Consider the following 63,162-nt stretch of genomic DNA (forward strand, 5'->3'; position numbering starts at 1 on the left):
GCCAAAGAGTACTTGTTTGTTTTTCGGGTGGTGATAAATTTACCCCGTATGTATGAATCCACCCTCTAATTTTCAAAATGGACCAGTCAAGCCCGCACTATAGGATGATCCAAACCGTCTATTTGACGGGCCACAATGTACATAGGTTGTGCCCGGGCACAACCTAGTTACGTTGTGACCCATCAAATGGATGGTTTGGATCATCCTATGGTGTGGGTTGTACTCTCCATTTTGAAAATAGGGTGTATTCAATGTAATTCTACTATTCCATCCACTCAAACCTTAAAAAACAAAGAAAAAAGAATGAATTGTGGTTACCCACAGGTTCACCCGGCCCAACCCTATTTTGGCGGGTTGGTTGACTCGTGGGTCAATTTTGACAGGTCAATCAAATGTCAACCTGAGTGGGTGCAAGCGCGGGTCAATTTTGCTAGGTCTACATTACAGCGGGCCATTACTCTCTCCCTCTCTCTCTCACATCAATCTCATCTCGACTCCTCCTCTCTTGTGCTCACACGTGGCATCATCTTCTCCCTTCAAAGTTCCAAAGGACAAGTGTGGGACTGTGGCACGGGCTACCGAGCCCACACAGTCCCGCGCCATTGTCACGGGTGTACAGCAATAGTTGACCCAACTTTGGTTAAGTGCTCCGGCAGAGTCACGTGAGTCGGCGTGGGTCGGCACGTGAATACGTGATATAAGGTTCCTCGTGCATTCGTGACTCGCCTTTATCGACTCGGGTGTATTGAAATTTTCCACGTTGCCGCGCCGTCCAAATTTCCGTCCCTTGTTTCGAGAAAAGCGCGTCACACATTTCAGGACCACAAACCCACCAACCCAATACTACGGTCCAAATTACCATCCTATCCCTCACGAAAGCATGATTAAATGGATATAAGGAGATAAAGCAAAGGGGCATTTTCGTCTTTCAGAAAAAATCTCGTAATGTGTAGCAACACGTCACAGAGAAGCTGGACACCCAGATGCCAGGCTGGCCTGCTGACGTGGACACCTTCTCGTTCACAGCTGTTAACCATGTGTCTAAACTCCATATATAAAATCTCATCCCCTTCTTCACCTTTCTTCACTCAACAAAGCTGCTGCAAGTTTCAGTAACACTAGAACTAGATACAACCCCAGAAAAAAGAAAAATGGTTTCTCTTTCCCATTTTACCCTCCTCACCCTCCTCTACCTTTCTTTCCTCTTTTACCCCTCCTCTGCCACCACAAGAAAACTCTCAGCCCTCGTACAACAACAACCCCTCGTCCTCAAATACCACAACGGCCTTCTCCTCAAAGGCAATCTAACCGTTAATCTCATCTGGTATGGTTCATTCTCCCCTTCCCAACGAGCCATAGTCGTCGATTTCATCCAATCTCTCAGCCCAGCCAAACCCACATCTCCACCGTCCGTTTCTTCCTGGTGGAAAACCACCGACAAATACAAAGCTGGCCCGACCCATATCCTCTTAGGAAAGCAATTCCTCGACCAAAACTTGTCCTTAGGAAAATCACTCACGAGTGTCAATATCAAAACGCTGGCAGCAAAATCCAACGGAAAGAACACGATCAACGTGATTTTAACGGCGAAAGATGTTTCCGTAGAAGGGTTCTGTATGAGCCGATGTGGGACCCATGGCTCGGCGGGGAAGGGTGCGACTCGGTTCGCGTACGTCTGGGTTGGTGACTCGGTGACTCAGTGTCCGGGTCAATGTGCTTGGCCGTTCCACCAGCCTATCTACGGGCCACAGACTCCGCCCCTGGTCGCGCCTAATAATGACGTGGGCATGGACGGATTGGTAATTAATTTGGCGACTGTTTTAGCGGGCACCGTTACGAATCCGTTTGATAACGGCTATTTTCAAGGTCCGTCAACGGCGCCGTTAGAGGCTGTATCGGCTTGTACGGGGATTTTTGGTAAAGGGGCGTATCCGGGTTATCCGGGTCAGGTTTTGGTGGACGGGTCTACGGGTGCTAGCTATAATGCGCGGGGTGTGAATGGGCGTAGGTACCTGTTGCCTGCCATGTGGGACCCGCAGACTTCCGTTTGTGCTCCGCTCGTTTGAGGGTCCCACCTTTTTGTATCGTGTTATGTGTGTGTGTATATATATAATACACCTGATGTTTGTCGTTTTGTGTTGTATGTAAAAATCGAAAAGTTAAAGAGGCAAAGAAAAGAAGAATTTTTCTTTTTCAATAATGTGATGCGATTCTTTTGGATTAATCTAATGATTGAGGGGTTTAGAGGATTAATGGTGCTGCTTATTATAGGGAGAATGGAAAATCAATGGGTGCTTTGGAAAGTCACATCCACTTTAGTTGATAGGGATTTTCGGTTGCCACGTGTCTTATCATGTCTGATGCTACGTTGTTAATAATTGGGTTTGGGGGAATGATACGGGGAGACGAGCTCTATTATTCTTGAATAAATTACAAGGAGTAGGTTAGTGCTCTTATATAGAGCACTTACATGACAAGGATAGAAGGGAAATTAAGATAACTATGGAAGAAAGAATCCTAATCAAATCTACCTAATTAAATCTACTTTCCTAATATTTCTCGCTCGCCTCTTCATATCCACCTGCCTAATTTATCTAGTCTCATCATTTAGCCAACATACCAAATCTACCTCCAAGATGATCCAACGGTGATGTTAGATCTAAAATCGGTAACAGTGACGTCAGAGCTGAGTTGGAGGACCCGAAGAGCTGAAGTGAACGGGATAAGGAGCTGCGTCCTGCACAAGGAGCAAACGAGGTCAGAAGACCAACCCGGAGTGTTACTCCGGACAGGTCCTTCGACACTCAAGTCAGTATGAACAAGAGTGCAGAGCTAGTTTTAAGAGTGGGAGAGAAGAGGGTATTACATTACCCATTGGTTTGAACCTTGAATTCCCTTTTATAGGGGAAAATTGGTGACGTGGGATTACCCACTCCTGGACAGGTGGCGGCCTGCTATAGGTTTGAGTTCACCTACTCCAAGACAGGTGTCGACCTGCCATAAGTTTGAGTTTACCTACTCTGAGGTAATTACAATAATACTCCTGGACAGGTGTCGGCCTGTTACAGGTTGCTGTTTTTATACCCTATCAGTGATCTTAATACAATCCAACCGTTGGATCCCACATATTCTAACACCCTCCAACATTCTACCTCCCCCGATCCAAGGATTGAAATTTTTGGTTTTGATTTGAGCCTTAGCCCAAATTGAAATTCCGGCAGCTATTTTAGTTGCAGTGAAAATTTCTTTAAAATTCTTATAATTTCAGCCGAAAAAAATTTTGATCTTGGTAAAAACCGAAATTTAAAACCATGAGCCAATCTCGTCGCCTACTTGGCCTTCTCCTCAAGCCTCAAATTTGAATTGCTTATCCAGGGATTTGCTATCCCCCTTGTAAGAAGAAAGCAATAATGAGATGGGTCTCTGTTTAGGTGGTAGGTGTAATGATGTAATGCAAACATTTACCCTCAATTTGAAATGTAAGTGGGTTGGAGCATTATTGGGCATGGGTGCCACCACTAGCTAGGTTTAGTGGGTGTCATCCTTGAGTCAGTAGCAGCCCCATATTCCCCCACCAACCTCATGTCAATTTGTTTGTTTTCTTGAGGTGGGGCCCATTGTATGTCGTCAATCATGAGCATGGTCCTCAATTTATGTTTATCAGCATGAAGCATCTAGTACTGTTGGCTATTTTGCATTCTTTTTAGTGGGCCCAATTAGAAGCCATCAATCATATGTGCGTCTAAACCATAGCCCATGTACAATGTACTGCTGTTTTTTAATAAAATCAAGTTGCTTTAGATCACTAGTTCGGTTCCTTCTGTGCCAACCAAAAAAAAAAAAAACAAAAGAGGTTGTATATCTTGACACGCTTCTTTTCTTAAAGGGCAACTAAGGACTAGTGGGTCTACTTCTAAAGCTTCTATCGTCATCCTATGCTTTTATTTTGGTGGACCCAAATGATGTCTGAGGCCAGCAAATCCCCAGTTTTGAACCACATTATTCATACTGAAACATGCTTCAGAATACTTTAAGACATGAAATAGTCCCTCCCAGACTTTGACCTTGGCCAAACACTGTTATAGGTGCAAATTGTGCCGGTCCCAGTCCAAACCTCCGTTTTCAGTTCATGTTGGGTTGGCATTTCCTTGTATTGGGCAAAGCAAACCCGATTTAATTTTGTTCCCCCATTATAAGCAATCAACATGGACGTCAAAAGCACAGTCTCATGAATTTGGTATCTCAAAATGTAAATAATTTCCCCTCATTCCATTAGAGATTCATCTCTTTGATTTTATATGGCAAAGATAACATTAAACTATCAACTCCTTAATAATTAGCTCTAGGCACAATGTACTCTCATATCTATAAAAGGGATTTGCTAGCGTCCATCACAGAAGGCATTTCTCAGATGGGCGGCTGCATGTGAGAGCAGTCACTTCATGAATGGAGACAGAATCTGCTTAAACGTGAGCCGGTGTGGCTGCTCTCACATGCAACAGCCCATCCGCAAAATGCCATCTGCGATGGATGCTAGCAAATCCCTTTTATAAAAAAAAATGTTGCTCTATGGCAGGTAGGAGCACATATCTTGACCTCTCTTTTCTTAAAGAGTATAATCTTCCCAGCACCTCAGAAACCGAAACTTCGAGAGAAGTGTGCTTTTTGTATTTATTTAACAGGGCAACCTGGACCATGGTTTAAAATTTCGGTTTCGGTAACCGTTTCGGACCCACATAAAACCAAAATTTTGGTCCGAAATTTGGGTTTGAAATTTTGAAATTTCGGACCTAAATTTTGTAGCAATTTTTTTTAATTAAAAAAATGGTAGTAAAACAAAATTTCCAACCGAAATTTTGAATTTCGGTGAATTTCGGTTTCGGTCCCCATCGAAATCCGAAACCTCGAAATTCAAAACCATGACTAGGACTAGTTGGGTCTACTTCTAAAGCTTGTATTGTCATCCTTTGCCCCATCAAAAGTGGATTCAAATGATGTCTCAGGCTAGCAAAGCCCCCAACATTAAACCACAATATGTATAACGAAACATGCGTCAGAATACTAGGCGTGCAAAGTGGGCCGGCTCAACTGAACCCGATTGGTTCAACCGGATTTCTGGCTTGGACGGGTTGGCATTTCCTTGCGATGGCTCGGGTTGGGTTTGGAAAAAGCCAACCTGATTTAACCAGGGGGTATCAAGTTCTAAACAAGGGGTTATCAAGTCTCAAACAGGGGTTATCAAGTTTAACCTAAACAAGGGTTATCACTTATCAAGTCTAAAAGGGGTTATCAAGTATAAAAGGGATTGTCAACTCTAACCAAGGGTTATCAACTCTAAATAGCGGTTAATTAGCAACTCTAAACAGTATCAACTCTAACCCGTGGTTATCAAGTCTAAATAGGTGCTATCAAGTCTAAACAGCGGTTATCAACTCTACAGAGGGGTTATCAATTCTAAACAATAGTTATCAACTCTAACCCGGGGTTATCAAGTCTAAATAGGGATTATCAAGTCTAAACAGGGGTTAACAACTCTAAACATGGGTTATCAAGGGCTAATAACTCTAACATAAACAGGGATTATCAACTCTAATCGGGGATTATCAAATCTAAATAGGGGTTATCAACTCTAACCGGGGGTTATCAAGTCTTAACAAGGGCTAACAACTCTAACCTAAGGATTATCAAGTCTAAATAGGGGCTAACAACTCTAACCTACGGGTTATCAAGTATAAATAGGGGTTATCAGCTCTGGCCAGAGGTTATCAAGTCTGAGCGTTGGTTATCAAGTCTAGCCTGTCTTTATTGCAGGAAAAGACCAGCAATCGCCGAGAAAACTTGTGGATCACCAAAAACAAATGTTGGGAATTTAACTAGGTAGAACTCACCCCTAAAAGCCTGCGTGGAGCCCCAACAATCTCCCTCTCGACGAGGAAGCAATATGGACAATCTCGCTCCTCCATGCTGCGACAACGTGGGAACCACGAGATACTATACAGGTGTCCAGAGGGACATTTCCACTCTCGGAGGCAAACTAGGGTTAACACACCCTGCGTTCTGATACCATTTGTTGGGGATTTTAACTGGGTAGAACTCACCCCTAAAAGCTAGCCGTTAGAGGTAGGGTGCTCATTCCCTTATAACCCATCCTCATCCATTTTACTTATCCGATATGAGACTATTTCCTTTTGCATTGAGCCCCAATAAAAACTGATTTGTGGGAAGAAAGGGTTTAACATACCCTTTTGGTGCTTCTCCGCAAGCATTCTTTCTTAAAGCGCCGTTTCCGCACCGGATGGGCAAGACGACGACAAAAATGGAGGGAGCTGTGACCAAAAGGGAGGGTGAAAAGGTGAAAAAACGGGGAAAATGGAAAGTATAAGGAGGAAGACAATGTTGGGAAAGGTAAAAATGAATTAAACTTGCCCCTAGGGCATTTTTGTCTTTTTTTGGTCTATTCTGTATTTCAACCCTCTTTGGAAATGTTTCAAAATAGTCTCTCTTGTTGGAAATTCTAGCTTTTCCTGGCTTCATGCGAAAAAACAGATCCTTTTGTTTCTCTATGTCACGTCTTTTTCGTTTTTCACGAGTACGGGAATGATAAATGCACCCCTTTTCATCGCTTGGAACACCTAGCTGGCTAGCTGCATTGTACATGGGCCATGGCAATCAGGTCACTTCATTCCTTCAAATGGGAAGTACATCAGCCCCTTTGGAATCATAGATACACTGTAGCTAGGTGTCCCAAGTGATGAAAAGGGCCGCATTTATCATTTTCGCAAGATGTACCACACACACACATAGAACTCACTCCCTTTCCTTTTTTCCAATTAGGAAATCTCTCTTGTCGGTACAACCGTATAACGGTTTCCTATTATAATAGGATTATATTGTGCAGGGCTGTTCAATCGGTTTTAACCGAACTGAATTTACGAAAATTAAGCGAACCGAATTTTTTCGGTTATCTAAATTTACTAACCGAAACTGAACCGAATTAGTTGCTAACCGAACCGAATTAATTTTACACCCTTCACAAGTAAAAAATGGTTGAATAAAATGAATGTATCATTTCCCTTTCAAAATTAAGGGTTTTCATCTAACCCGTCCTTCGGTTATTCGGTTAACCGAAAAAAAATTTCGACGGAAACCGAAATTTGGGAAGATAGGAAACCGAAACCGAACCGAAATAACCGATCGAATTGGGTTCGGTCGGTTATTTCGATTTTAAACCGATTAATGCACACCCTAATATTGTGAGTGTGTGGGATGTGGGGCCACATCATGGGGTTGGACCCCGCAAGTCCACAACAGCTATGTTTACTAATTTTTCATCTTTACATGAAGTCTTTTATATGCACATCTCTGTAACTATAAGCCCATAAAGACCTAGATCCACAAATTCTGAAAATTGGTATTTCGCTAAGGGGGGCTGATAAATTCACCCTGGGTGGTTGTACAAACCCATATTATTTTTTAAAAGTGCGGCATGGCCCACTCCATAGGATGATCCAAACCGACATACTATGTAAAAGATTTATGGGACACAGCCTATTCACATTGTGGCCCAACAAATGGATGGTATGGTTTAGATCATCCTATGGAGTTGGCTGTACCGTACTTTTTGAAAAAATACGGGTTTGGACGGCCACCTATTATATAATTTCTCTTTAGAACGTAGCATATGTGCCGACTCCACATAAAGCGTATCTTTTTCCCCAAAAAAAAAAAAGAAATCACTTAGGCCCAGACTTTTCTGAAAATCTAAACCATTCAATTGTTTCTCCCCCCCCCCATGTAAATAAGCTTTCTCCCTAAATTCGTCTCCGAAGGATGATTCCCACCATCCGATCTATAGATGGAAGACAACATATGACAGATTGAAGGGTTGGAATCATCTCGTAGAGATCATTTTGGGGCGAATGCCTAACAAATGAATGGTTTGGATATTTGAACAATGTTGGCCCCCATAAATTTGATAATAAATAAGCATTATATGGTGCCCGTACGAAGCGGTATGTATTTAAAAAAAAAAAATATTTGAGCACACTTTGTTTGAAGATCGAATAGTTAGGATATCCTTAGAAAACTCTACATATTGGAAGGTTAGGATAATCATATAGATATGATTTTTGGGGCTAATTACAACTGAATGGTTTACATCAAGGTCCAACAAATGATAGAAGAAAACAAAGTGAGAACTTGAAGAAGACAATGAGCACCCTCCCTCTAATGGCTAGTTTTTAGGGGTGAGTTCTACCTGGTCAAAATTCCCTACAACTGGTATCAGATCTCAGGGTGTGGTAACCCGATGTAGTATCTCGTGGCTTCCATGTTACCGCTGCGTGGAAGGGCTAGACTGTCCACATTGCTTCTGTGTGGAGGGGGAGATTATTGGGGTTCCGTGCAAAAGCAATTAGTCCCACATTGGATGAGTGAAATGGATGGGAGAAGTTTATAAGGGAATGGACGCCCTCCTTCTAATGGCTAGCTTTTAGGGGTGAGTTATGCACGGTTAAATTCCCTACAGCATGTTATGACCCATTGCTTCTGCCAGTACTAAATTGGGCACGACACTAGGTAGTGCGGGTGATGATTTTTTTCGCACCCTGTAGGATAAATTGCACCCCTTTTAATGTGATTTGATGTAAAAAAAGTGTTGAAGTGTGCCCATAATTTACGTTAAAAGGGGTGCGTATTATCCTACAGGGGGTGTGAAAAAAATCATCTCCCTAATTTTATTCAAAATCTCTACTTATACGGGGGCCTTTTGTTCAAAGTATTATGTTACCGCTGGCATGTAATATGCAAAGGCTGCTAGTGCCAAGTGTCACAGGGCTATTTCATCTAGCCTTGTTCATGTGTTGAGACACTGCGAGTGTTACACAGATCTTCTCGACGTCTCGTCATCAGACCTAACGCCCGTGACACATGATTGTCACCCCACACATTATTCAATGATCAATCTTGATGTTTTAACGACACCCAACTATCTCATAAAAGGCACACAATCACATGATCCAAACCATCGTTCAATCCTAGCCATCTGATATATTTCCTTTAATAGTAAAATAATTCCATACACAATTGATCAATTCAATTTGTTATATGTCCCACCGCACCCCTTGCAATAGATCTCACATTATCCAACGCTCACAATGCAGTTTTACAGTATGGCCCGCAATCACCCCCCTGCATTCTACCCCACACTATTGACGGTCAAGATCATCCAAATCAACAATCAGATCTACATTATTGCTAGGCCTTAATCAATCACAACTAAGCTAACCCCAACACCCTCCTCGCCTTTTAAACAGTTTCCCACACCAAAATTCATCACACTTCCCCCAAAATGGCGCCCTCCCCTGATACTGACCTCTCCACCCCTCTCCAACCCCCTCAAAACCAGGAACCACCTCCACCACCTCAATCCACCGTCGATCACCACCACTCCCCTCAATCCAACGCCCCTCCTTGCCGCTGTGGTGGGCCCACTACCCGTCCCCTTTCCTATTCCGAAATCTCCCCTCCTCCCGTGTACCGCCCAATCCGCTCCCCCGCCCTCCCAATCCCACCCTCCCACAACTCCCAATCCATAATTCTCTCCCCCGTTCCACACCCCCAAAAAGTCCCCACAATCGCCCCCCCTTACCACTTCCTCACCCCCTCCAAAAAAATCCTCTCTCCCTCCGACGCCCAAGACTTCCTCTCCTCCACTTCCGGCTCCAACTTCCTCGGCTTCATCGCCGCCCTCTCTTCCTCCATCCACGGCCGAAAACTCTCCGATCCCACCCCCCCAAATTCCCCAACCACCACCTCCCTCCTCTCTCTCCTCCAAACCCTAATCAACTGGATCCAAGACTTCCCCCCCACTACCCAATCAACCCGCTACGGAAACCCCTCTTTCCGCGATTGGCACCACCGCCTTTCCAATTCCGCCGAAACCCTAACCCTAGAATTCCTCCCGGAAAACCTTTACTCCGCCACGGTGGAACTCGCGCCCTACCTCTCCGACAGCTTCGGAAACCCGTCTCGGATCGACTTCGGAACCGGCCACGAAACCAACTTCGCAGCCTTCCTCTACTGCCTGGCCCGCCTCGGCCTCATTACGGAATCCGATTACCCCGCAATCGTCCTTAGGGTTTTCGTCAAATACCTTGAATTGATGAGGAAGTTACAGGATGTGTATTGCCTTGAACCCGCGGGATCCCATGGGGTTTGGGGGCTCGATGATTACCATTTCCTGCCATTCGTTTTTGGGTCTGCACAGTTGATTGATCATAAGTATATGAAGCCTAAATCGATACATAATCAGGACATTCTTGATAACTTTTCTGATGAGTATTTGTACTTATCGTGCGTTGCGTTTGTTAAGAAGGTGAAGAAGGGGTTGTTTTCCGAGCATTCGCCGCTGTTGGATGATATTAGTGGTGTGCCCACTTGGAATAAGGTGAATAGTGGGTTGCTCAAGATGTACAAGGCGGAGGTGCTCGAGAAAGTCCCCATCATGCAGCATTTCCTTTTTGGGTCGCTCATCAAATGGTATGTTCTTGAATTTTCTTCATTTGTGTTATGCAAATTGTGTACATTTTAGATTATTAGTGTTCTAATATTTTTTTGAGATATTGTCTGTTCGGAGTAACTTGGATGGATTCGTGTTGATTTGGTGATTGTTCGAACTAAATTGCCTACTTTATTGTTTCGTTCGTTACTAGTTAGTGTTGTTAGTCTTGGTTTGGCCGATCAAATGATCTTGGTGACTTACCTTGAGGGAACTGTTTACTATCCAAAGCAATTATACTTTACCATATTTCATTGATATTGGGGTCAGTTCCTTATGACTTAGGCACAACTCAGTCTGCACAATTATCTATATCTGATGCACCAATATTCAATTAAAGTGTAAACATATTTGGATGAACCTGTTGAAAGTTTTTTTCGAAAATTAAAGTGTTGAAAGTTGAAACCATTCATGCTGTTTCTAAGGGGCATTGCTGCATTTTTGTCAAATTCACTATTTTTTCTACCCCAAATACCAACTGCCTCCAAAGATTATGTAAGTACTTCAAAATCCTGATTCTTTAAATGCAATAGTTACAAGTCTACCACTAAAAATTCTGAAAAGGAAATAATTTTTTCAGAATTCATGTCATTAACAATAACAGCTTAACATAAAGATTATTAAAAGAGAAAAGGAAAATGAAATTTAACAACTCAAACAAAAAATCTTGAAACTTTTACTTGTGGTTTACAGTCTTTCTTAAACATTTCCCATAGATGGTTGCAGCGTGCACATCCGTTATGTAGACTTTTCTTGTCACATGTTGTGTGAATGCTTATTAATTTAGTACCAAGCCCAGCCTTGACAAAGACAGTTGCCTCTTACTATCACCTCCTAGTGTTTGATATGAGGAGAAGGCTCCATCCAAATTGCATTTCATATTGCTTGTAACTGTGTAGTATATGTGGGTGCAAGTGTTATATTTCGTTATTACTGAAGTATATTTTCTTGGCTAAACCCCTTCGGTCAAATGAATAGATCAGTTCATTTCTGAAAATTGAAACTTCCTTTCAAAGGCCATAACTATGTCACAAATATCTCCTATATTTTCAAAATATAGCGTTTTTATCGCAACATTTTGATAAAACGACAAAATCCCGAACGAATCCCGAGATTTTAAAAGTATAGCGATATTTTCGTTTATATCATAAAATATCCCGATAATATTGCGATATTCTCCCGATATTTTTACGATATTTTAATTTTATACTTTTTCTTAAATTTAATATTTTTATATATTTTTTAAATAATTTTGTTTTTACCGTTTTTTCCCGATTTAAACCAGAAAAACATAAATTTTTTAAATATATCCCGAGATTTTCCCTTGCCGAGAAATTCCCGAGAACGACATTTGTGACATAGGGCCATAAGATTCTACTTTTCATTGTTTTATGAAGTTTATGAGGGAAATCTCCCAGGTACATCCAGGCTATGGTCCGACAATGAATTTTATGTCTAAAAATAGTATATCTATACATATATCAAGTTAAATGATTGGACTGATTCAATGTCGAACTATCAATGCTGAATACATGAATAAATAGCGAACTATTTGACAAGGAGACTTAGTTTCCTAATTTTTTTTTACCATTCGAAAAAAAAAAAAAAAACCATGCCCATAGTTTCCTACCCTAGAACCATCAAAGTTCAGAGCTTAAGAGTGGAAAGGGAAAGAGGGGGGAAATAAGATCGGTGACAACAGAACACCTGCAAATCACATCCCACAAGGAACAAAGAGGGGTATAAGCGAACCCACTCAACTTTTTCAGAGATGCTGCCCACCTCACAATAGTGGTAAGGATCATCTAATTAATTACATGCACTGGTGAGACATCCCTTTGAAGACTCTTCTTGTCCTCCCCTTCTAGATTTGCTGAAGAAGAGTCACTATGGTTCACCTCCAAAGAGATTTGTTTCTAGAACTCCTAGGAGTGAAGGTTAAAAAGCTTAGTCAATTTGTTAATGTGCTCCAATATCACCTAGCTAACCTCAGACAGAGAGAATAAAGCTCCAAATCTTCCCCGCGAAGCAGCAATGAAGAGGTGGTCCACAAACTCTGTTCTAGAGCTACACATAAGCAATGATTGATAATTATGGGGTTCTTACTTTGTAAATGGTTCCACCATGATGATCTTATTGACACATGCATTCCAACAAAATTCAAGAACCTTGAGCAGCAGAGGAATCTTCCATACCTAGACGATGCAAGTTCCCTAGGAGTAGTAAAACTATAAAAAAACAAGTGCGTTGAAAAGAATCCATTAGGACAACCAATGATTGATAATGATGGGGTTCTTACTGTGTAAATGGTTCACCATGATGATCTTATTGACACATGCAGTCCAACAAAATTCAAGAACCTTGAGCAGCAGAGGAATCTTGCATATATTCCTAGACGAGGCAAGTTCCCTAGGAGTAGTAAAACTATAAAAAAGCAAGTACGTTGAAAAGAATCCATTAGGACAACCTTTCTAGATCCATCGACCTTTAAAAAAAATAATTCCAGATCCAACAATCATGTCCAATTTGTTTTGGGAGATGATATTTTCACCCCTCTGCAGTACGCATTCACCCCCTTATAGCATGGACAGTGGGCAACTTTAACTCTTTGACGTCAAATCACATTAAAATGGGTGTGAATGCGTACTGCGGGCCGTGTGTGTGTGTGTGTGCGTGTTGTGTGTGTGTGTGTGTGTGTGTGTGTGTGTGTGTGTGTGTGTTGGGGGTGTGTGTGTTGGGGTGGGGGGGTTATATCATCACCCTTTTTTTTATGGTTCCAACAATCAGCCACTATTTTGGAGACCGATTCGGCGATTCCATACAACCCCAAAATTCAGCCACTATGTCAATCTTTCTTTCGAGGAATTGTCTTCGAAAACTAATATCCCACACAAACAATCATGTCGTTCCCTCTACAGATGAATTCTCCCATGCTTGCCTCCTAGGATGAGGCAAGTATGGATCAAGATTTCAAGTCTTGGTATGCGTTTTGATCTTGACAGAAATAGAAACATGTTGGTTTCGGTTGAAATTTCTTTAGAAATCTTGTAGAATCATGAAAATGTAGGAAACCTATGCAAATGATGGACAATGAGGATGAAACTTCATGAAGTGCTAGAATAAGCGTAAATACACATTAAAATGCAACCACATAAGCAAAATAGACACAACAACATTGAACACCGAGTGACTGATCTGGATCAAGCATGATGGAAGTTAACTAGCTAGAAGTTGAAAGGAAGGGAGAAGAGAAAGACCTTAATCTTCCAAGGGACTTCTCCTATTCGCTTCACTGGACAATTTCCTCTCCAAAACTCGTCTCCACTCTCCAAACTAGAGGGATAATATTTAAACTCCTCAAAACTGATCAAATGAGACCCCCTCACCTCTATTTATAGAGGGAGGAAGGGGTTCTAGATCCTTGCATTTGCTGCCAGCTCATTGGCAGCTGCAATAGCTGAGGTGGCAAGTGGTTGGCTGGTCCCCACAAGACACATGGCAGCTGATCGCAAGTGGCTGGCTGGTCCCCATGAAAATCACATGGCTGAGGTGACAAGTGGCTGGCTAGTCCCCACTAGATCTCATGATTGAGGTGCCATCCCTCCCATGGTTACAAGTTTCCTCACTACAAGTCTCACTGACATTGCCCTTATTACAATGCCACCCCAATTACAATTCAACCTAAGAATACATTCTATTTACAAAGCTGTCACTCGCTACTGTTCAAGCTTTACCCTTCAATCCTTCAAACCTTCTTAAGGCTTTAGGGTGCTCTAGTTGGTTCACGAACTCTTCTGCTTTCTGCTTAGCTTCATCTAGGCCTTGGTCCACATCATCCTCCCCCTTGTTTTGAGCTTGGCCTCAAGCTCAATTCCTCAGATAATAAGGAGTGAGGTGTCACACATTGAAAATGTTGGTGATGCTCATTCCTTTTGGAAGTTCAACAACATAGGTATTATCACTCATCTTCTCCCATACCTGACAAGGGCCTATCTTTCTTGGTGGAGCTTGTGATGGGCACTAATGGGGCACCTTTCCTTAGATAAGTATAAGCAGATGTGATCACTCACGTCGAAGTGAACTTATCGATGGTATTGATCTACCCAATCTTTTGCCTTTTGATAGGCTTTCTCAAGGTTACCCTAACCTTGGAATGGATAGTCTTAAGGTCCGCAAGTATAGCTGTTCTCTTTTAAAGACATTTTCCTCATTCAGCAAGGGAAGGAGATCCAGCAACCCTTGTGGATTGCTTCCATAGACAATCTAGAAAGGAGATAATCCAGTGGAGCGGTTCTTCATTGAGTTGAATTCAAACTCAATCTTAGGGATGACCAAATCCCAACTCCCAAAGCTCTTGATGCTACTCCACAACAAATTATCGAGCGTCCTGTTGACTACCCTTGTTTGACCATTGGTCTACGGATGGTATGAAGAGCTAAATTTTAGGTTGCTTCCAAGTTTCTTCCATAGACTCCGCCAAAAATGCCTCGCGAATTTAGAGTCCTAGAGTCCTAATCAGATGTGTAACTAGTTCGTGGTATTTCATGATGGAGAACAACGACCATAATGCGACTTGTGTTCGTGGCCATCTTACACGGAATAAAACAAGTCATCTTACTAAAACGGTCAACAACGACCATAATGCTATCAATTTTGCTGGCAAGCTTCGGCAATCCAAGAACAAAGTCCATGGAGACGTCCTTCCATGGTACTTCTAGAATAGGGAGGGGAGAGTACAACAACCCTGCATTGGTGGTAGTTTCTTTGGCGGTCTAACATATGCAGGACCTCTAGTTCTCGACAAAGTTATGGGCATCTTTGTCAATACCCTACCAACAGAACTTCTCCTCCACCAACCAAGCCATTTTACCTTTTTCCAAAATGCCCTTGGCTCCTTACTCGGAAAAGATAGCCGTTTTGGAGTATGTAGTAGGTAGTCATCTTACTTCGGACAATTTCATGATAGGACCAAAGTACTCATCTTTAGTCAACTGATCTTTCACCGAGTCAAGCTCAAGCTCTTCAATGCTGATAGTGCTACATAGGGAATGACCCCGGCTAAGGGAATCAGCTACCTTATTCTGCACCTCGGACTTGTGTTTTATGGTGAAAGTGAACTGTTGCAGGTGAGGGGCCCATTTGGCATGCCTTGAACTCAACTTCTGTTGTCCTGTAGAAACTGAAGGGCTCAATGGTCTGAATCTAGGAAGAATTTCCTCTGGACCAGATAATGTCGTGAATAATATAAGACTTTTCACCAAGGCTTTTCACTATGAAGAATAGCTCCAGGTCATAAGTAGAGTATTTGAATGCAGCTTCTCCCAGCTTCTCACTGTAACACCTAACTGGTTGAACGGCTTGGCTCAGGACTTCGCTGATTCCCACCTTTGAGGCATCACAATCTACCTCAAATACCTGGGTGAAATCGGGAAGTGCCGGTACTAGAGCACTGGCCAAACAGGCCTTTTTCTCCTCAAAGCCTGTCGGGTTGTTGTGGTCCATATAAAGTCACTCTATCACATTAAGATCAGTAATTGGAGCCATAATCATGCTAAACTGGTGTATGAAGCGCCGATAAAATCTGGCCAATCAGTGTAAATATCACACCTCATGAATTGTAATGGGTGTTGACCAGTCAACTACCGCTACTACCTTGTGGCCGTTGGGGCGAATATTGGCTGTGGAAACTTGATAACCTACGAAAATCAGTTGTGGGGCCATCCAGACACACTTCTTAAAATTGGCAAACAGTTTCTTAGCTCTCAATGTCTTAAGAACAGCTCCAAGGCGGTCCAGGTGGTTGCTTCATCCCCACTATAAACGAGGATGTCATCAAAATAGATGATGACGAAACTGTCGGGTCGTAGAACTTTGTTCATGAGCCTCATGAACATGCTCGGTGCATTTGAGAGGCTGAATGGCATAACCAGCCATTCAAATAACCCTGCCCAGGTTTTAAAGGCCATCTTCCATTCATCACCTGGCCTAATTCGTATCTGATGATAGCCACTCTTCAGGTCGATCTTGGAGAACACCGTGGCCCCACTCAATTGATCCAACATATCATCTAGTCGAGGTATTGTGAAGCAGTATTTAATGGTAATGCAGTTGATCTCACTGCTATCTACACACGTCTTCCATGAGTCATGATTCTTTCGCACAAACAGTGCTAGATGACACAAGGACTTATGCTTTCTCTGATAAAGCGCTCCTCTAGCAATTCTTCCACCTAACGGCGTAGTTATTCATGCTTTTAGGAGACATGCGGTAATGGTCCTAATCAACACTACCTGTTGCACCTCTTATCTCATTGACCCGGACAGTTGCGAGAATGTTATCTCTAGCAGGAAACAAAGTCTATTGGCTGCCTCTTGTTAGATAACATTGTCGCAACTGCCAATGTCAATGATGAGCATGCAATCCCACCCATTAATGGATCACTTAATGGCGGAAATATTTTGCTAAGCCAATCCTACTCTGGTTTTGGAGCAAGACACATCCTCTGTGATACCAAGCATTCCCTTATGTTATCATCGGCCGAGAGTATGTCCTCCTCATCTATATCTTCTTATGGGATTAATGGCTCTTCACCATTCTCATCCTCATGAGTAAATAATTGTTTCCTAGCTGTTCAACACTCAGAAGAGTAATGGCCCATGGCCTTGCAATAGAAACAGTTGGCGCTGCCTCGGGGCTTTTGAGGTCATGGCAGAGCTGCTTGGCTGATAGTTTGCGACCGAGTAACAGGTCGATGTGGCACACTAGTGGAGGTCAGAGAGGGTGGCGCTCGTGGAGAGGCAATATTAATGGTGCGGCTTACCCTTGGGAACACCATTGGGGCCACTATAGGAGAAATGACTATAAGAACCCCCCGGTGTTGTGCCTCTTTAATGGCGCATGTCTTGCTTAGGGCCTCAATTACGCTCGGCAATGAGCGCGCAACTAAGGCGTCTTGAATGGACAACCTTAGGCCACTTTCACATCGAGCACTTTCATATTGGGTCTCTTGGAGACGGTTTCAGGTAAGAATTCCCGTTGTAGCTCTTGGCTCACAATTTCTCATGTAGTTTTAGGTGTTTCTCCAAGTTGAAGCCGCCGTTACTTCTTGGCTCGCCACCAAGCCAAGACTCACCCCCTCAACCCCATGGCCAACAAGGTGACATCCTTGTCTTCCTGCACTTCTTTAACATATAGGGGCCGTTTGTAGACGCGGATTTTAGAATCTTGGATTTCCTCAAAATTGTAGATGGGAGACGAGAGAAGAAAGAGACCGGCTGTCGTTTTCTGATTTCTTGCCATTCCGTCAGGAAGAGGACAGGAGATCGTCCCATGTTTCTAGGTTTTAGAAATCTCAGGGTGGGGGAGAGATTACTAAAACCTGGATTTCTTACTTAAATCCAAGAAACGCTGTCAGGACAGCATGCAACGGCTTGATCATGAACCTCCTTTTACACTGTTTTCAAACTAAAACCTGGATTCTAAAATCCGCATATCCAAGCAGCCCCTTATTGTTTAGCAAATCCTCGGTTTCTATTCCTCTATTGAACTCGGGAACTTCAATTTTCAATCTCGACAGATATATATATATATATAGGGTCAATAATAGGCGGATTTTGCCTTTGAGGAATGGGACCGGGCCTTCCTTGTCTTATAGGGGCTCTTGCTTCTTCTACTTCTCTCTCATAATCAGCTGGTGGAGGAGGAGGAGAGTGTCCTTGCAAGTTCACTTGGTCCGACTTTCCTTTATGTGGTCCAGCGACTTTGCTCGTTCTAAGCAAGTAACTCGTCTTGGCGGGTTGACAACAACCGGAATTGTTCCACTTGTTGGTCTGCAATAATTTGTATTTTCTCTATCAAGGCCGACAACGAAGAGCTTGGCAACTCTTCATCAAGTTCTGCTGCTGTTGCACGCCTTGGTGCCATGGACAACTGATATTAAAGAATTCAAGCAAGTAACTAGAAACTGCTGTAGTGGACAAATCTGGCTCAGATCTATACAGTTCCGGTGACCGTATGGACTGCAGTGGTACTATCCTCGATCAGAGCTGAAAGCTCACTGAAGGTGCAGTGGTGACTGTTGCACCAACTGAACACTTGCTGCTACTTGACAGAATTAGGTAAGGCTGAACAAGAGTTCCGAATCCTTCCCTGATCAAATCTGTGATCGGATTTTGAATGACGAGTGAACTCTGAATGCTGAGGTCTGACGTTAAGTCCCACCCACCCACTAATCTATTGGTTCGATTTGGTTCGGGATGTATAATGGTCGGCTGCTTGGAGACTGATCCAGATCTGAGGGAATTACTTCATAAGTTTTTAATGAAACTTTCTGATATGTATGATCTAGAGTTTCACTACCTCTGTCTCGAGCTCTGGTCTGCGTCTTGATTGGAACTGGAAGTGACACTTCAATTTGGACTGAATATTCACTAGTAAGTTCAGATTATTATCAGATCTAGCCTTAGGCGAGCTCTCGGTTTCCTGAGGTAACGGATTAAATTGCATCCAGAACCGATTCCAGATCTATACTCAATTTAGATGCCTTTCAGCCGAGTGTTGTGGTGGCTTTTTCAGGTGCAACAAACCGTTAGCAAACACAATCTCTTCAAGATTCATTAACATATCCGGTCACTGGTTTCACAAAAAAGCCACCAGATCAGAACTGTTGTGGCTCAGATCTATATCAAAGTACACAGGTTAATTCTTAATCCTGGGATCTGGATTCGCCTAAAATTCCCAGATTACCTTTCCTTCTCTGAAAACAAGCTCTTGATTGTTGGAATTTGTTGCAGGTAATTGAGTTCCAGGATTTGGAAGAAATAGAATACATCTCAGTCCGCTCTGATACCACGTTTGATCTGGATCAAGCGTGATGGGAGATAACTAGCTAGAAGCTGAACTAAAGGGAGAAGAGAAGGACCTTAATCTTCCACGGGACTTCTCCTTCTCTCTTCACAAGACTATTTCCTCTCCAAAACTCGTCTCCAAACCAGAGTGAAAATCTTTAAACTCGTCAAAACTGATCAAATGAGACACCCTGACCTCTATTTATAGAGGGAGGGAGGGGTTCTAGATCCTTCCACTTGCTGCCAGCTCATTGACAGCGGTAATAGCTGAGGTGGCAAGTGGTTGGCTGGTCCCCACAAGACACATGTCGGTTGATGACAAGTGGCTGGTGGGTCCCCACAAAAATTACATGGCTGTTCACATGACTGCGTTGACAACTGGCTAGCTGGTCCAAACTAGATCACATGACTGAGGTGGCAGCCCTCCCATGATTACTAGTGTCCTCACTGACATTGGGGTTGAGCGTCTAGCTCAATTGGCAAAAGGTTTAATTCTAAACCAAGAGGTCAAAGGTTCAATCCCAGCTTACCTAGCAAAAAAAAGTCTCACTGACGTTGTCCTTATTACTATTCTACCCCTATTACAAATCAACCTAAGAATACATTCTGTTTACAAAGCTGCCACTCACAACTACTATTCAATCTTTACCCTTCAATCTTCCAAACATTCTCAAGGCATTAGGGTGCTCAATGTTCATGAACTTTTCTCCGTTTTGCTCTGCTTCATCTTGGCCGTGGTCCACATCAGTAACATACCTTATTACACGTGTGATAATTCAGTACATACCATACAGATCATATTTCACATGTAATTCATATAAATATTTATACATAGCACATTACCACATTTCACTTGAGGTTAATATAAATATAACTATGTAACACATATTGTTGTAGTATAATACAGATACACTTCCGGTTTTTGTTTTGGTATGTGTTTCGGTTTTGGTATGCGTTTTGGTGGGGATGGAAATGGAAGCATTTTGGTCGTTTCATGTCGGTCTCGGCAAAAATTTAAAACCATTGTATGGATAACGTAGAAAATTCCTCCTTCAAGGAGGTGGTCATAGGACAAGGGTCGAGCCAAAATTGCACTATCAGTCCAGGCTACTCAGAACCTACAGTACGCCTAGAAAACCATTCGACGGATGCCCATTTGCCCAAACTGATCCCTTCCGTGCAATCACCTCTCGCCATAGATGTGAGACCTCCTCCCAGAATCTCTAGATCCACTTAACCACCATCCTCCTTGCTCTGACAAACTTTGCAGGAAACATTCCTTTCTTGAGCAACTAACATGGACTCTTGCCAATTAAATGAAACCTCCTATTACAACTATGCCCCTTGCCAAAGCCATTGGCCCCTCCTTGCACCTAGGAAAACCCAAATAAAGAAAGAATCTCAATTTGCGCAAGTAGAACATGGTTAAACTTGTAGCAAATTTCAAATTTACCCCTCAATTGTAGTGGGTTTCCTCACAAATCCCTTCGTGAAGCTCTAGTGGTGATGTAGGTCCTACTTGACCTTGAGGGTGCCCAGATTGACTTCCTTGTGCTCTTTGGATCTGAGGTGGTCCTCATCAGTGTGTCCAGCAAGTTATCTGTGTCTTGGACTATTGGTTTCATAAGAACAAAGGTTCCTCCTCCCCAAACCTGCTTCAATTCTTCTTGCATTATGCCTCTTAATCAGTAACATCATTGTCCCCACTCCCCAGTGTAATTTTCCGTGGATTAGAGAGTTTTCATAGGTTGCTCACTCGTTTACTTTTGTTTAATACAGTCCATTATGTTCTCACTCTAATAAGAGTGAGAACATCTTGTACTAATTTCAGCAGTGTGCATTATGTTCAAGAGTCCATGAAGCTAATAAAAAGGATGAATGAAGATCTTTTTCAGCATTGTGCATTATGTTCTCACTCTACACATGACATTCTTTTGCATTTAGTCCTCTATGTATCATCTTGTACTAATTTTCTATCGAAATAGATTTATAGTAACAGTTTACTATTCTGCTGTCTTTATAGGGAATAAGTTCATCTGGCGTTCTATGCAGCACAAAGAGAAATTCAGGATTTACATATGGTAGCATTCGTAGAGCCTAAGACACTTATGAGAATGGAATTGTAAATGGATGGTACTACATGTTTGTGTAAGTTTCCTCTCGTTTTTGTTCTCACACTGCTGATTAACACTATACCTCTAACACTGCTACATTTTCTGCTATGTAGCGGAAAATGCGATTTTTTTCCCTGTTTCTAATGGATAGAAAATATAGCTCTGCTTTCACATTGCGATTTCTTCTCCTCGCTGAGCAAGAAATGAATATACGTGTGAAAAATAAGGCTTTTTGAAGTGGTTTAAATGCAGAAACTGCAGCTGTTTACTTAATTGGGACTTCTTCTTCTTTCTTTTGAAAGTTGACAATTTCTTAATTCTTGAAAGATAGGTCGGGACAAGCTTGTCCCTTCCCAATTACAAGTAGAGGATCAAAGATCCCGGAAAAGCTAAAGAGATATAAGATTACAAACAGAATTGGAACTTTTATTTCTTCTTGTCTCAAAATATCTCTCTACTTTCCTCTTCTAAATTAGAAGTGTTCCTACAGTCCTACTAACCCAAATTAATAATCTAAACTACTGAAGTAATCATAAACATCCACACAACTGTCTTGCTAATCAAGGAAAAAAAAAACCTCTAACCGGGTGTTGGCTACTTTCCTCTTCTAAATTAGAAGTGTTCCTACAGTCCTACTAACCCAAATTGATAATCTAAACTACTGAAGTAATCATAAACATCCACACAACTGTCTTGCTAATCAAGTAAAAAAAATACCTCTAACCGGGTGTTGGCTGAAAGGACAAACAAAAGTAGATAGGACTGGAAATGCTGGAAAAGGGGTGCAAATATCATTTCCCTGGAGGGAAGTAGTACCCTATTTGGAAGGTGAGGAAAAGTACAAAGGGGGAAGAGCTTTTCAAATAAACAAAACAATCTGGCATACTTTTGGCTTCACCATGAACATGACAGAAAGCGACATCTAACTCACTACAAACGTCCAAATTTTCATCTATAATATTCACCAACCTCCTGCTTAGAACCCAATGCATTTGCATTAGAATAATCACCCATTAGTACAAGCGTTTAAGCCAATGTTTTGTTGAAATTACTCCTTCCAATTTGTTAAGCGTCTACTTCATTTTTGAATCTTTAATAGCGATTGGCTTGGAGAGAACTCTCAAGGGATGTCTGATTGTGTGATGGGGTTTTCTAGATAAGATGTAGAATAATCTAGTTTACAAGTTATTCTGTCGTTTGTTGCAAAATTATCAAAGGTAAAAATCTACCTTGAAGTTTTTTTGAGGGATAGTGTTGTTCTTAGATAGGAATGTGTATTGAATAAATCTTATTCAGGACAATCCATTCTAAAACATTAAGATAATCCAAAATTTGGTCGACAACATATCTTCATCTCGAGAAGCTCTTCATGTCATTCTCAAACACAGCTCCAATTCCCGATCTAAGTATAGAGAAATGCCATTCTCAAATACAGTGAGAAAAGCTTGCTATAGGATTAGTTTTGGGCGATACTAAATTCGCACCCCTTGTAGGATAATTAGCACTCTTTAATGCGAATTGACCTAAAATGTGTTGAAGTCTGCCACATACCCTCCTTTAAAGGGATGTTATTAGGGCTGCAACTCGGGTCGGGCGGGTCGGGTTTTGGAGAACCCAACCCTACCCGAGAAATATCTCGGGTCGGGTCGGGTTGGGTTTTTTTTTTTGGAAAACCCACGATTCCCAAACCCGGCCCTACCCATGATAAATCTCGGGTCGGGTCGGGTCGGGTCGAGTTTTTTCACATTGACGCAATTTTTTAAGGAAAATTCTTATTTGGCAAGGCAACTCAACTCATAGAAGTAGAAATTACACTCACAGTACACTTGAATCAAACAATGATGTAATTACACTCACATTATACTTGAATCAACAATGCTGTAATCAAACAATGTTGTAATTACAATCAAACAATGCTGAGTCAAACACTTGAATCAACTCAACTCATAGAAGCAGAAATGACACTCACATACAATAACAGTGGTGCGTGGGCTTTCACTTTTAACTTTTAACTAACAATAGAAAAAAATGTACATACTATAACTTATGTAACTCGGGTCGGGTCGGGTCGGGCCCCTTCAAACCCGGCTCGACCCGAGATTCATGCGGGCTTTTGAATGCTGAACCCGGCTCGACCCGAAACCCATGAAACCTGAACCCAACCCAGGCTATTTTCGGGTCGGGTCGATGCGGGTCGGGTAAAACCCGGCTCGAGTTGCAGCCCTAGATGTTATCCTACAGGGGTGCGAGTTTATCATCGCCTTTAGTTTTTATATCTCGGCATGTACATGCAATGACATCGAATAAATACATTGGAGCTCATATTATTAGATGATCTAAACCATTCATTTGTTTGGGCCTGACTTTAATAGTTTATAGCCCAAAATATCTCTACAGGATGATTCTAACCTTGCGATATTAAAAAAGGGGGGCCAGTGCACGAGGCTCCCGCCATTACGGGGTCTGGGGAGGGCTAGATGTACGCAACCTTACCCCTGCTTTGCAGAGGAGCTGTTTCCGTGACTCGAACCAGTAACCACCAGGGCACAATGGAGCAACCTTCCGAGATGTAGAGCTTTAAAACGGGCCTATGATTTCGATCATCCAATAACCTGAGCCTCACTGTATATTTTTTTTATTCGGTGTACATGCAAGCAAGTGCGTCACTCCAAAAAAATAAAAATAAATCACGGCAGTGTGTACATTATATGGCTTATCTGATAAAGCCAGGTGTTGTATCAACATTCAACAACAAAAAGTATGGGGGTTTGCTGGGGACCATTCGATAGGGCATTTCGTGGAGGAAGTTTGCATGAGAAAGCAGCCACCTCAGCTGAATTAAGTGAATTCGCGAGTCGCTCTCTCATGCAACAGCCGACTCGTGAATGATAGGGAAATGATACCAGCACTACCATGTTTTGATATTTCCTTCATCTGATACGGAACTTACAGATAGGGGTGTAAACGAGCCGAGCCGAGCTTGGCCAGGCTCTGCTCGGCTCGGTCAGGCTCAGCCAGGCTCGCGAGCCTTATCGAGCTCGAATTATATTAATTTCACACCCCTCATCTTCCCTGAACAGCCCTATCTAGTATTTTTTTACTACTCTTTTTACACTTAGGGGGGTGGTCCAAGTAACAAATGGGGTTCCAGAAAAGAAGTGACATATTTTGCCTCCCCCTTTCACTCCCTGGACAACCCTTTTAGTATATATATTAATATATTTAAATTCTTAACGAGCTTTAACGAGCCGAGCCTGGCCTAACTCGGGCTCGGCTCGTTAAGCTTAACGAGCCTGGCCAGCTGCCTCGGCTCGGCTCGTTAAGGATTCGAGCCGAGCTCGAGCGAGCTTCCGAGCCCGAGCCAAAATTGACACCCTTACTTACAGATAAATGATCTGGATCAACCGAATGTTGCACCCTATTTAATCACTTCTATGCATGTATACGAGGAAGATATTATATATAATTAAATATATATTATATATATGAGGACAAGGTTTCTGAGCTCAGGCTCAGGCTCAGGCTGAGCTAGAGCTCATAATACACCATCTCGCATAGTTGTTTGACTCATCCAACCCATTCAATTTATAGGATCTCGCATAGATAGGGTGTTCCTAACAAACCATCTCCATACCGTAATCCTAACCATTCAATCTATAGAAGAACATCTTCTAGCCATCCATTTTAAACCTCCACAAATCATAAACCTAACCATAACTTACAATCCTAACCATAACCATAAACCATAATCCTAATCATAACCTATAGAATGAATGGGTTGGATGAATCAAACAACTATGGGAGATATGGTTTCTGAGCTCTAGCTCAGACGAGCTCGAGCTCAGAAGCCTTTTCTATCGATCTTATATAGGACATCTTTGATCAAGGCGTACATTCTTGGGCTACGGCTGATCCATGCTGGGATCCTTTAGATGCGCAGTATGAGAAAGCTAACAGTTGGGAACATCAAATGGAAGGTGGTTGGTGTAGACATTCTTTAAAACTTGGAATGACACTAATTTCAATTTATCCAACACACACACGTATAAAAAAACAAATCAAATATAAGTCAAATTTACAAAATGGAAAATTCCTAATTTTACCGGCATCAATTCCAATTTCCTAATTAAAAAATGACTACAAAGGCATCCTTATAATGCAGTAGAAAACGATACAAAATCACGCTTGCACTAACAACCCTAATGCTATTATCCACAATGTTCGAAAGAATTAGACGAACAAGAACTGGGCCAAGGCAAAAAAAAAAAAAAGGACTCCCACTCAAGTGACGATGATTGACAAACTTTCATTAACTCAGTTGGGTCAAAGGAGTTTTGATTGACTTGGTAAGGCAAAACCCGGACTAGAATGAGAACTCAGCCAAGGTTAACGGCAGTCAGCTCGGGCGAGTTGACAATTGATAACTCATACCTGTAGTTGTTCACGTTCACTTATTTATCAAAGCAAGGTGTATTTGTCATTTTATCAAAACCACATTAATATCTTGTCATGAAATTATAGTTGTTAATGTGGTGTCGCCCTCCCTTCCTTTTTTTTTTCTTTAGAGAAGCTTGATTGCAGATAAAATAATATGAGAGAGAGAGAGAGAGAGAGAGAGAGAGAGAGAGAGAGAGAGAGAGGCTTGGTGACCAACAAACAAAGGAGCGTGACCAGATAAACAAAGGTGGTTCTTGGATATTTGAGGTGCTTTGGTGACCAAACAAACAAGGGGGTTGGTTGGTCGCACTGTTTTTGAGATTTGTAGTTCTTTAAGCCTTCATTAGCTCGTTGTAATAAATAACATGGATGTAGAAAATCATGGCAGACGTTGGACAACCGAAGCTGGTTGTTTGCCCAATCTTACACAACCACACGCTATTTGAACACCAGATATCCTGTAGGGCCCACCATGGATGGGCCACTGGGCTCGTCTCTGATCAAATACGGCTCCTTGAATGTGACCCCTTGGCCCATTTTTGTCTTACAAATATTGATCTCAGCGGCAATCACATGTCTAGCCAAATGCAGTTGAAAACACATTTCAAAGAGAAGATCGAAGAAAATGTCAAATATTTGATAGGATCCATTTCGGGAAAGTGGAATATAGGAGAAATTCAAATATGTTGTAGAGTCACTCTTGATCAAATGAGGCCCTTGTTCCATTAACTTCTTTCGGGGCTCCGACAAGAAAAGCTAAGCCATTGATTTTTGTACTCCTTTATCTTACCCATAGGATATCTGTTAAGGATGAGACCAAGAGTATGGGGATCACCTGAGAATGTTATGCAATAGCAAATCTTGTGCCTGGTATGGCCTAGAAATTGAGTTTCGACCATTCATCATAATAGTAAATTTCTCTGTAGTCGTCTCCTAGAAATATTTAGATCATGGCCTACCTAGGTGGCCCCTACAGCATGTTTAGATGGATCTACTTAAGCCATGTGCAAGATGAAGATTGGGGTTGGACTACCAACTTTGGGTAGTCCGAAGACTACTGAATTATGATTTATGATATACTTACAGCTACTTAGGTAGGCCCCGGATCAAGTGTACATTGGATTACTTACAGCTAATCATAGCCCACAACTCCAATTTAGGTATGAGAGGGCTGTTGTAGCATGATATTTAAGCACAATGGTTATGATATTTCCACCTCCTTAATGTTGGAAAAGGGGCAGAACTATCTTTTACCCCATGGTTATTACTATTTTAAAGTTGTTCTAAATTCTAATATGAATGTTTGCAAAAGTGAAATGGAGAATGTCTGTTTCAAAGAAATATTTGTTTGAGTGTTAGTCTGATGTTGGCTAGCCTAGTACTTGTACTACCCCCACCTGTGTATTAAAATCTCTAATTAAAGTAGACTTTAATGGGGTCTTGAATGTAGAGATCTGGTTTATTGGTAGAACAGGGTACATGAATAAATTGGAACAGAACCATATATTATGGCAAATCTTCAATGACTTCAGTCTCATTTATTTGAAAGAGATGTAGGCCTCAAGAAACATGAAATCCATTGCATTCACTTGCATAAAATCCTTTTCTTACTCTGCTGTCCTATCAAATCATTCATGTTTTTTTAAACTAGGGTATCCTTTTCCTTTCACTTTCATGTCACAATTTTTCATCAATGTATAAGCCAGTGTTTAAGAACCGTTGTTTAAGATTATATACCAAAATTCTATGTATAAGCCAGTGTTTAAGAAATGATATCTGCACCCCTTGTCTTGATAATGGCACTTCTCTTTTCATTAAATATTTTTTTATTGGAAAAGTGTAAAATGATGAGACCTGTGCATTATTAAAACAAGAGAGTGTGGATATCAATTTAATGATAACTTTGATATAATTATTGCTTTCATGGATGAAGAAAACAATCCTCTTTCAAGTCAAAAAAGTGAGGAAAGGAGTCCTCTTCTCTTTGGCAGGGCCCCTCTTTGTTGACTATGCACCCCAATGCCTGCAACATACTCTACTTTTCCCTAACATGTTATCCTTGGAACAAGCAAACCTTCCTAACAACCCTCATCTTTTATTGTATTGACCAAAATACAACTTCTAAACAGTGTAATTCCTTTATTTTTCTGTAGCAACTGCGGCTAACATTTACCTTGCACTTATGACGACTCTAAAGTGAAAACTTTATGGGAAGAAGGCAGGTGGGTCACCGAAATCTCAATCGGAATCGGGAATCGGTAATCGGTCAAGAGGTGGGTCCCACAATAGATGGGCTCAAGTGCTCAATATGACATTGACCAGACAATCCTAATCAATCTGTTTGTCAAAATTTTCAATTTCAAGGGTAAAGTTTTGGGTATTTTTTCTTTTAACTATCAGTTTACATGTCTTATTCGGTGGTTGAGATCGTCTTATCTATGCAGCTTATGGCTTAGTATTGATCATTGTCTCGATGCAAATGCCCAAGGTTTTAAATTTCGGTTTTGGGGGTCATTTCGGTCCTCACCGAAACTGAAATTCTAGCTGAAATCCTAAAATTTCGGCCGAAATTCGGTAGGGGTCCGTTCGGATGCCGAGAAGATTTTGATTTGGAATTCTCACATTTACAGCCCTTTTTGCATTGACATTTGGTTCTCGATCAAATCCTTGAATTTCCAATTCAGAGACTTAGTGAAAAAAATCAGATTTCCAAATAAGCTGTGGAAATAAGAAATTGGAAATCCACATATCTGGTAGTTTTCTTCACCCTCTTGGCTCCTCAACCTCTCCCCTGCAGCAGGAATTACCCCCTTCCCTCTCTGTCTCCCTCAACATGAGCTGGCTGATCTATTCATTTTATACTGAAAACTCAATTCCAAATCCAAATACAAAGTCTGAGGTATCCAAACGGTCCTAGGTGCTCTCGAAATGTTGGAATTTTGGACCGAAATTTCCAAAATTGCCTAAATTTTGCAAATTTTGGTTTTGAGGCTGACCGAAATCCAAAATTTCGGATTTTAGTCGAAATTTAAAACCTTGCACATGCCTAGTGGCCATTGCCGGGAGCTACCAAATTGATTCATTTATTTGATCTAGTGGTGTAATTTAGGTCGTGTCGGGTTGAGCTTTTGCTTAAAAATTAAATGGAATCAACCGAAACCCGAGCCAGGCTTTATGGTAGAATCTCAACCAAAATTCCTAAAAATTAAATGGAATGAACAGAAACCCGAACCAGGATTTACATTCTCATTCGATATATATTATATATTATTATATGTAAGAAAATAATATTTCCACCTCTTGTATGCATGTCGGGGCTACATTTGCAGACCATGGGTCTCCATATGGCAGTTATCCAATATAATATATGAAAATGATATTCCCACGCCCTTGTTTCAATAATGGCATTGCATTACAATCCTCAAATCTCTCAACAATCATTTTAAAAGTGTGACGTAAAGAATAGGTACATTGTTGAAACAGTGTGTGGGAATATCATTTCCCATATTATATAGTAAAATGATATTCATAGTCCTTATTTTAATAATGGTACTCCGCACTTTATTAACCATTTTTCTTATTGGCTAGCATCTTGTGAATTGTAGCATCCTTTAAAGGTCGGGATTTGCTAAGGTCCATCGTAAAAGGCTTTTCGTGGCTAGTAGACCAGCCACCTCGTGAATGGAGACAAATGATGTTGTCTTCATTCACGAGGTGGCTGGTCTAATGTGCGACAGAGCAGCCGCACAAATCCTTTTTTGATGGACGCTAGCAATTCCCTTAAAGGTATATTAGAAAGAGGAAAGAGGAAAGTGTTTCTGCCCAGCAGCACAGGTAGTTCCCTGCGCTGTAGTGGTATATAATGCCTCCCATTGGTCGCTTTTTCTGGGCCCGCAAAGGTGGACCCGCTAAACGAACCAATGGGAGGTGGTATAAACCACTTAAGCGCAGATAACGTCCCTGCGCTGCAGAGTAGAAACACTTTTCTCTACTAGAAAAGTCTAAAGCAAATATATCATTGTTGAAACAAGGAATGGCAGGTATGAATCCCTCCCCTGTAATCTATATATTATAAGGAGGAAAACTGGTTTTACTGTTCACGCCTACCTCGCAGCCCTCCCCTTCCTCCCTCGAATCTACATGCAATTTATTTCCAGCTTGGCAACTCAAATCTAAAGGGCGATGATATTTTCACCCCCCTGCATTATGCATGCGCCCCCCTATAAAGTGATGTGACGTAAAAAAAAGCGATAGAGTTGCCTACTTTTCACGTTATAAGGGGAGCGTCCGCATAATGCTGGGGAGTGAAAATATCATTTCCTAAAATATATATAACAATATATAGAGTGTATAGAGGTAATTTTGAAGCACCTATTTTTCAGGAGAGAAGTACCACATCGTATGAATTAAATGAATAAGCCAAATACAGCTATGAGGTGGCTTTTTTATTGAAAAAAGAGAAGCTGCAAAGTGACTCCCCGCAAAATTGCCTAAACAATCCCGTATATAAGCATTTTGGGGCCCACTTTTGCATGAGAGAACAACAACCTGTGATGAATTAAATGAATATGAATATTAGATAAAATTTGCCACCAAGCCCCTCTCCTGCAAAAGTGAGCCACACTAAATGACTTTTTGACAGATTGCCGACATAGGGATTTGCTAGGCAACTGGCTTTCGGCCAAATTGCCTAGCAAATCCCTATGCTAGGCAATCTGGCAAAAAGCCATTTAGTGTGGCTCACTTTTACAAGAGAGAACAGCCTCACAGGCTCACTTTTAGTAGATTTTGTCTTGTTCTTTTAATTCATTGAGGTGGCTGTTCTCTCATGCAAAAGTCAGCCCCGAAATGCCTTTCTGCAAAATTCCCTTCTTGTATTACTTTGGATTTCATAGGTGGCTCTTCTCCCATGCAAAAGTCAGCTGTGAAATGCCATTCTTCAACATTCCCTTGTTGTATTACTTTGATATTTCATGGTTAGAATCTCTGTTGACAATGTAGACTGGATGTAGCAGTAGATCAATCACGATGAGTGACCCAAAACAGTTTTAAAAAAAAAAAAAAGGAATTCTAAAAAATTGATGGATGTCCACCAAACTTTAAAATGAAAAATTCCAGAAAATATCTCAAAAAAAAGATTTGAAGAAAATATGATTTTCCTTAATTTTCTTTTCCTTAGATCCAAACACCCCCTTAGATTTCCAACTCAATGATTCTCCGTCTGCCCATCATTAAAAATATGCCTATCCTTAAATTACAAATTTGCAATCGTATAAAATTTACATTCTTGGTAGGTACTCAAGGTTGCAGAACAAACCCTTAACCTATTGAGTTAGAGACTCAACCCCTGAAATCGGTTGCAGAACAAACCCTTAACCTATTGAGTTAGAGACTCAACCCCTGAAATCCCATCATCATTTGACTAACCAAAAGAAGTGAAAGGGAAAAATTTACAATCACGTCGATATTTACAAAATTTTATTGTAGTTCCAAAAGAAGTAAAAGACACTTATTTTGATCCGACTGGCAACCCAAATGCCCTTGAGAACACCTTGATCATTGATCCAACAAGCCTCCATCAAGCCTCGTTTAGGGTATTGTCAAGAAAATCTAAACAATTAATTTTGTAGTGATTTATCATAAGCATAGGATATCCCTCGAACGGATCTTATGTTAGCCCCAACACATTTGGTCTCTAACTACAAAAGTTGATGCAATATAAATTAGGAGTTTCTTATTGTACCCAATATGGATGATCCTTACCAGGCTGAAGTATGGCAGAGGTTGCATTTCCGATAGGAAAAATTGCCTATGGGGGACATCAAAATACGAGAATTGCCAAAGGGGGACACACTTTTGAAAAATTGTTAGAGAGGGACGAAATGGGGGTTATCAAGTCTCTAAAAGGGGGTTATCAACCCTCTAAATGGGGTTATCAAACTCTCAAAAGGGGATGAAATGAGGGTTATCAAACTCTCAAAAGGAGGTTATCAACCCTCTCTAACAATTTTTTCAAACTTGTGTCCCCCGTTGGCAATTCGTATATTGATGTACCACATTGGCAATTTTTCCTTTCCGATAAAGCAGTGAGATGCGTAGAGATCGAAAAGAACACAAACGACTTAAGCACTCCGCTTGGATGAGACTAAGACCATGTACTTCGCCTCATGATGTTCTGCCAAAACAATGATCTCGATCTCACACATGCCCCTCATTGCATGCTTTTACCACAACAACAACAAAAAAAAAAAAAAAAAAGCCTTTTACCATTTATTAAAAAAACAACTTTATGCCTATTCTTTCTCTAACAAAAGAATCAGCTTCTTATTTTTTTAATTTTTTTTTATGACGTAGGATGTCCCAACACCCTTCAGGAGTAGGACTAGTCCCTACGGATCCACGCAACGACCCACCCACCACGTGTATCAGCTTCTTATGCAAGGGAGAAATTATTGAAGAGGCTCTGATTCAATGAATGTACACGTGAAATGGATCCCACCTCCTTTCACTGTAATATCAAGGGCGGCTGCCCTTTACACTTGCACGCACGCCTACTCAACATATAATTTCTCCGATGTATTATCCATGAGAAACTATATGATGAATGGCCGTTTTCAAAACGTACTCATCATCCCATCCTTGATATTTGATCCAACAGCAGCTGTGTTGGATCAAATATCAAGGGTGGATCGTACGACCTTTACCTGTTCATACGGCCATTCAACATATATTAACTTCTCATATATCCCTAATATTTATTTAGGGTGATGATAAATTCACATTATAAGGGGTGCGTATTATCCTACACAGGGTGCGAATTTATCATGTTGGTTTAGTTATTAATTCTAGAGAGAAAAAAAGGAACTTCTGTTTCTGCACGAGCTTGTTGTCAGTAACTACAGAAATTTAAATAAAACTAAAATTACCAAAATGACACTTAAAAAATAAGACTCCTAAGCTCAGTGGAGCCACTAACCCGGCTTTCGAGTCACGGCTACAACCATACGTGAACGTTGTGTGGGTCCATCGAGGCATGAAAGAGTATCAGAGATGTGGGTCCACGATGATAGTGAGGCTAGTTATCCGTACCTTTGATCGATGGCTGCGATCTTATATACAGGTCCCACAAGTACACGATTAGAGAAAGGAGCTGAGTCCCGAGAAGGTGCCTAACATTCCTCAAAATCAATTTCTCGTAATGAATGAAACAGCTTTGGAACCTGGGTAACACTTTGTTGGTGTAAAATGACTCACTTGCCCCCTTTTCTTTCCTAAGCCACCCCCATTAGTGTAAAAAAAGTATACATAAATACATTATAGGGGGTTGGCCACTTGGTTGGCCAAAGAAACAACCTATTCACACGTGGGCCATGGCTCTTAATCCGTATATTTGTCCACCACCACGTGTCGGTATCGAGAACTGATTTTTATAACCACATAATTGCAACCTCTCTCTCTTTCTCTCACAATCTTGAATTTGAGAAGGAAATCTGTCTGTACAAAACTCGTTCACACCATAAAACCCGTGTAATTCTTTTTCTTCCCTATTATTCCTTTTGGTGTTTTTTTTGTTTTTTTGTTTTTCATGTTGTTGTTGATGTTGGTTGCAGTGCAGCTGTGGGTTGGTGTAGCTGCCTGTTCTTCCTCTCACATATACTAGTGCGAAGGTGTAAACCCATTTGCAGATCTAAGCAAATCCCTCATTAGAGAGAGAGAGAGAGACTGTTCCATTTTTGGTATGTTTTCATTTCCTTTTCTTTGTTAGCTTTGTCTTTTAACATTGTTGTTTTTTATTCGAAAACTGTACTAGAGAGAAGAAAGAAAAAGAGATTCTTTGATGCATTTTTGCTGTTAAATGCATTAAAATGCTATGATAGCTTCTTTTTCTTTTTCTTTTTCTTTGCTTCTTTTGTTGTTTGGTTTACTTGCATGCGGATCTGGATTTCTTTTTTCTTTTTTTTTCTGGGTCTTGATCTCTCTGTTTTTTTTTTTTTTTGTGAAGGCTTTGTTGTATGTGGGTTTTGATTTCTTAATCTATTTTCCTTTTATGCGTCACTGGTTTTTTATGCCTGTTTTGATCTTTTAACTTATTTATCACATGGGTCTTTGGCTAGCGATTGAAAGGAGGGATTTTTCAATTTCCTCAAGTACATTGTATTGAGTTGTGATGAGTTGGCCCCTTTTTTTTTTCCTTTTTTGATGTCTTTCTTGGTTCTTGGTTTTGATCTGGTTTGTTTCTTTTGGGTCTTTGATACTGATTCATGAGTATTTATCTGCATTTCTCTCATTTTCCTCTTTCTATTATGGGGGATTGGGGGTCTTGATCTCTTGTTTTCTTATCTTTTCTTACGTTAACCTTTGGATTCATGATTGCAAGCCCTGATTTTTCTTTTCCTTTGATAAAAGCAGCTTCTTTGAGATTCTGCGTTTTCCTTTTTCCCCCTTTTTTGGTTCTACTCTTGTCCGTTTAACCTTTTCCCATCTGGGTGGCTAGCAGTTTAACAGAGTGGTTTCCCATTTTTATACATTCTCTCTCTTCTTTTTTTTTCTGAATGTGTGTTCTTGATTTCTTTTATCTTTTTCATCAGAGTCTTTGGCCAACAATTGATAGAGAGGGGTTTTCGTTTCTTTTGCAAAGGAAAGATAAGATGGATGAGGGAGGCGAATTCAGGTGCTGGGATGAGATGATACCTGATGCTCTTGGGCTGATCTTCAGCAATCTTTCTCTTCAAGAGATCCTGACCGTCATTCCTAGGGTTTGTAAATCTTGGGGGAAAGCGGTTTCAGGTCCTTATTGCTGGCAAGAGATTGACATCGAAGAATGGAGCCAACAATGTGAACCAGATCACCTAGATCGAATGCTTCAAATGCTCATCTCAAGAAGCTGTGGTTCTCTTCGCAAGTTATGCGTCTCTGGCATTCCAAATGACTCCATTTTCTCATTCATTGCTAACCAGTAAGTGAACAACCCAACATTGACTTCACTATCTCCTTGATTTGTAGTTTCATAATGCTAGCAACTCACCTCAATCACCAATTGTAATGAGAGAGTTGGAGATTTCAAGAACCTTTAGTTGAATTTTTATCTTTTGATCAATGATTCCATGGATTTGCTAGTTTCTTGATGCTTGTAACTCACTTCAATCATCAATTGTGGTGGAGAGAGTTGAAGATTTCAAGAACAATTAGTTGAATTTTAATCTTTTGATCAATGGCTCCATGGATTTGCTAGTTTCTTAATGCTAGTAACTCACTTCAATCATCAATTGTGGTGGAGAGAGTTGAAGATTTCAAGAACAAATAGTTGAATTTTAATCTTTTGATCATTGGTTCCATGGATTTGCTGTTTTGGATGTTCTGTTTATATAGGTTTTTGCTTGGGTTTTTTCAGTGCTGGTTGTTCCCTCCGGACCTTGCGATTACCCAGAAGTGAAATAAGTGATTCCATCGTCGAACAGGTTGCGGGGAGACTATCAAACATCACTTTCTTGGACCTCAGCTGTTGCGGAAAAATCACTGCCCGTGCTCTTGAGGCAATTGGAAAGCACTGTAAATCGCTTGTTGGGTTGGTACGAGTAATGCATCCATTGGAGGTTGCAGACAAGGTCTGCCAAGACGACGAGGCCCACGCAATTGCCACCACAATGCCTAAGCTCAGGCATTTGGAGGTGGCCTACTTGCCTCTCACCACTGAAGGTGTGCTCAAGATCCTTTTTGGTTGCAAAGAGCTTGAATTCTTGGATTTGAGGGGTTGTTGGGATGTAAAGATTGATGACAGCTTGTTGAAGGAGAAGTATTCTGGGTTGAAGGTGTTGGGGCCTCTAATCGTTGACTATTATGAGAGGAATTACTGGGACTCTTGCTCTGATTACTCGGATTCTTCTGGGTATTTGGGTTGGGAATACATGGATGATGATGGCATTGGGGACTATGATGGAGAGAGCTCGGATGGGATGTGGGACGATGAGCAAGGGCTGGAGTTGAGGTTCTATGAAGGATTTGATGATACTGTTGCTGAATTTGGTTGGCCAGCATCTCCTTAGTTTGATGTTTGTCTGTGATTGTTCTTGTTCCAGAGGTCAGAAATTCCTTTTCTACTACTACTGTTATTACTATAACTAAGAGTTACCACTAATATGGATACTAGTAGTGTTGCCATTTCTACTTTGCTTGGAACCTTTGAGTTGGATGTATATGTTTTTACTGGAAATGAAATCATGTGGTTGATCTTTTATTTCCATGTGTAGCACACATCTTTCCCCTTTTGGGTTCTATCCAGTATTTTTTAAGAGGGGTTGAATTAAAAAATAAGTTGAAATAATTCAGAAACAAGCGTGAGATGGAGGTGTGCTTTTGCAGACTCCGCCCAATTTTGTCAAAATAGCAAAGTGGGTGCCCTGCAATGTTGATTTATTGGTTGGTTTGTGTGGATTTTTGGATTTTTGGAGTGTTGTCTTTCGTACTTCTGAAAGAAAAGCGACATGTAAATGAAGATAGCTGCTGCTATTTGGCATGGTTTTTTCAACTCAACTTCCTTCAAGATATCTTCGAATATTTTTTTTGTCTTGATTATTGACTTTTTTGCAAAAGCAATTACACTTTAAATTTGCTGGTAACGTTTTATAATCTGGCTTTTCACAAGATTCCAGGCAAAATAATTACACTTTAAATTTGCTGTTAACATTTTATAATCTGGCTTTTAACAAGATTCCAGGCAAATGTGTTGGTGGGTCTCTTACATATGCTGTGCTAGGTATATGTATATGCTTATCTTATACTATGGAAACTACAGGCACCCATTAATCTAGGATGAGGAAAAAGCCCTTTTGATATTGCTCAAGTAAATCACATGCTTTCTTACAGGGGACAACATCCACTTATAGTCAACTTTTTAAAAAGTGGTCTCCCAAAGGAAACCTTGTTCACAACATTTGGTTTTTAATGTCCTTCTGAAGGAGGTGGGAGAGGTCCAATGAAAATTGCAATGCATCTTATACGGTTTTGTTTCCCTTTTGCTTTGCCTACCAAACGACCAGTCTTTTCACAACCATCATTGCATAATCTTTTGGGTAGGAAAGCTAGGATTTTGCCAAACTCTACCAAAGTAATTTAGTAGGTAAATGATATAACATCCAACGTTACTATACATATCTGTGGTTCTATATGCAGCCAGTTAGGCTAACCATCCAAATCTCATTATCCAAGGACAAGGGTTGTTATGACTGGTAGAGAGATCGTTTTTTTTTATACAAATAATACACAGAATATGGAGTATACAAACCAATGCTACATCATGCCAACTCTCTTACTATGAATTTGGGCAGAGGTGCTTGCCCAACCACACTCTAGGTCAAGCAATTCAACATAAGTATGCTGATTATCGCGTTATCAAGTGATTAAAGCAGAATCCTATAAAAAACCAAACGGGCACAAATTCAACTCACCATTTTGGTTGTACATGTATAAGATAGTGCTGCCCATGAAACCATTCAAAAAAAGGAAGAAAAGAAAGATACTTATGCACATGAAGGCGTTCAGAAGCTCTAAAAGAAATCCGGGAAGAGAACAAGGGCACTTTTTAGAGACAACAGTGGACTCTAATGAGGCGGAAGCGAAAGCTCTTCTTTGACCAGCTGGGGTATAATTTCCCATGATTCTAATGAGGAAATGGTATGCGAGTTCTCTTCTTTATGTGTTGAAATGGTATGCGAGGTCCATGGCCCACCATTGATTATTGAAGGGGATTCGTCTGGTGCATAGGTGTGGGCTAAGAACAAAGACTCTTGATCCATGGAAATCGGCCATATTATTTCGAAGATTCGATATTATTATCATAGGAAGCTGACAATTTTGTAAAGCGGGGAAGGAAGACAAAATGTTTTCTGGCACAGAACCAACTCAGACTAGTGAAATTTCAAAACACCAATCTTTATAACCTCCCGCATTCATAATCATATACCCGCTGTGTATATACTCTCTTCCGGTTCTCAAAAATGTTCAAACAAAAAGCTGTTAGGGGCTTACAAATAAAACCCATCTCCCAAAAACATGGCAAGAGCCTCGGACAAGCACTGACGGTGCGTAACCCACACTTCTGGTTCATACATTTCATCAAACACGTCAGGGAGACCAACATAAACCTAAACGCCCAGCAGCTTTCCAGTAAAAATAAATGCAAAATTGATGACAAAGGGTGTCGAATGCCTCCCTCTGTCAATATGCAGGCATAGAGAGTGGAAGAAGCAATAGGAAGCTGGGTGCGCACGCTAAAGGGTTCGTGTGGGGGTTGGTGGGGAGGAGCTGAGCTGCCATTACTATGATTACTCTCTCTCTCTCTCTCATGCTGTGTTGTTGGGCTAGTGTCTGTTTGTGAGATGCCGTTTGATAAGCAATTTCCTAATCTTCTTATTCCCTTATTATCTTCAATCTTTCTGATAATAAAAAAAACAAAGTGGAGATAAAGGGTGCTCATGAATTTATTTTTTTTTGGAAAAATTGTCGATGGGTGACACGAAAAGAGCTTAATAGTGGATGGGGACACACTTTTGAGAAATTGTTAAAGGGGGTTGATAACCCCTTTTTTTAGAGTTTGATAACCCCATTTGGAGGGTTGATAACCCTCTTTAGAGACTTGATATAACCCCATATCTCATCCCCCTAACAATTTTCCCTTTTTTTTTTTTTTTTTTTGGGTCTGAAAGTTGGAGGGGATTCTCTCAATCAGGAAAAGTACGGCTTTTGTCAAACAATATATTTTTATTTATCGGTAAGCTGGGTTTAGGCAGACCCGTACCAGTGTACTGATTAAAGAAAGATGTTATAATAAAAAGAAGAAGACGATCGCTTTTGTCGACAACTGTTGAGGACTCTGGGGGAATATTTATAGTGGGACCCATCTGAAAGATTTGCGAGGTCAGTACCGTCACTTTGTCAGCTGGTGAGTGAGGAGGATTCCGCAAGATTGGAGGGCAAAACAGTCATTTCAATCCATAAAAGCTAACTTTGGTTTTGTAATAAATCATGAGGCAAACCAGAAAATTATCGCCAGATGTGGACCCCCCCCCCACCAATTGGCCGGTCCCACTATGCTCGCCTCATTGGAACTATTCAGATTCAGTAGCAGACTACAAATGGACAATTACAAAAAATGGACGGCTTCTGTTGTCCGATTGATGAGATTTTCGGACGATCAAGGGTGAGGATAACCATAATTATGTTGCAATTAGGAAAAAAAATGGACGGCTACTGTTGTCCATTATCTTGATCCCATATCATTTTCCACAAATAGCTACCACTTTCTTATTTGTACAGTACATGAGAGGGGTGACACTTATATCACTTTAAAGAAGCCCCCATTTAATTTGGGTCTAAGTTGATTTCCCTTCCTATAGCTGCTCAGATGTTATAGGTCTCAATAAGTAAAGCAGCACCAATGGATTCAATGGGTCCAAACAGCCGAACTCTTGTCCAAAAGATCTAATATAGGATCCATACGAGTAATCAGATCAAGACTTGAACTTATTGGGGCCTACCCAGAATCCTCCACTTGATAGTAAGGATGACTGAGAAGGTGAAAACCCCTAGTCTTCCTAAGTTCTCACTGTTAAAAAGGGAAAATATAATCTGCTCATTAATCTAAAGTTTATAGTTGTCATCTTAATCTAAAGCTTATAGTTCTCATCAGATTCAGATACAGTCTAACTACGACTCAATTAAGACCTAACCAACACTATTTCAATCAAACTCAGGCCCGGATTATGTTTTCCTAATAAAATTGTGAGCCAAATTTACTTGGGTCCAACACAAACCCAACCCATTGGCACGTAAAGGAAACAATTTTCACTGTAGGTGAAGGCTACATGGATTAAAATTTGGTGAACGTAGATCAGCCTATCCTGGCCGTCCAATCTGCCGCCTGAAATTGAAGGAATGGACAGTTTCAAACGAAACGATCAATCTTCAATCGACAAAACTCAATTGACTGTAACGTTCGATCAACCATTGCCATTTTCAAGATGCATTGAATGGTCCAGATCTCATCAGTGTTAAAAGGAAGGTTTTAAATTGGCAGACCCAGCTTCATCATTTCAAAAAAAAAAGGGGAGACCCAGACACCAAAACAAAACTGCAATTTGATCAACAGGTTTGATAAGCTTCGGAGTAGAAGCTTCCATTGATTTTTAATGTAAACTTAACAACTAATCTGATCAACTCTAGTCTTAATTATTGTACCATCATCTGCTAGTTGATAAGCCCGACACCTTGAGGATCAATCCTCTCAATGAATACATTGGCTAGATTAGGATAGTTCCTTAACCGTCGACGCTCCACTGAACCTTTTAACCCGAGGATCTGTAACAAATCAATGGAAACAAATTCTTTTGTGGTCAACATGAAATCTAGTACAAGTTTGGAAGTGAGTCCCATTCATAACCACTATTGAATCATAACCAGGAAGAGTGGATAGAGTACACATCGAATGTTCGGTTGTATTCACTATACACTATATCATGGTACATTTCCTCTTTCTTGTTTTGCAGTGGGGGTTAAATGCTGGGATACGGGAGATCTGGCCTAGGACCCAATACGGCGTACTAAATCCAGGCCGGGGTCCAGACAGTTATTATAATCAAGGACTCAAACCTGGAAACTGTGGTCGCAAAAGCAGCCCCATGCCTTACTGGTCTTCATCCATTTCACGTCTAGACTTTGTCATTGTTACCACCCTTTTGTTTTCTAGTTCCGGTTTCCACTTGTGTCACCTCTTCCTTCTCCGGAACTGAGCTGCGCAATTCAATTGGTTGTTCTTTGGCAACATAGTCCCGGCTGCTTTCTCTTAGCCTCCCAGACTTCGCGATTGCAAGAATCAACTCGAGTTGCTTTTGTTGATGTTCCTATAAAACACTCGGCACAAAGAAAGAGGTTGAGGACATCAGCCCCTCAGAAACTTCAAATTAAGCATTACGGAAACCGGTATTTAAACTATTTGCAAGCCAAGTAATTTTCAGATTTACTAGTCAGAAAGATGACAATATTGCTAACCCCAATTTTTCAGTATCCCACACTTATAGATGTACAATGTTGACAAAAACCACGAAGCATAGTCTATACTTATCCATCTTTCCAAGTATAGCCTTTGTATAATTTTCCCATGAAGATATGTAGGACTTATGTTGTTTAATCATTCTGGTTTAAACCCATACACAAGGAGCAACATAAAAGAAGTTACTATCCTGAACTCTGCCTAATCATGCATTTGTGACACAGTGCTGGAACTGGTATACACATACCTTGTAAAACTTGTGCCAGCCAGCCAACTTATGCAGAAATGCAATGTCACAGGCCCAAACGATAAATACTAAAACAAACACACATAGAAAGTTACTAAAAGATTTGGAAAGCCTGTCGGAGCTAATTTACTTGGAGGATTCTTCAAGCCCATTACAAAAGGATAAAATAGCAGGTTTTGTCAGTCGAAGGCAGAAGTCATGATAGCCGGTGTAAGAAAGTAAAAAATAAAAAATCCCTTTTCTACTATGAATTCATAGAAGCAATTAGGCAAGGGCAACACTTACAATGGAAGCTTTTTGTTAGGTAATCATTTAGTTCTAACTTTTAAGTGCCTACAAGGGCAGGAAAAGTTTCAATTATCATTTGGATCACTGCTAAAAACTCCCCTGAGTGAATCATTAACTAGCCCGAGTTAACTCTGTTTTACCTCGGCCGAGTTCTTGTCAAAGTTTTTTCCTACCAAGCCAATAAAAAACAACTTTGAGTCACCCCAGTTAAAGAAGCATTAACTATGCAATGACTTGCTCAAGTCAACTCATTTTTACCTTCGTCTGATTTCTCATCCAAGTTGAGATTCAGGCCTTCAAATGGCATGGTTATAACAGCCATTAGTTTTACAACCTAAGCAAGGAATGCCAATGAGAAAACTGAGTTTCAAGACAAAGTTGTCTCTAGTCTGAACACATCAAAATAATGCATTTCTTAGGCGAGCTTCAGAAAATCTAATGGGTCTTCTTAACATGCTTGAAAACATAACCCATTTTCTCAGTTTCAAAACCACAAAAATATGTATAGTTCCACTCATGGTATCCAGCAGAAATTTGAAACTAATGGTACATGTTGAATGAGAAAAGGATGAAAGCAATTGACCTCTAAAACCACCTGCCAAAACTGACAGTAGTTTGAGAGTGCTTCCAATTAGAAGGAAGAAAGAGTACAAAGTAATTTGGGTTCCAAATCTAGTTGATCTAGATTTTTTTATGAACTTTCTAAACATAGATTCGAATCTAACCTTCAATATGCCTCGAAATCTTAGATCTAGATTAATCTTAACAATCCATTAATCTTAACAATACAAGGTCAGATAGATTAAATCTGACGGTTCAGTCTTGAGACCAACTCAGCCTATAAATCTGATGGTTGATATTCACTCCAACTATCCTTCAGATTTAAGATTAGATCCATTCAAATTGATATTAATGATAATAGTAAAACATAGGTATCCATGGTAATCAACAATTACAAAAGACCTATTCAATTTGAAAAAAGTAGAAAGTTGATGGAGAAGATATTATTACCTTAGAAGACGGAGAAGAGAAGGAAAGATAGAACCTCTATGAATGTGTGCGCCGCCCCCCAACCCACCCCACCCACCACCCACCCACACTCCCCTTTAAAAAGTTGTGGGATGAAAGTGGGCCCTCTCTTTTATTCAGTTTACTTAAGTCACTTAAATTGATTTTAAAATAATAAAAAAAACACTCCACTTAACATTCTAAGTCCCATATGGGGGCCACCCTTTCATTGTAACTCCAAACCAATGCTTGAGGTTAACTTCTTTGACCTGGGATGTCATAAAAATGACTATTTTGCCACTTCTTGCTCCTGGAATTATAAACCTTGAGTTGATCCTTATCACTAGGAGCTCCTCACTTTCTCACATGTATTTGGGACTCCTCGTCCCTTTTTCTTCGTCTAATAGATTTTAAATTCTTTCAAAAAAAAAAAAAAAGTTTAACTTATCATAATGATACGAGACAGTCCAAATTTAATAGCTTCCATGTAAGTTTGCTCTAGTAGTTATTGCAAGCAAAAGCCTTAAATATTCAACAGTTGTATGATCCAAGGGTCTTGTCCAAGTTGCCAGAGTGGGAAGCGAGAGGTTTAGAAAAACGAAAATGCGGGAAGCGAAAAGCTCTAAAGAAAATAAAGAGAAAATGTGTGGAAAGCATCAGTCAAAGTCAACATGAAGCATGTAATAAGCATCATTAAACGCGAACAAGAAGTACATAAAAAGAGTAAGATTGTAGCAGATTAGGAGAAAGGGTTGATATAGGGAAGGACTACAAGTAGAAAGGAAGAATTCACGACTAATTAGAATTACATGTTTTAAGAATTACTGTTTCATGTGTTTTATTCACATATATTTAATGATAAGTTTTTGGAAAAGGATCAACTTAATTTTCATTTGAAACTTAAGATTAGTTTTCAAGTTTTAAATGCACTCTTTTTTTAAATACACACCCCTTCAGTATTATCAAGAGGAAAAATATCAAGTTTTAAACCCACTCTTTTTTTTATACACTCCTTCAGCATTATCAAGAGGAGAAAATATTCTTTTACGAAGGCATAATCACCTAAACAGGAAACATGTTCTTAATTAAGAGGAAACGTGTAGGAAGTGCGCTTTCCCTAAATTTGGGAAGTGACAAGAACTTAGCTTCCGAAGCGAGCTTCGAAGCGTCTGGGAAGCACGCTTACCCTAAATTTGGGAAGCGAGAAGAACTTAGCTTCTGAAGCGAGTTTTCGGAGAAGTGAGCTTCCCCTCCAACTAGGAAGTTTCCGGTAACTATGGTCTTGTCAAACCTACCAGTGGAACAAAGATTGACTGTTCACCACAATGACCTACATTTATAACAACTTCCTAAGCAAGTGGACCGTATGACAAGAGGATTACCTTCGCACTAGTGGCACAAAATCAACAAATGACGGCTAAATTGACCTCTTAAGAAAAAGAAGCAAAACTAATTATGTGAAGATTCACACTGTTCTTCATATATTCCGCAGAGTACTAATAATGTGGGGGACTGTCTTGCTAAGGGATGGTGTCGACAAGACTTAGTTACTCATTGGACAAGCATTAATGTTTGTGACGTTTGTTTTTAGTTGTTGTTTCTTGTCTTGTAGTTGGGTCATCTTTGCATAAGCTTTTCTTTAATACCGTTCAAATAAAAGCAACAGGGATGCAACACAGATACGATATGCCTATACAGTCAGAAGTCTCAACTCTAACGCAGGAAATGAAATTCACCAAGCCAACCCAAGTGGATGTTGCCAATATGACGAGCAAGATTCAAACACAGAGTACTAATAATGTGGGGGACTGTCTTGCTAAGGGATGGTGTCGACAAGACTTAGTTACGCATTGGACAAGCATTAATGTTTGTGAGGTTTGTTTTTAGTTGTTGTTTCTTGTCTTGTAGTTGGGTCATCTTTGCATAAGCTTTTCTTTAATACCGTTCAAATAAAAGCAACAGGGATGCAACACAGATACGATATGCCTATACAGTCAGAAGTCTCAACTCTAACGCAGGAAATGAAATTCACCAAGCCAACCCAAGTGGATGTTGCCAATATGACGAGCAAGATTCAAACACACCAAAAGGAAAACACTACAATGTGGCTTGTAAATTATGTATCTCCAGAATATGGTATAGTTCGTCCTATGTTATCACCATTATCAGGCAAACAAGGCCAATGACTTATATTTAAGTAAGCCCAGCTCAAACTGAGTTTCAGACTTTCAGGTTGAGAGAAAGCATCATTTCCTAGAGTAGAAGGCAATATAACATCAAATTTCCCATAATAGAAGAATAAGAAAGAACAGCACATCACTGTGGTTAGTCAGCAATCCCTTTTTAAGTGACAAAACATCTATAGTCATCAACTAAATATGGCATCCCTGGCTTCTCAAGGATTCATTGTCAGTACAAAACAGCTATTAAGTACCAGAAAATAATAATGATGCAACTGATTACGCTTGAAAGTCCGCAGAAGTATACAAATAAAGAGGACTATTCAAACAAAAAGTGCTATTAACTGGTAAGGATCGTTTGTCTTCATTGCCTACGACGTTTAAGTCTGTTTCAGATGTTATGTTTAGCAAAATATCTTCCAGGAATGGAAAGTAGTAGGGGATCCCGCTCAGGAAGATGGTCATGCATGACTCACCTGCATTGCTAACAAGACCTTCTGAATTTCACCGAGCTCCTTTTCAAGAATGTCTTCTTGCATTGCTAGTGCTCGAGTGGCCACGGAATTCTTCTGAGACAAAGCTGCAGTCTGCAAACATAAACAGAAAAATAGGCGGGATAATAAATGAGGCCTCCAGTGTAAGAACTTCGCCAAAGGTGAGATATACATTCACTACAGGATACTTTTACCTTACATAGGTTTATACACACAACTAGCCTTACATAGGTTTATACACATGGCTAGTCAACTCATTTATCTACTAGTGATGGAATATAAAAACACTTGGTTTTATAATTAAATGAGCATTAAGCACACAATACCGTTGAAGTTGTATTTCTAAATGGGACTCCAATGTCCTGATCCAGCTACCAAAGGATTTTGCAAGAACTTAAAGAAAGGAAAGGCCAAAACTGAATCTAAGACAAGTTTTTTTTTTTAAATAACTGAGAGTAAGAAGTAAGAATGCGTGTAAATTGTTTAATAAGCTTATTATTAGGCTTAGATGGATTGCATTATATAGAAATATATGAGAAACAGTACCATATAAAGATGATTTTATCATGGAAGGAGCGAGCGAAATGGTGAAAGAGCATTGATGTGAATGCTAGTTCTTAATGAAATAATATTAATATGAACCAAACGTCAAACTTCATTTTCTGTTTTTTCTTTGTTTAATAAGGGAAATAATGTGAAATATAAAAAAATTATAAAGATAAGCAGAATGGAAGTTGGGAAATAAAGGTATACAAAGATATCCACACTCCCTTGTTCGATAATGGCACTAATCACTTATCATAAACTTGATTCATAGCTATTAAGTATGTCATCAAAATGTCCCGCCCAAAATGGGGTGGGGATACCCTTATTTCATAAATAAAAAACATTTATCAAAAACTTTGTGATTGTCTGCTGATAGCTAATTAAGTATTTTAACAGCCTTTTACAGCTAATTAGAGAAGTGTCAAATGAAGGAGCAGCGTATTTAAAACAAGAGCAAGGATATATATATATATATATATATATGAGAAAAGTGTTTCGAAGCACGTGCTTAGGGAGGTCCCTAAGCACAGGTGGCTTAAAAAGCCACTGATTGGTCTCTTTTTGTGGACCCCGCAGAGGTGGACCATCATACGAACCAATCGGTGGCTTTGTGCTTAGGGAGCTCCCTAAGCACGTGCTTAAAAACACTTCCCTCTCTCTCTCTCTCTCTCTCTCTCTCTCTCTCTCTATATATATATATATATATATATATATATATATATATATATATATATATATGAGAAAACGGTCTCTACACACATGTGTAGATAAGTTATCTACACACTAGCTTAAAATACAGTGGAGGCCCACATTGTCTGGGTGATCCAAGCCATCCATTTTAAAGGCCCTCACATAGATAGGGTGTCTACAAAAAATCAGATCCATAGAGAGAGAGAGAGAGAGAGTATAATTTAAACATTATTTCCATTTGATAACACCCCAGCCTCCTCAAACAGGATAGCATTACCGTTCGACATGACCCAAGCCACCCTGAACAGACCAAAGATGAAGGCCTAGCTATGAACAACACCGGCCAGACTTCTTTGACAAATTTCTCTTCTCTGATCCCAGCTACACATGAGAAATAAAATTAATTTTGCCACATTATGCCATGAATGTGCTAGAAAAATTGACCTTTTACAAGATAATATGGATGATATGTGCCGAGTTATCATACTGCTGCAGAAATGACGTTAACAACTACATTTAAAATAGTTCTCCCACATTCTTGTTTTAGAATATGGTCGTTCATATAAAAAAAAAAATCCATCATTATTTTCTATCTTGTGCACCGACAGTTGGGTTTGAGCAGATTTGATTAATCCTACTATTGCTGACAGGTTACAATATCCAAGAGAAACAATCTATAAACTCAAAACAAAATCATGAAGACCAATGGAATTCTTTAAATCCTTCCAATAGAAAAAGATAACATGATTAAGTGCCTATCTCTATCAAGAATTGAACCAGCATTAACCCCCACATACCTAATAACTATTGAAATTAGCAAAAATGGGATAGATAGTCTTACCTCGGTAATGGGTCCTTTCAATGCCTTCCTTGTAACCCTAAACCGAATCCCCAATTTCTCAAGCTGCCTAGACAAAACCCTTATAATCGTTACGGAGCTTCGAAGATTCTCCTCCAACTTGTCAATTCTCCCAATTAGATTAAAATTCCCACTACCCAACTTGAAAGAATCCCTCCAAATCTTCTGCCATTGCCTCCTACGAATAAAAGCACCGATCGCAATGGCACCCACCAACAGAACAAACTGCCACCCAAAAACCCTATTCAAAGAAGAGGCCTGAATTGACTTCGGCAAGATCGAAAATGTCGAATTCAAGGGGCACCCAATTGAGAACACAACAGATGGGGCAATACACAAGAGTTCAATTATTGAAAGGAATGTGTCCAAATTAAGACCATCAAATTCAAACCCCTCTCTCTGTACATGTTCATCAATACCTTCACCTAGAGAATGATTTTTCCAGTTCTTTTATTAACAGAGAAATAAGGAAAAGAGAAAAGCAAATTAAATTAGGGTTTTGTTCAGCTAAATTTTTACCGGATTCAAAGACTCCCACTCGCCATCGAACTGTCTTAAATGAGTTGCTCCGTTGAATTTCCAGAAGCCGTGTGCTTGCACCATGTTTGGGGGAAACCGAGAAATTCAAGAAGGGAAATTTGGGTCGATCCCGATAAATGTAGAATGACTCAACGAGCCGATAATGAGGATTCATTAAAAGGTTTTGGGCAGAAGAAACTGTCATTTTTGCTGCTGAGTCTTTTTCCCCCCCTTCTTTCTAGCTTTCTATGATACAAAAAACACGAGATGTTTTGCGTCTCTCTTTACAGTTAGAGGGGCGGGGGTTTCCCCCAACGGGTGGGCGAAGAAGACTACCCAATTGGGGCACATTACCTTGAGTATGTACAGTTAATAGGATTAAACTTTGTGGGGATCAATTTAGCTACAAGTAATGACAAGTGGGCTCTCTTAATCTTTCTATGTTTAGCCCTCGAGCTTTATGAACTTAATGTGATCGGAATGCCTTCACCCGCGTTGGTCCATTTATGAAGGCTGAAACTTAGTAGGTTCTTTAATTTTGGGAAAGGATTTCAGCACAGTCATATTTTGATAGTTTCGCTACCCCATTTAGTCTTTTAAAAAGTCTCACCAGCCAATTAAAGAGGAAAAGACAGCTGGGTTTGTGCAAATATTAAAATAAGGTTGTGCTCATAACATTTCAATTAGATTTCAAATCGATACACAGGAAAGATTCTCCATGGAGAGGTTCTGCCATTAATCTAAAAAATTAAGTCGAATACTGTGAAAAGATTTGATTCCCACTAAATCTTTAGATTCTTAGATGAATTACAAAGAGCACCAAGTGGTTATATAGAACACTCAAGGGCTAAACATAGAAAGTTTGTTCTAGAAAGATTTTTAAGATAAACATGGAAATAAAGAAAGATTTTTCTAATCTAGAGTGGTATCCCAATATGTCCTAGCTAGCATGATTCAACGGTCGGAACTCAGCATCATCCAAGGTATAATGAAGGGGTCCCTGTGAATCAACAACCTGATCGCATACATGTGGCTTGTGGCTGGAATCCAACAATCATGTCCACACACCTTGCAAGAAAGACCACACGAAATTATTTATTAATCACAGATTTGTATGGTTTGTCAATCAATTGTATTGGTGCCGAAATTCACTCCGGTCCGATAAGCTTGTGTTGCATGTCTTGCACTCAAAGAATACACGTTACAGGTACCGGAGTTTGGACTTCAGGAAGACCCTCTGATTCTTAAGTCAAAAATCGGCAACAAGCAAGAATCCAAACAGCAAAGAAGTAGAGTGACAGAGCTCTTAGATGTTAGATGCATACCTTTGAGCATGGGAGTCCTTTTATAGAGGTGGAGTCCTAGGCAATTTAGAGTATTTGTTTGGTTTAGAGTAGGGCTACAACTATGGTCGGGTTGAGGCCAACCCGAACTCGACCCAAGGAACCATTTATTGAACCCGAACCGGACCCTACCCAAGTTCCAACCTGATGAGGTCCAACCTGTCCCAACCCGAGGAACCCTTTTTTCCAACCCGAACAGACCTGACCTGAGTTTGACCAGACCCAACCTGAGTTTTTAAGGTTACTAAAAAAAATGATAAAAAAATGTCACGTTTCACTCGGGTCAGGTTTCCCAAGCCCCCAATGTGAACCCGACCCAAAGGATACCCAACCTGCCCTGAATTGCACCCCTAGTTTGGAGTCTTTCCTCATTGCTTGACTTCCCTAAAGAGTCGATTTCCATATTTATCTTGGAGAGCTTCGAGTTTCTTGTAGAACTCGGTTTCTTATTTAAACCTCTGAGCTTTTCAGAAAGTTGCCGTGCTAGCTTCGGGAACTTTCCGTTTTGTTTGGGTTGCTACTTAGAGCGGGCGAAATGACTTCCTTGCCCCCATACCATAAGCGGCAAGTTCGGAGTCAAAATTGGATAGGTGCGATGTGTGAGGTGCTTATTGAATGGAGAGATTTTAGCCTTGACAATGTGTGATCGAATTTTCAAATTACATTCAAATATCGAGAATAGAATTACGTATATGAACGAAATTTAATACTATATAACTTGATCCACCGAAGAAATTGTGAAATATTGCAACATTTTTTTTAAGACTATCCAACTTGGAAATATCTTTCATTAACCTTTGGGAAAATGAGTAATGCTAGGGAAACCGAGAATGGGACCTAAAAGGGACCTAGAGTACCACCCAACAGGGGACCTGCAATGAGAATAAGACGTGTTAAAAAAAGTACTTTTAGGTATTTTCCTAGGCGGTGGCTCAAGTCACTGAGATGTGGTCGCCTGAATCAATTTGTTAGGTCTCCTTTTAGGTCCTATTCTCTGTTTCCCTAGCATTACTCTTAACTTTGGTCCCTACTATGAAATATGGTTTGGATTTACTAAAATCACATTACTCATCCCATCAATCCAAATTGCACATTGATCCACAATCACTAGAAGCCCCAGAAGTTTAACAATTTAGAGTAAAGAAAAAGGAAAAACATTTAACTGGGATTGTTGATTAATCCGACTTATGCACATGACTTTTGGGAGCAATGAATTTGATTTTGGTAATTAGACTAATGAGTTTCGCAGCTCTATTGACTCTCACATTTCAATTCCATACAGAGAAAAATATTCAAAAGCAATGCAAAGCCATTTGCATTTCTATTATTCAGTCTTGGAACAAATAATAATAAATGAAAGAATTACAGTATCTCTATTCTCCGGCATTATGCTATTATACACACTAGATTCGTGCATTAACCCCCCGCATCAACATCTCTTTAAATCAGAGTCGAACATGAAGAAGTCGAAGGGTTGAACATGGCAGGAAGCAGGTACTTCCTCCCGTTGACCCCCTGCGCATTATAGCTGGCACCAGTGCTTGGGTCCACCAAAAGCTCTCCTGGGTAACCAGGATAAGCCCCCTTTCCATACACCCCGGGACAAGCTGAGACTGCTTCGAGAGGTGCATCTGCGGGACCTTGGAAGTAGCCGTTCCCGAAGGGGTTGGTCACGGTTGCGGCCATTAGGCTCGCTATGTTTATGACCATGCCGTCCAAACCCACATCGTTGTTGGGTGCGACCAGTGGGGCCGTCTGGGGACCGTAGATGGGCTGGTGGAAGGGCCAGGCGCATTGACCCGGGCACTGAGTCTCCGAGTTGCCCACCCATATGTATGCGAACTTACGTTGCTTGTGTGGGCCAGCAAACTTGGAAGAGCCGTGGGTCCCGCACCGGCTCATGCAGAACCCCTCGACTGCCACATCAGCTGATGTGAGAACGATGTTGATGGCGTTCTTCTGTTCTCCTTTTGCTGCTAGTAATACCAATTGCTGGGTTGTGAGGGATTTTCCGAGAGAGTAGTTATCGTCGAGGATCTGTTTTCCGAAGGTGAAAACGGGAGATGGGGTTTGGGAGTGAGTGTAGTAATTTTGGGTAGTTTTCCACCAGGTGGAGACAGATGGGTTTTGGGAGGTTTTGGGAGAAGGGGAGGAGGAGAGAGAGGTGAGAAAATCAGATACGATCGTGAGTTGGGAAGGGCTAAATTTTCCGTACCAGATGAGATTGAGAGAGATTGTTCCGGTTAGAAGAGGACCCTTGTGGTATTCCATGAGGAGAGGCTGATCCTGCACCAAGGAGGTGAGTTTTCTAGCAGCCATGGACGAATGGAAAAGAGAGATAAGGACGACTAAGAGCTGTAGAAATGCCATTGCTTGATAGAGTGAAGATCAGCTAAGAAAAGGAAAGGGAAGATGAGAGAGATGATGGGATTGTGAGAGGTAGATGAGTTTATATATAGGTGTTGTGGGAAGGGGCCTAAGAATGAAGAGGAAGGTGTTTAGAAGGAGATTGGAAGCATGTAGGGACGGTGGATCGACAACTGTGTAGTGTGTTTCTTTTTAAATTAAAACACAGCTCAGGTTTGGACCACACGGAAATGCGTGCCACTAGAAAACCAAAACAAGAACAGCTTACAAATTGTTTTTTCTTCTCATCATCTTTGACCATGTAGGCGTAACGCACGGAAGAATGAATAAGTACTGGTGGAAACTTCTGTTCATTTGGTGGACCCAACTATAGATAGACTGTGTTTTGAAACTCTCTCATTAGACGGTCACTACCATCTGATCAGTTAAAAAACATGGGGTATTTTCCTTTTACTTTATGTATGTATATAAGATTTCATATGATACACGAGTGCTTTTTTTCTTTAGAGAAATATTTGTTAGAATGTTAGAGTTTCTGAGATCTGACTCTTGAATCATGCAGTGCTAGATTAAGCAGCTGGCTTGGACATATTACGATACCAGTGCAGATTAGGAAAAAAAATTATCTCGCCTTTTCCTTATATATCTTAAAACCTTTCCCATGTTTAGCCTTTGACTGTTTTATGTAACCACGCATAAGAGCTCTTCGTAATTCACCTAACAATCTAAGATTGAATGGAAAACAAATATTTTTCACATGTTATCATAGCTATATTATTCTAAACATTAACTTAATGATCCCATTGGATCTTTGGCATTGAAAACAGAGACAACTTGATTTTAACGAGACGGGTTTGATGTACCTTTCACCATGGCTTGTGCTTGAAGGTGTGTAATTCAACGATCCTCGTAGCTTTTCCGAGCACGACGAAGGCCCAGAAACGACTCTTGATACTTTTCTTACCTTGCACACTAATAGATCTATGGGAAACTTCTTCTCTCTCTCTCTCTCTCTGAGTTCTAGTGTTGTGGTGTGTGGCAAGAGGGACCAAGGGTCTCCTTCATAGGCAAAAGATCTCATAGAGTTTTCCTAAAGTACCCAAATTCGTTTGGCAATTAGACCCTAAATAGAAAGTGCAACTAGAGTCATCTTTCCCTTCCCAAACGTTTCCAAATTCAAGGGATTACCCTATGAACATGAAAAGTTACTAAACATGTAAGGCTACACTCAAATTAGCAAGCCCTAAACATAGCAATCCTTGTCTTTTAGGAATTCTATCAAGTTTAGAAACTCTAAACTTTTAGAAACTTTCCAACAAGCTATTGCCACACCAAGGTCTTGAGTTAAAAACCCAACCACTCCTTGATATTAAAGATCGATTTGTACGGCTAACTCAAAACATGGGTCACATGTGCCACGTGTATGGCCAACCCCAAAAAGTAGGGTCACATGTGATGATGAGTGGAGAAATATAAATTAATGATTAAATAACACCAACTCTAAGAGCATATGCTTCCCGAGTTTTTGATCTCCCTCTTTCATGTATTCTGAGTCATGGATAGTGTATTGTGCCTATGGATGTATCATCCTTCTCCTTATCTAATAAACCGTCAGGGGTCCCTGCCAAATCCTAGTTCCTCGGTTGGCTCACCTCGTCTTACCCGTGCCTCATCCTAAAGGTCTGGTGTTTCGATGGAGAGGATTTCCTTGATCTTGTTGATGCCCTATAGGGCAGCGATGTAGTATTGGTGGGATGTTTGGTCGGCCTTAACCTCACCCACTCCATGGTCGGTGGAGATCTTCATCTTTATATGGATGGTGGAGACCACAACTTTCAGGGCATTCAATGTAGGCCGGTCAATTGTTGCGTTGTAGGCCGAAAGGACCATGACGACCAAGAAAGCTACCATGGTCGTTTTCACACAGGGGTCGGTTCCTACAGTGATGGGTAGTTCAATCGATCCTTCAACCTTAACGACATATAGAGTGGCATCCCAATATGTCCTAGCTAGCATGATCCAACGAAAGGATCTCAAGATCATCCAAGGTGGGATGAATGGGTCACCCGCGAATCAAGAACCCGCTCACATACTTGTGGCGTATGGCTAGAATCCAACAATCACGTCCACACCTACAAGATGGACCACACCAAAAAAAAAAAACATTGATCATAGATTTTGTATGGTTGGTCAATCAATTGTATCGTTGCGGAAATCTGCTCCGGTCTGAATCCAAACATCAAAGAAGTAGAGTATCGGTGCTCTTAGATGTCACATGTGTACCTTTGAGCGTGGGGGTCCTTTTATAGAGGTCTAGTCTTAGGTAATTTAGAGTACTTGTCTGCTTTAAAGTAGAAGTGTAACTCGGCTCGAGTTGGGTTTGGTTGGCCGAGTTGGGTCGGTTGGGTTGAGGCCAACCCGAGCCAGGCTCGACCCAAGTCCAACCTGACCCAATCTTAAGCTTACTAAAAAAATGATAAAAAAATATTGGGTTTCAACCCGACCCAATCGGGTTGGGTTGCCCAAGCTCTCACCCTCACCCGACCCGAATTCAACTCGAATTGGGAAAACTCAACCGGAACCGAAGGATACCCAACCCGACCCGACTTTTTTTCCCCAAATAGCACCCCTAGTTTGGAGTCTTTCCTCATTGTTTGACTTCCCTACAGAGTCAATTTCCATATTTATCTATGAGATCTTCGAGTTTCCTTGGAGAACTCGGTTTCTTATGTAAACCTCTGAGCTTTTCGAAAAGTTGCCGTGCTTACTTTATCTTTGTTCGGGGTTGATATTCTTAGATAGTTGGTGAAATGACTTCCTTGCCATATCATAAGGTGCAAGTTTGGCGTCGAGGTTGGATGGGTGCCACTTGTCAAGCGCTTATTGAATGGACGGATTTTACCCCTTACAAACTGTGTGATTGAATTTTTGAAATACATTCAAATATCTAGAATACAATTACGTATATGAACGAAATTTACTACTACATAACTTCGGTTCACCATTGAAATTGTGAAACTGTGCAACGTTTTTTTTTTTAACTATCCCAACTTGGAAATATCTTTCATTAACTTTGGTCCCTCCATGTAGAAGAATCCAACTAGTAGAGCTAGGATTAGAGCCGGGTAGATTCTTTTCACCTGCTTCATGAAATTTTTCTAAATTTTTTTCTAAACGATTCATTTAGCCTACCCCAACAAGTTTGGGACAAAGGCTTGTTGAGTTGAGTTGAGTAACTTTGGTCCCTACAATGAAATATGGGTCTGGATTTACTAATATCACATTACTCATCTCATCAATCCAAATTGCACATTGATCCACTATCACTAGAAGCCCAAGAAGTCTAACAATTTAGAGTAAAGAGAAAGGAAAAACATTTCACTGGGATTGTGGAGTAATCTGACTTATGCACATAACTTTCGAGAGCACTGAATTTGATTAATTTGGTAATTAGCCTAGTGAGTTACGCAGCTCACATTTCAATTCCATAGAGAGAAAAATATTCAAAAGCAATGCAAAGCCATTTGCATTTCTATTATTCAGTCTTGGAAAAAATAATAATAAATGAAAGAATTACAGTATCTCTATTCTCCGGCATTATGCTATTATACACACTAGATTCGTGCATTACCCCCCGCATCAACATCTCTTTAAACCAGAGTCGAACATGAAGAAGTCGAAGGGTTGAACATGGCAGGAAGCAGGTACTTCCTCCCATTGACCCCCTGCGCATTATAGCTGGCACCCGTGTTCGGGTCCACCAAAAGCTCTCCTGGGTAACCAGGATAAGCCCCCTTTCCATACACCCCGGGACATGCTGAGACTGCTTCGAGAGGTGCATCTGCGGGACCTTGGAAGTAGCCGTTCCCGAAGGGGTTGGTCACTGTTGCGGCCATTAGGCTCGCTATGTTTATGACCATGCCGTCCAAACCCACATCGTTGTTGGGTGCGACCAGTGGGGTCGTCTGGGGTCCGTAGATGGGCTGGTGGAAGGGCCAGGCGCATTGACCCGGGCACTGAGTTTCCGAGTTGCCCACCCAGATATAAGCGAACTTGCCTCGCTTGTGTGGGCCAGTGATCTTGGAAGAGCCGTGGGTCCCGCAGCGACTCATGCAGAATCCCTCGACCGCCACATCAGCTGACGTGAGAACAATGTTGATGGCGTTTTTTTGTTCTCCTCTCGCTGCTAGAAGTTTCAATTGCTGGGTTGTAAGGGATTTTCCGAGAGAGTAGTTCTCATCTAGGATCTGTTTTCCGAATGTGAAAACGGGGGATTGGGTTTTGGTTTTGGAGTGGGCGTAGTAAATTTGGGTAGTTTTCCACCAGGTTGAGACGGATGGGTTTTGAGTAGTTTTGGAGGAGAGGGAGGTGAGAAAATCGGATACGATTGCGCGTTTGGAAGTGCTGAATTTTCCGTACCAGATGAGATTGAGAGAGATTGGGCCGGTTAGTAGAGGACCCTTGTGGTATTCCATGAGGAGAGGCTGATCCTGCACTATGGAGGTGAGTTTTCTAGCAGCCATGGACGAATGGAAAAGAGAGATGAGGATGACTAAGAGCTGTAGAAATGCCATTGCTTGAAGGATTGAAGATCAATTTGGAAAAGGTAGGGAATTGACAAAGGAACTCTTTTGTTTTTTTTCTCTTTGCTTTTGGGGTATGAAGATGAGGGAGATGATGGGATTCTGTGTGGGAGATGTGTTTATATATAGGTGTTGTGGGAAGGGCCGTAGAGTGAAAAGGAAGGTGTTCAGAAGAAGAGAAGCGAGATAGGGACGGTGGATGGCCAACTGTATGGTGCGTTTCGTTTTTATTAAAAGCTACACACGGCTCAAGAGTGGTCCGAGTGGACCACACGGAAATGCGTACAACTAGAAAACAAAAAGAACAGCGTACAAATTGCTTTATTTCCTCATCGACTTTGACTATTTAGACTTAGAGCTTCCGCTGGGTTTATCTATCGGGCGCTGCTATCCCCTGCCCCCCCCCCCCCCCCCCCCGACGGCTGGCTAGGTGGGCCCAACCGAAACCGTTGGTGGAATGGTGGGCTCATCTTTGAACAACGTAGGCCCCACCCATACCACACCATAGGATAATCCAAACCGTCCATTTGATGGGCCATAAACGTAAATAGGTTGCGTCCCAAAATATCATTTCCATAGGCGGATCCTAGCCCTCCGATCTAAATAGAAACTACATCTTATGCAATGTTGTGATCATCCTACGGAAATGATTTTTGGGGCACAACCTAGTTACATTGTGGCCCATCAAATGAATGGTTTGGATCATTCTATGGAGTTGGTCGTAAAGTAACATTAAGGCCCGTCCACAACATAGGATGATCCAAGCCGTCCATGGTTTGGATAATCCTATGGAGTTGGTCGTACAGTAACATTAAGGCTCAATCGTAGGCCCCACCGATATTTTTTTAAATTGAAGCGTACCGTCCACAACATAGGATGATCCAAGCCGTCCATTGTTTGGATCATCCTATGGTGTGGTTTGTACAGTAACATTAAGGCCCAATTTAGGCCCCACCCATATTTTTGAAAATGAAGTGCACCGTCGAGACCATAGGATGATCTGAGCCGTCCATTTGATGGGTCATAACGTAAATGAGTTGTGCCCCCAAAAGGGTTGGCCCATCAAATGAATGGTTTGGATCATCCTGTGGTCGTACGGTAACATTAAGGCCCGTCCACAACATAGGATGATCCAAGCCATCCATGGTTTGGATAATCCTATGGAGTTGGTCGTACTCTAACATTAAGGCCCAATCGTAGGCCCCATCGATATTTTTCAAATTGAAGCGTACCATCCACAGCATAGGATGATCCAAGCCGTCCATGGTTTGGATCACCCTATGGTGTGGTTCGTACCAATTTAGGCACCACCCATATTTATGAAAATGAAGTGTACCGTCTAGACCATAGGATGATCTGAGCCGTCCATTTGATGGGCCACAATTTAAATAGGTTGTGCCCCAAAAATCATTTCAGTAGGATGATCACAACCCTACAATCTATAGAGGTTGCATAAGATGTAGTTTCTATTTAGATCGGAGGGTTAGGATCAGCCTATGGAAATAATATTTTGGGACGCAACCTATTTACGTTTATGGCCCAATATGGACGGTTTGGATTATCCTATGGTGTGGTATGGGCGGGGCCTACATTGTTCAAAGATGGGCCCACCATTCCACCAACGGTTTCTGTTGGGCCCACCAACTGTTCCTATTCCTGTTGTGTGGAGAGAGAGAGAGAGAGAGAGAGAGAGAGAGAGAGAGAGACCGGTCAAATGGTGGGAAAACGTTAGCCAGCCATCAAGAGGGGGGGGGGGAATAGCCTACAAGGGGGGGAAAATATCAGTGCCCTTATCTATCTCCTCCAACTCATGATGGGTCCCACCTCTAAAATCAAGCGGATCATCGCACCAGAAGAACAGTTGTGCACATCGATGTTTGGTAATTAAAGGTGGGATGCAAGTTGGAATAAGCATGGTTTGAAAGTTTAGTTTCGGCATAAATTTTGGACCCAACCGAAACCGAATTTCAGCCAAAATCCTGAAATTCCAGTAATTTCAGCCGAAATTTGGAAAAGGAATAAAAAATTAATATATATTTTTTTAAATTTCGCCCAAATTGATGAAATTCCAAAAATTTCGGCCGAAATTTCCAAACTTTCCGATATTTCGGCCCGAATCCAAACACTACCAAAAACAAGTGTGGTCACATTGTTTGGATGATCCAAAGCGTTCATTTGATGGGCCCTGACATAGACAGAGTGTGCCCAAAAAATCAGCTCAATAGAATCATCCTTATTTGTAACTTTTTAAACATTACGGGTTAAGTTGAATGTGTCAGAAACCACAGGGGGACTAAGTGTATTTTTCCCTTTGTTTTTTTAAAAAGCTACACACAGCTCAGGATATGCGTGCAACTGGAAAACAATAAGCACAGCTTACAAATAACTTTTATATTCTCATCTACTTTGACTATTTTCAGACGTAGCGCTTCCGCCGGGTTTCGACTTTCCGAGCACGACGAAGGCCCAGAAATGCCCCTTGATACTTTTCTTACCTTGCACACCAATAGATCTATGGGAAACTTCTCTCTCTCTCTCTCTCTCTCTCTCTCTCTCTCTCTCAACGAGTTCTAGTGTTGTGGTGTGTGGCAAGAGGGACCAAGGGTCTCCTTTATAGGCAAAAGCTCTCATAGAGCTTTCCTAAAGTACCCAAATTCGTTTGGCAATTAGACCCTAATTAGAAAGTGCAACTAGAGTCATCTTTCCCTTCCCAAACATTTTCAAATTCAAGGGATTACCCTATGAACATGAAAGGTTACTAAACATGTAAGGCCACCCTCAAATTAGCAAGCCCTAAACATAGCAATCCTTATCTTTTAGGGATTCTATCAAGTTTAGAAACTCTAAACTTTTAGAAACTTTCCAACAAGCTATTATCACACCAAGGTCTTGAGTTAAAAACCCAACCACTCCTTGATATTAAAGATCCATGTGTACAGCTAACTCAAAACATGGGTCACATGTGCCACGTGTATGGCCAACCCCAAAAAGTAGGGTCACATGGGATGATGAGTGGAGAAATATAAATTAATGATTAAATAACACCAACTCTAACAGCATATGCTTCCCGAGTTTTGGATCTCCCTCTTTCATGTATTCTGAGTCATGGATAGTGTATTGTGCCTATGGATGTATCATCCTTCTCTTTATCTAATAAACCGTCGGGGGTCCTTGCCAAATCCTAGCTTACCCATAAAAAAATCTTGTTGGAGTAACTAGTTGTTTGACAGGTTTGCAAGGTGTTGTTTAGAGTTCCAATAAGTGAAGTCAAGCCATTGATTTATTTTCAAGGATAGGTCGGAGAGAGAGAGAGAGAGAGAGAGAGAGAGAGAGAGAGAGAGAGAGAGAGAGAGAGAGAGAGAGAGGAAATTCACTACTTCGGGTAGTGAATTTTTCATATACCGCCTCAGAGTTGCTTGTCCACTTCTTTGTTAATTTGTCCCTGTCTTTCTAGAGCGAAGTTTCGTCTCTTTTGTTTCACCGACTTAACCTCGGATCACCACTAAGCTAATGAAGTGTAGACACCCCATTTTGACCAGACCCAAGTTCGTGTTGATTGTGCAAAACCCCATCCAATCAGTGAGTTGGGGGTTCCAAATTGAACCCTGAAGTAGCTTAAGGTCCCACCAGGGCCCCTGTAAGGTTCCGGCAAAATCTGCCGAGAATGGGCAAATGGGACGGGCCTCGAGAGCATCGTAGTATAAGTGAATAGGGGGGTTGAATTAATCGAGGTAGGGGTTGTCCACGGAAAAAGGGAGGCAAATATATCATTTTTTGTAGAAGAGAGGAGGATCTCATTCTCGTTGAAAGAGAAACAAAGAGAGAGGGGAGAAGAAGAAGGAGATTTGGAGAGAAAAATCTCAGATCTGGATCTGAGATTTTCATAAATTAAAGAGGATTTTTCTTGATTTCTCGGAGGGAAAAAGAGAGGAAGAGAAAAAAACCCATTTGCAGAAAGAGATCGCAGAAAGAGAGAGGGAGGAGGAGGAGGACCGGCCAAGCCCATCTTCATCTCCATGGCCATTTTCTTCTTCCCATCTTCTCCGGCCGGATTGCCGGAATCCGGCCGAGCTCCACCACATCAAACCATTTTTCTGTTAAACCCCCCACCTCAATTTTCTTCCATCACATCCATCACAAAACCCACCTCCATCTTCTCCACCACCTCATTCCCACAACCCAAGCCCTCTCTTCTTCTCCACCAACCCATTCCCGCCGGCCAACCCCGTTAAATCCGGCAACCCCATCCACCTTGAAACCCATTTTCATCGGCTCACCTCCGGCTCCATCTCAGCCGCAACACATCCATCTCATCTCTTCTCACCACAACCATCTTCATATCCACCATCCTCCTCCCCCTCTGCAACCCATTTCCATCCATCAAAAAAAAAAAAAAGAAAAAAAAAAAGAGAGAGAAAAGCAGGGAGGGAGAGAAACAGAGAGAGAGAGAGAGAGAGAGAGAGAGAGAGAGAGAGAGAGAGAGAGAGAGAGAGAGAGAGAGAGGAGAGGAGAGTCCGATCCCCTCTACCCATCTTCTCCGGTGGTTCTTCACCGGAATCCGGCCGGCCACCTCCATCTTCAACCTCACTTTTACACCCATTCCCAGCCATCCATCACACCCACATCTTCTCATCATCTCCACCACCACCATAGATCTACACCTCCATACTCCATCTTCATTATCATAAACCCTTGATCCGAGCCATAAGCTTGGGTTCCTGCAAATCACTTTTCCCTCTCCATTTCGGTTCTTCTTCTTTTTCTTTTTCTTTTCTCCTTGGGCTGCAAATAGAAGGAAGAGATAAATCACACCATTTATTCCAAATTGCCTTGAAGCAGTGGCCATCTATAGCATCAGTAGATCCTTGTTGTGCAGTCAATTTCAACCATGTTCCAAGATGTTACTCGGGTAATCTCTATGACCTCACTCAATTTTAATGCTATATTGCATATGCAATTGCTCAAAATTGATTTTTATTCTCTCCCAATTTTATTGTTCTGATGAATCGGTAGTTGGATTCCAATAATTCCATTCCTAATTTGCCAATTAAAATAACATAATGCATGCTTAACGTTCTGTTGTTTTCGGATTTCCAACCATTTGCTCCTTGTTCTAAATTCCGGGAAGCCCAATTCATCATTCCTTTGTGCGAGCTTTTCTTTGGTCATTTAGTTTGGTTTTACATGATTCCATGAAGGCCTTATCATTGCATCCCTATCTCTTCTCTTCGCATTAAGGTCTTGAGAAGGACAATAGGTAATCGGCCTTTATTGTGAAGCAGCATTTATCCTTTGGGTTTGTTTGATGGATTTCAATGGCAATTGGTGTGTTTGGATCATCTATGTAGTTTGGTTGGAAAGGAATTTTTAACACAGCCCCTATAATCCAGTGGAATGCCGCAAGATTAGTTTGCTGACCTCCTTGTCATTAGGTTTCTCGATGCTTTAATATATTTTTCTTGGGTAACTTGTGATTAAAAGGGCAAACATGTTTAGTTCTATTACTGATAAGGTTCATGTTAGCATTCCCTTCGTTTTAGCACTACGTCGCCCATGTAATTCCCTATAACCAGTAGCAGCTTCCTTTTAATTTGATCCACTTTATGAGTCTGTGTTAGAACTCTAACGATCTAAATGGTTGTTCACTACTTTGTGTGGCCTTGGGCTTACTGCTATGATGAATGTCAGTTTGAAAGCATTTAGGGTTGCATCAGACCACCTTGCCCTCACCATATTTTGTAGAAGGAATTCGATGGTCTTTATGGTTGCCAAAGCATGGTTGGGTTAGAGAAATTGGCATATCCAACTTCATGTTAGAATAACCCCTTCTTCTGTAGCGAGTCTTTGACTTATTACCCTCGCTTTTTTTTAGCGTTATTAGAGAGTCATCGACTCATTTGCCCCCTCTCCTTTAGTATTTTAGTTAGGAGTTTCTCCTTTAGAGTTGTTATCATTCATCTTGATTAGAGACTAACTTAGTCTTATTAGAGCTTTGCTTATTTGGGATCTTAGATCGTTTTCATTGTTCTTGAGACACTTGTTTGCTTGTTCGTGGTTTGTTACATCTTGTTTTGAGATGCTAGTTTGTTAGTTTGGGGTTTCCCCTTTACCCTAAGGGTTTTACCCTAGGGTGTTGCTTTAAAAATTCCCTTAAGTCTTTGACCACAAGGATGAAAACAACTAAAATTCAAAAAACATTGGAAAAAGTTTTTAAAAATCCAAAAACATTGAATATTTTAAAACTCAAAAATATTAGAAATTTAAAATATAAAAAACATTTGAAAAACCTTAAAAAGTCCAAAGAGTTGAGTGTTTAGAAGTAGTAATTAGGAGAGTTCGTTTCGAACTACGTTGGCTTGATCCTCTTCCACGAGGTACGTAGTGCAGCTTGGGATTCATATCCCAAGTCCAGCCAAACTTTTTGTAAATAGTATTTTAAATCTTTCTGAATAAGCAGCCTTTAAAACCTTGTTTTCAAAAGATCTTCCTCTAGAGTTAGGAGTTTCTCCTAGATAGAGAGTTTCAGAGTTAGGAGTTTCTTTTGAGAGATTGTTTGTTTGTTTGTTTGTTATGTGCTTGTTTTAGAGTTAGGGGTCTGTCCTACAGTTATAGGAGCGCCTCCGTCCGGTAAGTCGGCGATCCACATCGCCGAGTGATGACTAGAGTAGGATACGTTAGTCCACCCTTTGTTTTCCTTAGGAAACACAGCCTAGTTACACATAGGTTGTAGGAACCACCTGCATTAGCCTAGGGCTAATCTGTCTTTAGTTAGGGCATATAGGGTGTCCTAAAATCCACAATTCACTAAAATTTAAATAATCGTACAATAAACTTTAATCATTGGTCCGGTCTTTTAGATCGAGTCTAGGATAGAAGGCTAGGTGTCTTAGGCATCATAGCTTAGAATAGGCGCGAAGAACTACGTTGCCTTGATTCTCGTGGAGGCGGGGATACGTAGGCTTCTTTAGATGAATATCAGACCATACAAGGATTCGGGCTAATCATTTAGAGTCTTAGGATTTGTTGTGTAGTTATTGTAT

The 63,162-nt window shown here is 40.9% G+C and overlaps 6 protein-coding genes and 1 long non-coding RNA gene across 9 annotated transcripts; 4 read left to right on the plus strand and 3 right to left on the minus strand.

Annotated features, from left to right (window-relative positions):
• Positions 1-1,077: 1,077 nt before the first annotated feature.
• On the plus strand, positions 1,078-2,200 carry LOC143848755 (protein EXORDIUM-like 2). The gene has a single exon (XM_077357793.1). The coding sequence runs from the start codon at positions 1,152-1,154 to the stop codon at positions 2,064-2,066; it is 915 nt and encodes a 304-aa protein (XP_077213908.1). The 5' UTR covers positions 1,078-1,151; the 3' UTR covers positions 2,067-2,200.
• A 7,100-nt stretch (positions 2,201-9,300) lies between these two features.
• On the plus strand, positions 9,301-21,689 carry LOC143848268 (phosphotyrosyl phosphatase activator (PTPA) family protein). The gene is made up of 2 exons (XM_077357167.1): positions 9,301-10,539; positions 21,428-21,689. The coding sequence occupies exons 1-2, from the start codon at positions 9,350-9,352 to the stop codon at positions 21,432-21,434; spliced, it is 1,197 nt and encodes a 398-aa protein (XP_077213282.1). The 5' UTR covers positions 9,301-9,349; the 3' UTR covers positions 21,435-21,689.
• Positions 17,825-21,416, plus strand: LOC143848269 (uncharacterized). Its single transcript, XR_013235359.1, has 3 exons — positions 17,825-19,044; positions 19,133-19,254; positions 19,351-21,416. It is a non-coding gene; the product is annotated as an uncharacterized LOC143848269 (long non-coding RNA).
• An 11,668-nt stretch (positions 21,690-33,357) lies between the features above and the next one.
• Positions 33,358-36,189, plus strand: FBW2 (F-BOX WITH WD-40 2). Of its 3 annotated transcripts, none has more exons than XM_077357888.1 (4): positions 33,358-33,482; positions 33,566-33,691; positions 34,544-34,911; positions 35,347-36,189. In XM_077357888.1, exons 3-4 carry the CDS (start codon positions 34,604-34,606, stop codon positions 35,996-35,998), a joined length of 960 nt encoding a protein of 319 aa, XP_077214003.1. In that variant the 5' UTR covers positions 33,358-33,482; positions 33,566-33,691; positions 34,544-34,603; the 3' UTR covers positions 35,999-36,189. The 3 variants fall into 3 exon arrangements, with proteins under 3 accessions (XP_077214003.1, XP_077214004.1, XP_077214005.1); XM_077357889.1 differs by having other exon boundaries at positions 34,594-34,911; XM_077357890.1 differs by having other exon boundaries at positions 34,599-34,911.
• A 4,119-nt stretch (positions 36,190-40,308) lies between these two features.
• Positions 40,309-48,318, minus strand: LOC143848590 (uncharacterized). Its single transcript, XM_077357554.1, has 4 exons — positions 47,830-48,318; positions 47,293-47,735; positions 45,198-45,308; positions 40,309-40,849 (listed from the first exon to the last, which is right to left on the minus strand). The coding sequence occupies exons 1-4, from the start codon at positions 48,032-48,034 to the stop codon at positions 40,658-40,660; spliced, it is 951 nt and encodes a 316-aa protein (XP_077213669.1). The 5' UTR covers positions 48,035-48,318; the 3' UTR covers positions 40,309-40,657.
• A 2,133-nt stretch (positions 48,319-50,451) lies between these two features.
• Positions 50,452-51,608, minus strand: LOC143848236 (protein PHOSPHATE-INDUCED 1-like). Its single transcript, XM_077357122.1, has one exon. It carries the CDS (start codon positions 51,540-51,542, stop codon positions 50,613-50,615), a length of 930 nt encoding a protein of 309 aa, XP_077213237.1. The 5' UTR covers positions 51,543-51,608; the 3' UTR covers positions 50,452-50,612.
• Positions 51,609-55,041: 3,433 nt separating this feature from the next.
• Positions 55,042-56,229, minus strand: LOC143848218 (protein PHOSPHATE-INDUCED 1-like). Its single transcript, XM_077357102.1, has one exon. It carries the CDS (start codon positions 56,111-56,113, stop codon positions 55,190-55,192), a length of 924 nt encoding a protein of 307 aa, XP_077213217.1. The 5' UTR covers positions 56,114-56,229; the 3' UTR covers positions 55,042-55,189.
• Between the last annotated feature and the right edge of the window lie 6,933 nt (positions 56,230-63,162).

Source organism: Tasmannia lanceolata, unplaced genomic scaffold (genome assembly GCF_043159265.1).
Source record: "Tasmannia lanceolata isolate RefF3 unplaced genomic scaffold, GAP_Taslan_0.1 ptg000016l, whole genome shotgun sequence".
NCBI lineage: Eukaryota > Viridiplantae > Streptophyta > Magnoliopsida > Canellales > Winteraceae > Tasmannia > Tasmannia lanceolata.

Bases quoted from the DNA above. Each gene is read 5' to 3' on its own strand.
- LOC143848755 (XM_077357793.1), top strand. From the start codon at position 1,152: ATGGTTTCTCTTTCCCATTTTACCCTCCTCACCCTCCTCTACCTTTCT.
- LOC143848268 (XM_077357167.1), top strand. From the start codon at position 9,350: ATGGCGCCCTCCCCTGATACTGACCTCTCCACCCCTCTCCAACCCCCT.
- FBW2 (XM_077357888.1), top strand. From the start codon at position 34,604: ATGGATGAGGGAGGCGAATTCAGGTGCTGGGATGAGATGATACCTGAT. The intron at 34,912-35,346 runs GTAAGTGAACAA...GGGTTTTTTCAG, and splicing joins TTCTCATTCATTGCTAACCA to TGCTGGTTGTTCCCTCCGGA.
- LOC143848590 (XM_077357554.1), bottom strand. From the start codon at position 48,034: ATGACAGTTTCTTCTGCCCAAAACCTTTTAATGAATCCTCATTATCGG. The intron at 47,736-47,829 runs GTAAAAATTTAG...ATCATTCTCTAG, and splicing joins AGTGGGAGTCTTTGAATCCG to GTGAAGGTATTGATGAACAT. The intron at 40,850-45,197 runs GTGAGTCATGCA...AGTGTTTTATAG, and splicing joins AGGTCTTGTTAGCAATGCAG to GAACATCAACAAAAGCAACT.
- LOC143848236 (XM_077357122.1), bottom strand. From the start codon at position 51,542: ATGGCATTTCTACAGCTCTTAGTCGTCCTTATCTCTCTTTTCCATTCG.
- LOC143848218 (XM_077357102.1), bottom strand. From the start codon at position 56,113: ATGGCATTTCTACAGCTCTTAGTCATCCTCATCTCTCTTTTCCATTCG.